Below are 60,948 nucleotides of genomic sequence, written 5' to 3' on the forward strand. Positions count from 1 at the left end.
GATGAACCAGTCCCGGTCGCTGGTCTCCTTGCCTTCGCTGCCTCCTCCTCCACCGATGGCGCGACGGTGGGCCGTCCACGCCATTTCAACTAATGGGCCTTTGTATAATGTCATTAGCATCGCCCCTCCAACTGTTATCAATGTTCCCACCACTTTCGCTTGGTATATCACCTTCTTTATATTCACTTTCTCCATCCTTTATTTTTTTTACGAGGATTAGGTACAAGGTACAGTCTCATTCATTAAAATATAAAGTAAAATTACCTAATTTAGTACTATGATGTTTAATTCATTTTGTAATTAATTGGTGATAGAAGATGTAACTGATTTTTATTTCACAATTTTGATGTTATGTACTACTCCATAATGGAGTAATTTAATTATTAGTATATATTTACCTGAATATTATGGCCATGACAAATGTCATGGCGGGTAGCATGTTGCTCATGGCACATGAAAATGTTGGTGAAGTCAATTTTAAACCAGCATAATAGAAGTTCTGATCAATCACAGGCCTAACACAAAAATAAAACAAATTATTAAATATTGCATGTATATATAATTACTATATGAGATAATTAATTAATTAATTACCCGAGAAGGCCTAGAATAAAAATCTGCATGAACACCTGGAACGTTATCTTTGGCTGTGCTTTCCTGAAATAATTATGCAAACATTTATATTAATTAATTAATATTATATCACAAAATTTCAAATTTTCTCTTATTTATATAAAAAACAGTGTTTAATTATAAGTGAATTAATACTATAAGAAAAGAACATAATAGAAAATACTAATTATTATAGTAAAACAATGTCGTTTTGAGTGTTAACAAGATACCTCTCGAAGAAGAAAGCAAAGGGAGCAATGACAGCAGTGGCGATGGCGTGTCGATAAACGACGAGAACGTAGTGACTCATCCCACCATTGAGAGATATCTTGGTGATGATGTTCATGCCTGCGTATCCAAATTGCAGAGATATCATTGCAATATAGGGTTTGCAGATGTTGAAGGAGCTCCCATCACTCTTCATTTTCTTACAAATGCTACACAAGAGAGAATTGAGTGAGTAGTTGCTTTCTTGCTTAAGAGATGGATGCCTAAGCATCCAACCTATTTATAGAGTGAAGAGGAATCATGGTGTCTTTGGTGTGTGGAATCTGATGGAATATTGGAAAAAGCAAATCTGTGTTATCCATGTTTTGGAGGGCATAATAAGATATTATACAATGTACTATTATTTAGTTTGATTTTGGAAGGTGACGAGAAATATAAAGAGGTAGATGATGGATTACACGTAGTGAAAGAGAACAAGGTATCTGAGTCAGGAAACAAATGAAAAATAAGCAATAATTATTGTATTGCGTAAGACAATCCCATTATGAGAATAATCATTTTTCTTGTCCCATTGTTTATAGTATATAGTAAAAATCTATTTAGTTTTTGTAGAACTACATTCTAAAACACAACCTACAAAGCAATTAATCATATAAAATGCAAAAGTTCCATAGTTTTTATGGAAAAACATATTGTTATATGCTTATTAAGAAAACAATTATGAACAAAATAATACGGCTATATCGTAAGGGGTATCCAACTAATTATAATTACAGAAAGAGAGAGAAAAAAAAATGGAGAAGATAAGTGGTTCCATCTTTCATGTAATTATAATTACATAAAGAGAGAGAGAAAAAAATGGAGTATTAGTTAGGACATTCATAATGGGGCGGACTATAGCCCGTCCTAAGCCTCGCTCTATGTACCGCCACATCAGCATTTTATCCTCCATCTCTTTCACCTGCAATGGGGCGGACTATAACCCGCCCTAAGCCACGCCCTTGCATTTTACTTCTATTTTCTATTTATATAATTTATGCAAATATATCAAGCAAAATAAATAAATAAAAACAACACTGGCGATGCGCTCCCAATACGCAGTAATCTTTTGATTGTTGGCGAACACCGGATCCTCCGAAATATCAATTCAACATCTCGTCAGGACGATGGATTCTTCTGGCTGGTAGTTCGTCCTCCCCAGGGCGAACTCTTCATTCACCGTCGTAAGCGGCAACTTCTTTGCCTTGGGGCCGGTGTGCGGGTGGGAGAAGGCTCCATGTCGGACAGCTCGTATGAGTCCGTGCTGAAATCGGGATCGTACTGGATGTTGGTGTCGAATGTCCGGTATTCATCGGGTTCTGTACCCGGCCATCGTGCACCACCGAACATCGGACTATTCGGACTTGGGTAACCTCCGGGCTTCATTTTGTAGAAAATGTAGTGTGAATTTGAGAGTGAAAGGAGTGAAAAATGAAGTGAAAAGTGAGAGGTAGTATCCCGGACGATGCGACGGACGATAGGGCATCGTCCGCGCTTCGTCCGCGGGCGATGGAGAAGCCATCGTCCGCGATGCCACAGTGGCGGACGATGTGACGGAGGACGATGCAACGTCCGTCGCATCGTCCGCCCCATTATGGACGGCCAGAAACCACACGTAGTATATCTAAACCACTGAAATTTTATGACCAAGTTAAGGGTATAAATGCCTCTTGCTTTACATCGTATCAAAAATTATAGAATATTGATAAGATTTATTAATACTACGAGAGGATTTATCACAGAAAAAAGAAGAAAGATTCTAATTAAGTCTTCTTCTCATCATGTTAAATAGAAAAACAAATAAGCATAGTTCAAGATCGAGAAGCAGAATCAAAACAGAGAAAATAAAGGTTTATATACGCATAAAAAAAGTGGTAAAGTGGAGCACCAAATACTAAAATGGACGTCTAATCATCTCCAATTTTCACATACATAAACATGTGACGCAACCCTAAATATAATGATAGTTGATATTCGACGACTTATTTTACTACATCATGGGATCCTTGCAGCCCATTTGCACCGCAATATATCTCTCTTTTCTTCCTATGGCCAAATTGATCTAACCAACTTGATTTATCAATCAATCAATCTCTCCATATACTTGTGAATGGCTAAAGTGTAACACATAGCTAGCTTGGATTGATAGTATCTTGGCATATGATTCATTGATTTTAAAGCATGCTTGCTGACATAGGTATATTCCTTATTGTTATTATCTATATAGGGTAGCTAGGGGAAAATATAAAATCACAAAATCAGTAAAAAAAAAAAGCTACTACTTTGTTACTAGTAAAATGGGAGAATTATCATAACTGATTTTGTATTACAATAACTAAAATATCCTTCTAAGGTAAAATTAATTAGTTGGATAAGATTATCAAATACTCTACTAGGAGTAACATTATATATATTCATTAGATTGCCATATCATACGATAAGGATAGTTACTATACTTTTTTTTATTATTTAAGATGTGATTTTCATTTAATCATACTTACATATATTTGTGTTAAAATGACAATACCTCTTAAAGTGACACTGTGACATCACATATCCAGCAATATTATAAACGCTACACAGCATAGTATAAACGCTAGACAGCAATCTATAAATTGCTGTCTAGCGTATTGGATATTGTTGGCTGAGAAAAAATTATTGTCTAGCATATTGGATATTAGTGGCCGAGAAAATTTACCCTTTAGCATTTTTTATGATTGCTACATGACAGCTGATTATTCGTCCACGTGTACAAATGATTGGCTAGAAATGGTGGTATAGTGTTATTTTATGAGGTGTTGTCATTTTAACGCACTCCTACATGCATATACAAACAGCGACAGACGCAGAAATGAACTTGAGTAGGGGCTAAATTTTCAAAATTTACCTTAAAAATAAATTTGTATGTAGTTTGGATTATTAATAGGGGCTTTTATATAATAATATGTATAAAATCTGAATAAATTTTAGAACTTATTATAGTAGAAAAAAGTTAAAAAATGAATTCATTAGGGGCTAAAGCCCTCCCCAATTGTACGTAGGTCCGCCAGCGTATACAGAATTATATACACATCATTATATCATATACTCCTTGTTATGGTCTAGTTAAAGATTAGCATTAACTTGAATACCGACATAATATTACTAATAATGGCATTTTGGTGTTTTTAATCACAATATAATTTAATACAGTACGTTATATAATTGCAGAGCGTGTTTCACAGAAAAAGGAAATAACAACAAAAATTAGTGGAGAAAAAACAACTTCTTTAATTAGGTGCAACGAGAATCTCATTATTCTCGAATATGTATTTTCTTGATGTGTAAGAGAAGAATAAGCTGATACGATTATCACTTAACAATTAACACTATTAAATTATTAATACACCAATTAACGTTGTTCGTTCGTTACAAAACATCAATTTGCAAAGTGACCCAGCGGAGGTGTCCGTCGACCGACTTTCCCATCGATAATTCCGTCGGAAAATCGCTTTGTATTTCACTCACCAATCTTACATACACCATTTCCATTTTAATTTGAGATGATTTGAATGAATTTTTTTAAAATATCATAAAAATTTGAATATTGATATTTAGATGTTAATAGAATATTTAGGTGAGTAGATAGATGTTAGGCGATGCGACATTAATTTGGTGTGAATTTGTCGGTCTTGAAAATTTGTGTTTGGTGCAGAATCCACACAACAAAAGAGTTCTATTATTGGACGGGTATGTTTTGTCACGTAATACATGCACCACTAAATATTCATTTAATATAATTATTCCAATCTTGATTTTGCGTAGTCGTCTATAACACAATGTTTGTAACTCTATATATTATTGATCAAGAGTTAATTAGTATATAGGAAAAATGAAAGATTCAAACACCAAATACTTGCACTATTTATATAAAGCACTCAAATAGTGGGGCTTCTTTAAGTTTATTTCCCAAAAGGAAAAGGAAATTCAGACAATTGTCGTTGTTTAGATATAAACTAGTACGAAATTGCAATATCTTTCTTTTGAGTCATTTAATTTCCTTTGACTGGAAAGTATAAAGGAGTTTGCATGATTGAATCTTAATTTTTGGAATCATTCATAAAGCTCAATGAGAGAATATTCATTTTTTTCTTTGTAGGTCCTTAACAATTCCTCCATTCTAACAATTTTTTATAAGGAAAATTGATAACAATTACTTTTACAAAATTTATCAAAGTTAATTAGATAAAAGAGTTGGAGTGAGATAAAAAAAAATAGTCATCTTGATTAATTAAATAGTAAGTACTACTACTATAATTAGATTAATCTGAGAATACACAGAATATGTAATCAAAGACTTCCGATTCAGGAAGTATGAGATTATATATTATGAGATGCATGCAACAGATCTAACTTTATAAGTGTCTTTTTTTTTTTTTAAATAAAAACTTACGTCAAACGCTTTTTTTCAGAAAATGTTGGTTTAATTGTTAGGGAGATATAAAACAGAGAAACAAAAACCGGATATCTGAAAGTCGTGTTTATTACTTTCAGATCAAATCAATTTCGGGGTTCAACCAAAATGTTTGATCGGATAAAATTCAGAGTATTAGAAGATCATATGTTTGTGTTTTTCGATGATGATGAACCAGAAAATGATCAGTAGAAGAAGAAGATGAAACAGTGCAATGAAACATTGCAACTGTTGGGAGATGAAACCGAAAATAACCGAATTTCAAAGGTTTCCTAAATTGCAATTTAGTCCTTCGACTTTCGGAAATTATATTTTCGGATGAATTTCCGATACAGTAACTTTGTCGGAAATAAAAAATTTCCCCTTGGACCCCGCCAGGGGCTGCCGCCCCTTGGACCCCGCTACCCGAGGGCTCTGCCCCCGGACCCCCGTTCATCTATCTAGGAGCTTCGCTCCTAATATTATAACGAATTCAAATAAGCGTGCACTCCGCACCTCCATACTTAAATAATGTATCATTATAACAATAACCGATCATTCAAGTTAATCCAATTACACTAAAATATCTAATATTAATTTGGCCTTTTGTTCCTCTTTCTTTAAGGTTACGGGCCTAGGGAGGGGAGATTTTTTGGAGATTTATTTTTCTCTTTCTTATTAAATTATTATTAAATTTCAAAATTTTAAGATGATTTATGGCTAAGAGTAAAATTTTCAAATTTTCGGTAAGAGTTAATATGAAGGCGGGGTGGGGTCGGTCGACCCCACCGTCCTTCTATGAATGCCGCCGGAATATGCCATTATCCAACCCTCTGACCTTCAAAATCCCTACCTCCGATTCCACAATAGTGAAAAAACTGAAAATTAGAAAAACAAAGAAGAAAAGGAAAATACAGAAAACCAATGGATCAATTTGGAGCAAAGAAAGAGGAGAGATGGAGGACTTTTCAGTACTGAAGTTTGGGCAATGAGATTTGGTTCAATATTCATTAATTGAGATTTAGTAGGATTGGGGATTTGGGCTTAATAAATGAGTTTTTAAATATTTTAATTCATTATTATTCTCCATTTTTTCGATCAGAATTCGTATTCTATTCTTAGTTTTTGATAGCATCACAATTTTATAAGTTTCTTCTTATTTTGGTGATTACCAATAGTATAATTTATGAAATTTCAGTAGATACAAAACATTTACTAAATTTGATTATCATAATTTATTACTCTGTACCTTTTAAAAAATTAAAAATTTTAATTGCATGATAACATTGATAAATCACATAACACATCAAAAATTAAAAAATAAAAATACTTTGAAATATAACTATCCAAGAACACGTCAAATATTTAAATTGTACTGTAATATTATGTGATGTGTTCATTATATATGTGTATATTTGTAGAAATCAGCTATTTGCATAACAAAATATAATAATATGGATAAGAGTTTATTGACTCTGAATTCTACTTTTATATATATTATAAGTATATCTCATTTTGACTAAGTATATATTTTTTTAAAATATAATAATATAGATAAGAGTTTATTGGCTGAATTCTACGTTTATATATTTTAATTCTATAAATTTAATAATAAATATTGAAAAATAAGCCTCTGTGACAACCGATTGATCAAATTCAATGATTTGTCACTTTTCCTTAAAAATATAATAATATAGATAAGAGTTTATTGACTCTGAATTCTACTTTTATATATATTAATTCTATAAATTTAATAATAAATATTAAAAAATAAGCCTCTGTGACAACCGATTGATCAAATTCAATGATTTGTCACTTTTCCTTAACCAAAGTCCAAAACAGACGTCAATGATTGAATCCTTTTTTCATATCATTCCATGCAAAAAGATTACTACTTATTAGTGGATGATTTTATATTTAGAGTGCTCTTTTTAGATCACCGCCCAATATTTCTAAAAATTAGTTACCAATATCTTTCGTTTTATTTATATTAAATCTCGACTTCAAGTAAATGCAATTGCCTTTTCGTACAAAGTAAAACTTTAATATCCCTTTAAAACATTTTATTGCATAAAAAACAATTTAATAATCTCTTCGATCGTGAGGGGATCTCGTTTTTTAGTCTTCTATAGTTCTATTCTTTATTTTATTCTTTTGGAAAATTAAAGTAGTCGTATTTTATTTTATTTTATTATATCAACAATGTATCTATATAAATTATTGTGCAAATATATTTATATACAGAATGGTTGGTCTCCTCTGCGCGCGGCGCATGCACGCTAACCTAACTACAATTAATTTGTTTTAATTAGATTTTCATTAATAATTTAATATGATCACAATATAACTAATTTCAAATAAAATTTCATAACTTTAATTAGAAGAGCTGCGAGTGACAAGCTAGGTGATTACTTATTTAATTAGTATTGTAAAAACATGTTTTACAAAGGGGGATTATATAATTTATTTCTATTAAAGAATCTTACGTTATAAGTAGTACTATTTTTTTATCGTCTTTAATTAATTATTATTGTGAAAACGTGTTTTCTAACAAATTCTTATTAGACATATAGTAGTATTTAATATTTGAGAGATTAGGCATGTATCATTTGCTATCAAAGAGTATTAACCAATTTAAAACCTTCGATTTCGATAGTTTTTTAAACATATGACCTTATTTCTAATAAATTATACATGTTGAATCTCGCAAATTAAAAAACTTACCGTATTGCAAAAAAAGAATGTCAAATATCTTAAAAGTTTCATCCACGTAACATGTTTGTACAATCAAGGTACCAAAGGAATATAATGAAGTTATGATGCAAAAAATACATTATATCGATATTTATATTTATTTTGTACAACAAAATGAAACAAAAATGAACTAATAAAATTGAACTCAACAAATCAAATGGCAATGCACTAAGTGAGTGGAATACACATATCAAACCACCATATAATTTACTTAGCATTGAAGGATGAAACTGATTATCACTTTATTTAATCTCTAATTTGATGCTGACTAATTAATTGACTGTTCTATTTTGAAACCCCAGTATAACAACACCCATCTCCACATGTAAACCAATCATAAGTTTAAAAATTCGTATAAATAAGCTTTTTCTGCAAACAAATAATCAAGGTGAGACGATTCTCCACCATGGTTTTTTTTTATAAATTATTTGGATGATATTTTATGGTCACCTCTGTTTCTTCTACATTGGATAAATTTTTGTCACCAAAGACGACGTGCCAAAGTCAATCCCTGAATTATAAATTAAGGTTTCCATTTTTTTTTCATGCGAATTAAACTAGGGCATCGATATAGTTACTTATTGCATATTTGGGTGCATCCATCTTAATTGAGTTCTAATTATGATTAATAAATTTAATTGGGCCTAGAATTAAGATTTGAAATGTGAAGACCAATAATCAACCAGCAATAAATATAAGTTCCTTGGGCCTTAAGAGTTTACGGACATAATAAGCCCATTGTCTACTGTCCATAAGAGAGGCCTTCAATGGTTCAAAAATATTTCCACTCAAATACTCCTTCATTCCCCATAGTATTAGAGACGTTTCTTTTCGCCACATAATTTAAGAAAAAATTATTTTAAGTGAGTTAAATAAACGAAGAATAAAACAAGAAATGAAAAAGGTAGATAGATGAAGAGAGAATAAAGTAAGAAAGAGTAAAGTAAATGAGAAAAAATGTGTTGATTTTTACTGAAAATGGAAATGACTCTATTACTATGGAACGTACTAAAATAGAAAAATGACTTAGGGAGTAAAAATTGCCACATTTAGAGAGTAAATTGTACTAGGAATTTCTTACTGAATACAATTTGAATTCAATTAACTTGCACTCGATTAGAGCTAATGGACTCCCGATAGGTTTACCCGATGTTATCTATAGTTTTAATATTGAATAATAAAAACTAGGACAAACTAGAGCGGGCAACCTTTTAGTGCATCTTAAATTTTGTTATGGCTCTAAACTCACCTAAGCACTAAATATCTTGATTTGGCGTATGTTAATGTAGTATACTGAGTTGTATACTCCAACACGTTTTCCACGTTATACTTATTCCTATACGAATAATAAAATCTAAGTAATTTATTAGGCAATTTATCCAAATAGTTGGCATATAACTTTCTCTAAATATGGCTTATCTATAAATTTGGTTGAGAACAAGTGATCAACCTAGTTTCAGATTCAAAGTTAGAAAATGAAAATATAAGCAAAAGAATTACAAAAAGCATGGAATATGCCCAATGTGGTGGAGTAGACATTTTTGTGCTCCTTTACCTAATACCAAAATCTTTTTTTTTTCTTTCTATTTTTAACTAAACAATTTATATCCACCGTGCCCTCAAAAATTTGAAGTAACTCAAACTTAAAAAAACGTTCAACTAATTGAGGTATGCCTTTAAAGTAACTCAAACTTACAGTAAACGTCTTACCAATTAAGGCGTGGATTGTCGTCGTCCAAAATCATTTTTTTAAATAGCTAATCAATGTTTCTTAATGTAATGGAATATTTTGTATTATTATCCAATATCGAACTATATTTTCCAATTTTAAAAAGTAGGAATATATTTAAAACTCAGTAAATAGGGCAAACTCACGCAAATTATTAGCCTTCTTTTTTGCTCAAGAAAAAATATTTAATTCTCTCTCCCTATTCTTCCCTTTTCTTTCATCCTCCCTCACAATCTGCAGCCCTGATCTCAAGCAAGCAATCCGATAAATTTGATTTGTTTATAGCTTCAATTCAGCTGCGATTTTCGTTTAGATCCTCGCGTTAACTTTCTGTTCAGGTAAACTGAGATTGGTTGTATAATTCTCTCCGATTTACGCTGTCAATTATAACGGAACTTTTTTTTCGTTTTCTGTTTGTGTTTTAATGGTGTAAATGAGTAGGTTTTGTGTATTTTTGGAAACTATTGCACGGAGTCTCATTGGAATCGGTTTGCGCGTTCACACCTTGCTGAATTTTCTGTTTGTTTGATCAACTCGGAATCAGTTTTACTGAATTTCATGTTTTGATGAGCTAAATGGTATAGTGTTAGATTTTGTTTAAGAGAGTTCTGTTTATTTGCTTTGGTTAGGCAGCTTACTTTTTCTCTTATGTTGTTTCGTTTAAAACTTGAATTTGTTTTTGGCGTTGGTTTATTTTTTCTGTGAGCTACTGTGATCATCTGCGATTCGTATTCTGTATGTATACGATTACTGTGCGTTTGCTTACTGAGTGAATTGGACAGGAATCATGTCACTTGCACGGCCTCACTGGGCGCGAGATGGTCATTTCCGAAGTGATGGTAGGTCGTCTTATGGCAGAATGAGAACAACAGCTGCTGCTAACTACGAGTGGAGCCACGATTGCCCCTCTGATTCAAACTTTTATATGAAGAATCTCGGCCTGTCCAGTGACTTCTCTCGGGACTCAATGCAGTATAGACCAAAGTATGACCATGTCTGGCGTGATGTCGTACCACCTTCAAAGAGGAGGAAGGTCTCGGATTTCTCACATGAAAGCACTGGCAGTGGCAGGCCCTATCAACAATCCCTTATTCATGAAAATGGTCTTGAAAACAATGCTGGCATTTGGCAACATGTACCTCCCTTATATGCCAATGCTTACTCTGGTGTTCCTTCGGTCTGCAACAATAGGTCAGCTACAATAGCTGGAATGAGGCCTGACGATGCCGGTGCTTATTCTTCAACTACCTCCAAGCGAGACCGCTCAAAATATGAGGATGATGAAGAAGTGATTTTTATGTCAAGAGATGAAATAGAGAGGCACTCTCCTTCAAGAAAAGATGGCATTGATTTGCTGCATGAGACACATCTGCGATATTCGTACTGTGCCTTCCTTCAGAATCTTGGAGTTCGGCTTGATCTGTGAGTTATAAACCACTAAGTTATCAATGGAGTTGGCTTTGAAGTACTGTTGTGCTATGATTAATTTTGTGCATTACTTTGACACATTTCGATTTCTCATTTGCAGCCCACAGACCACTATCGGAACTGCTATGGTTGTGTGTCATCGTTTTTTTGCTCGTCGCTCTCATGCCTCTCATGATAGATTTGTAAGTTCTGTCATTTGAACCTGACAATCTTTCTTTTCAAAATGAGATTAAAATACAATAAAGAAATTTCCTGATTTAATGAAACTCTTCTGAAACCTGAAGTAACTTTGTAATGCGAACGAAGAGTTAGAATTCAACTGGTCAATGATTGCAAAAGCTAATTGGATGATGTGTGCATCTTGCAGTTCATAGCTACTGCTGCTCTTTTCCTTGTCTCTAAGTCGGAAGAGACACCACGACCTCTTAATGACGTGCTGAGAGTGTCATGTGAAACTTTCCACAAGCAGGATTTCGTTGTGCTCTCTCGCATGTTCCCTGTTGTAAGTATCCTCTCTCTTTATCTTCTATATGCTCCATGTCTATGGGTTTTTTCATTTTTGCCTTGTACCCAGTAAAATTTCTTATGCAGAGGGGACTAACTATTTCTGAATGCTTTGACAGGATTGGTTTGAGCAATATCGTGAACGAATTACAGATGCTGAACAATTGATTTTGACAACCTTAAACTTTGAGCTTGGCGTGCAGCACCCATATGAATCTTTGACATCCACTCTTGAAAAATTAGGTTTCTCACAATCCATTTTGGTGAATCTGGCATTGAGCTTGGTCAGTGAAGGGTAAGTTGGCTTCTTCCATTATTTTGGAAGTTCTTGATTGATTTTTGTCGTTTCCTTCCAACAATCTATAAGTTGTGTGTGCTAAGCTCTCAAAATATTTGAGCTAGCTTTATTGTTACTATTTTGTTAATCAGAATCAGATTAATGGAATTTTATATAAAATGATCAACCGTCTGTAGTTAAACCTAGCAATTGTGGAGTTGGATGAGTGTAATCAAGTATATTACTTTGTTGTTCTTGAACTGCATTGCCTTCTATCCAGTGCTTGTTTTGTCTCCTTTTGCTCGTTTATATTATGGAATGGGATATTGATGTTTTGGATTGGCGTATAATTGCAGGGTCTATAGAGGATTAGCATGCTCACCTTATGATATTAATAGCTGGCGGTTGATGCGCTGTTCATCAAATGTTTTATTTTTCATCTCAAGTTGAAATAGTGATATCATGTGGATGCCTTTTCCATGCTGAACCTTAATGACATGTTCATTGGCTGTAGAAGATCATGGATGAATCAAATCTAATATTTCCATTTGGGCATTCTGATCGGTGTTTGGAAATCCGTATGGGGAGCATATGTTTCCCATTAACTCTATTTCCATATAGGATGCCTAAGAACAGTCTCAGGGATTCAATTCTAGCTGCACTGCTTTTGCAGAATATGGCCCAACTGGTTTTCTTTCATCACTTCCCAGTTCCCAAAAGACCTGCTTTCATCACTTCCTAAAATGACTTGCTTTCATCACTTCCCAAAAAGACTTGCTCTCATTGTATACAATATTCACCTGATCACCTCCAATATTTCCAACCTCTGCAAACTTACATTCAAGATATTCTAGTATGCTTGGATTCTCTAAACAACTCTCCATGCCTTCCATTCTTCTAGTACTTCTTGTTTCAGCTTCAAATTTTTTGTTTTGAAATTGGTCTGATTATCTGCAGTTTTAACATTGCTGTGAGACATCTACGGTAATAATGTCCTCTTTATCTAGGCTTCTAAAAGTAAAATCACTACTCAAAGCTTAGATTTCAGACCTCTGTCCTTTCCCACTGTATTTTAAACAATGAGTCTTATATGTTAGAATTTGAAGAAAATGGGTGGGTGGAGAAGGGGGGGGGGGGGTATGCATTCAAAACAAACATATACTATGGTTTATAAATTTATAGAACTTTTTTGACACTCCCTCCCCTCTTTGAAACTGATATGTTGAAACAGTGATGGGAGAGAAAGGAATCATTTGTGTCTTCCTCTTTATTGGAAAGTAGAATTCTGTGACGGTCAATAAGCATCTTTTGGTAGCTTCGCCATCGCATTGCTGTGTGGCATTAACCCATCCTACCTTGTCTGTATGAACCTACAAAAACATAGAAATATCTCGGTTGAGAGAAGTAATTGCATTTTCAGAATCTTTTTTTTTAAATCTATAAATATTTGTCTACAAGGTGGGGACTTGAGAACTCCACTAGTTTCCAGTTCATGTTCTGTAGCATTGTAAAAAAATGTTGCTCGGTGTATTAACTTTTCAAAAGCCTGGCTATAGAAGGAAGGATTAATATTTTTACGAGTACTCTATATACATTTACACATTATAATTGTCCATAGATGATCTCAGTTTGTGTGGTAGTAATGTTTTTCAGTTTGAAATCTTAGCTAGCTAAAAAATTAGTCGCCCCCAGGTGCTGGATGCTCCAGCCTCGCTTTAAGTGCTCCATTTCAGTTGTCCTGAGGTTTGGAATTTGGTAGCGACACCATCTATAGGTGTCATTTAGCAGAATACTAGTATTTCTTAGAGTGATTAGTGTAGGACTCACCTTATATTTCTTGCCAGCTCTTACTACATTAAATCATGGTGTGTCTATCATGAACGTTTGATGTGTTAGTTTTAATGTCTATATGGCCGTGGTCTAATATCCCTCTTGACATTTGGCAAGTGAAAACTTGTTTATTTTCCTGAACATCCATAGTACATGCCACTATTCGTAATTCAGTACAATGTTCATTACGGGGGGTAGTCCTATATACTCCTTCCGTGACATAAAAATATGTGCACTTTCCATTTTCGTCCGTCCCATAAAAATATGGGCATTTGCATTTATGGAAAGTTATCCCAATTTATTACCCCTATACATCAAGTTATTTACAACTTATACCACAATCAAAACATTATTATTAGGGTCCCACTATCCACTAAAACTACTTTAAACTACCCTTTTCCTCATATCTCTTACTTTATCAATTTTGTCTTAATTTCCGTGCCATATCACATGCCCATATTTTTATGGGACAGAGGGAGTATATATAGTTATATACTCCATAAAATGTTCATTACTCCTGCATACAATGTACATAGTTATTTGTTAAGCATATACTTAGGGTAATTATTTGATCACGCCCCTATATATATTTTGTCTTGATTAGTTATTAAATACTACTATGCATTTTAACACCTAAGATGATGAATGATATCATGGGCATTCATTTGGCAATCGATTTCAATAATCTGGCTTTGCATGGGAGATTTAGCTTGCTTAAGCCTGTTCCTGCTTGTATGGACATTTAAGTCAACATATATTTAGCCAGCAAAGGGGGGACTTGAACTGAAGTCATTGTTTCTATAAAAGGTGTAACATATATTCTATATTAGTATACACAATCAACACATTGCAGAAGAATCTTGGATTTTTCCATCTCAGTTGCAGAATTATTCGTTGGTAAGGGAAATTTGTTTTGGTCCTCTTGGCTTTACTAACTTCAGTGATGTTTATGATATACTCCTATTTTAAAACTTTCCTGCAACTGTGGAAAATGCATACAATCATCAGCACACGACCATCTCAGTTAGTTTTTGTGTTGCTTCAAGCGGTTTGATTTGCTACTTGCCTTAACTTTGATGCCGCTCTACTTATTTTTAGTCATGTTTCTGATGTCATGTTCTTTCCGTTCGCAGGCTTAGAAGCTCCCTTTGGCTGCAGTTCAAGCCTCATCAGATAGCTGCAGGTGCTGCATACCTTGCTGCCAAATTTCTAAATATGAATCTTGCATCATGCCATAATGTTTGGCACGAGTTCCACACGCCGCCATCTGTTATCAGAGGTAAGCATCGTGTCGCATCCTTCATGTTGACATCACCTTCCAGTTTTCGTAGCGAAGATTTTTTGTAAAGGTGTTACGTGAATTCTTTACTTCTCTCTGTGTCTCATAGATGTGAACATCTAAGTAGTTTCGGCAAAACCAAATAACCACAGAACATGAATGATATTTGGTGCATTAGATTTAGGTCACAGCTCGATTCGCTCTACAAGTTCATATGTTGTTTACACTTTACACTGAGTTTGCATATATAACGATATCATCTGCGACTGATTTGATGCAGATGTTGCCAATCAACTCATGGAACTGTTTTAGAAGATCAAATCTCATCAGGCCGTCAAGTCTGCAGTAGCTCGGAACCATTTCTTGTATCAGAGAGGATGAAGAAGAGAATGTTGTAGAGTAATACTACAAATTAACATGAAAAATGTTAGGCGTATAGATTTGTACGACTGTGCTGCTGTTTGAGGTGAAATATGACTAATCTTGGTAATGGAATATCGACACCTTGAGTTGTGTCTTCTGTCTTATGGTTTCTTTTTGTGTATAATAAACCCTAATTAGTACTAGGCTCTTAGCAGAATGATAAAAGGTATTCAAGGAATCAATTAGTTTGTTCATTTCATTATTCAATGGAGTATTTATCAATCACAATTCACAATCATCATTCACTCCTCGATATATAAATGAATCAATCAGGTCTACGACTATACAAACAAGTTTTTTTCGTAACTTTTTTAATTTTATGATTTATTTGAATTTATATCACGTTTTGCTTTTCTTAATTTTTTTTTACAAAATCTATTTTTATCAAAATTGAAACTCCACCTCCTCCCTTGCAACTTAAAACGTGAACAATATGCTTGACAAAAAGGAAGGTAGCTCAATTGATCAAAATGGAATTTCATATTCAACTCCCTCCGTCTTATATTAAGGATCCCAGTTTTACCCTTTAGTATGTCGCACATCCCGATCCATTCATTTCATAAATGATATAGTAGACTTTATATTCCACCAACTCATATCATTATTTTTTAACCTAACTTTCTTTTACATTTTTTGAAAATATGTGGCGGACTCAATAGACACTCCTAATTTTATATACTCTGAAATAAGTGAATTTTCACGATAATATTTACTAATGTTCTACTATTATACTCCCTCCGTTAAAAAAAATAGATAAGTCTAAAAATGCAAAGTTTTAAACCAATATTAAACATACAATCATTCTAAATATGGACTCCCACAATCCACGAGAAAATATTCAGTGGTCCTTCCACACCAAAGTGTCATGATGAGGTGGTGTACTCAATCATTTAATTTTTGACAAATGGAAAAATAAATGACTAGACATGCCAACTAATAGAGTTATTTTTAGAAGATATTCATTAAATCACTTTAATAGAATATTGCATAATCTTAAATTCTTAATTCTTAAAATATGAAAATTGTCAATATTTTTTCTTCTTAGAGTATATATAAATATATTGACACACTTATATAGTTATAATTTAATTTTTATTTTTATATTAAGTTACTAAGTAAATATATAACCTATTTAATGCATTAAAATCTTACAAAATTTATTAAACTACTTTTACGTAATATTGTATAACTTTAAAATCTAAAAATTGCTAGTAATATTTTTTCCTCCTATGTATAAATATATTTACTTACTTAAATAGTTATAAGTTAGTTTTTACATTCATATCAAGTTACTAAGTACATATAACTCTGTAAATGCAAAAAAAAAAAAAATTGAAAAATTAAATTATGATCATACTTTTTGTTTGTGTGCATTTTCACTTACATATACTCTATATTTTTATGTATAAACATATAAGATAAATAAAATTATAATCGTAAAATTTAAATAATACTAACAAAGTGTTGCACTTCGTGATTATACTACTTTTTTTTTGCTAAAAGATGATGAATACATTTAAAATATTATTATTATACATATAAATGTAGTGTAACATGGGAGGCCAAAAAATATTGATAATTTCAATTTTCAATATTAGGAATTATGCATTATTCTATAAAAGTGATTTAATGCATATTTTCTATAAAAGTGATTTAATGAATATCTTCCATAAATAACTCTATTAGTTGGCATGTCTAATCATTTATTTTTCCATTTGTCAAAAATTAAATGGTTGAGTACACCACCTTATCATGACACTTTGGTGTGGAAGGACCACTGAATAGTTCCTCACAATCCATTAACACTATATTACTCTACTATTTTTCTCTCTCTCTTATTTTACTAATTGCGGATTTATAACTTTGACTAATTTTTTGTTTTTTTTTTTTTTACTGTGGGAGTAGTAAATAGTAGTACTACTAATAATCTAATTTTTTTTAATTAAGTAGTAACTAGGAGTATATATTTAATTGAAAACTTGGCACTGAATCGTGTGTAAATTCGTGGGAGCTCCAGCATCGCAAATCTTTGTAAATTCATTGCTCTGAATCGTATAATCCACCGGAAAGAGTGATTTGATTGGGGGAAAAAACTTTATCCTGCGTATTCGCTAAGCGTTTGGATTGATCAGATTAGTGCTAATTTCGCTTCATGCGAGGCAGAGGATGCTGTCGAATCAATTGCAGAATGGGGTGGAGACGGCGAAGCTGCTCTGGTCACGTCTGCCGGACTCGGAGGTGGAAGCAGATGGGGCTGCTTCCGGAGAATTCAGTCGGATTAAGAAGGACGATGTTGAAAGCCTTGACTATGAAGTAATTGAAAATTATGCCTACAGACAAGAACAGGTGCTGATTTGTACACACACTTATGTAGCTTCATTGCCCATTTTTTTTTATGGACTTAGAACGATCTTTTGTTTTAATGAGCTGAATTTACTAGTATTTGTTTGATGTATTTCATCAAAACGACAATTAATGTTTGGATTGACAACATTAATGTGGAGAAAAGCTTGTCGTTCTCTAGGTAGTTAACTCAATTTGCGCTTTTGCTTATATCTTCTTTGAAGGTATTTATCATTCCATTTTATTACTAGTCCATTTTTGTTTTTTTGTTAAAAGAATGATTAGTGCAATTGTTGTAGATAGACTGAAAATCAATGTTTGTTTTTTGTGAATAAATTATTTGGGATTGGATGTATATGACTTTGGCACATTCTATTTTTTATTATCCTGATAGTTCAGTTTGTATTGTTAGATCACAGGCAAAAAGGGGTAAGGTTTATATGGCATATAGCGTGGTGGTAAAATGGCTTATGGCATTGCTTATTGGGATTGGTAAGTTTGCCACCTTCTTATTTGTGTGATCTATTGGTTGATTAGACCTTCGAGTACATCTTCACCCAACAGATGGCCCAGAAATTAACTTCTTTCCTTGACTGTCTTGATATCTACCTTTAGGTACTGCACTAGCCGCCGTGTTTATCAATATATCCGTTGAGAATTTTGCTGGATGGAAATATTCCTGGACATTCAATCTGATTCAGAAGTCATACTTTGCTGGATTTTTGGTCTATACACTTATCAACTTGGCTTTAGTGTTATCCTCAGTTTATATAGTTACACAGTTTTCACCAGAAGCTGCAGGATCAGGAATCCCTGAAATAAAGGGTTATTTAAACGGTAAGTTAAGTGATTCCTTTTTCTGTTGATGGTTACTTTCATGTTGAATCTCATGCCAGTCCTCCAACATGTGCAGGAATCGACACACATGGTATACTTTTGTTCAGGACTTTAGTAGGCAAGGTAGGGTGCCCCATCCCTGTTCTCTGCATGCCATTTAATACTAAATGACTGTTATGTCAATGCTTACACTGAGTTACCCCATCTCTAGATTTTTGGCAGCATAGGATCTGTGGGAGGTGGCTTAGCACTTGGTAAAGAGGGCCCACTTGTGCATATTGGCGCTTGTATTGCTTCCTTGCTTGGACAGGCAAGTGTGTGATTATTTGTGTGAATTTGTTGAGGAACTTGTTTCCATGGTAAAGTAAATTGAGGCCTTCAAATTTCACTTGATTTTCTAATTTTCTATGTTTAGACCATCAAATAATGATCATGTGTTTAAATACTTTTTTATTTATTGCTAAGACACTGCTATGAGAAGATTAATTGCAGTGGCCACACAACATAAGAATTCTCTTCTTTTTTACAATGTGCTGGTGCTGGACCAACTTTGGTTTTTTTAACTTCCCTCTTGTTTGTTACTACAGGGTGGATCCACAAAATATCACCTGCGAACGAGATGGCTACAGATCTTTACCAGTGAACGAGATCGACGTGATCTTGTGAGTATGATTTTAACATGTCAGATATACTGGAAGCTGTATTTATTTAGAACTTGTATTATTAGTTTGTGTTCTTTTCCCCCTTTTGTTTGTGGTATTGGATTATCCTAACCTTTTGCAACTTATGTGGCCAATTTAATGGCCTATTTTATTTTATTTTAGAAAGGGTATACTGTTATTGTGATTGAAGAGGAAACAAGGCTTCTCTGCTTTTCTCATTTGTACTGTTTTAATTTTTCGAACAAGGTCACCTGTGGATGTGCAGCAGGCGTGGCTGCTGCATTTAGAGCTCCTGTTGGTGGTGTATTGTTTGCACTAGAAGAAGTAACATCATGGTAATATGCTCTCTTGATGTCAGCAAATCGTTTTACTTTTTAGTATGACCTTTCTTGTCTTTCTATGCTGGCGGCAATAATTAATAATGGCTAATTTATTTCAATTATCTACTTGAATTTCCTAAGTATTGACACTTTTTTGGATTGTCCAAGTATGATTGTTGTCTGAACCCAGTGATTTATTTTTTATTATTCAAGGTGGAGGAGTCAGCTCATGTGGCGTGTCTTTTTCACATCTGCCATTGTGGGTGTGGTTGTACAGACAGCAATGGCATGGTGTAAGAGTGGAAAATGTGGACATTTTGGTTCTGGAGGCTTCATCATATGGGACATCTCAGGGTGACAATCTTAAAGCTTTACTTGATCATGAGTTTCTTACTGATCCATCTGTGTTGACATGCATTCTGACGAAGGTTCTTTTTAGTGGTCAAGAAGATTACTCATTTCAGGAGTTGCTGCCAATGGCAGTTATAGGCGTTATCGGAGGACTTCTTGGTATGTATGAATAAGTAATTCATGTAAAGCGCTAGATTGTTCCTTGGTGATGCAGTCTTGCCTGAAGGTTGCCTTTGCAGGAGCATTGTTCAATCAACTTACTTTTCACATAGCTTACTGGCGCCGAAATTATTTGCATAAGAGAGGGAATCGTGTGAAGGTAAGTTCCTGAAATAAGATTACTATACTTTGGCAGTTGGCATTATTTTGGTGAACTATAAATTGACTTCCCCCACAACACTCTCATATTGTAGGTTATTGAAGTGTGCATTGTCTCTCTGATAACCTCTCTTATTTCGTTTGGATTGCCGCTTTTTAGAAAATGCACTCCCTGCCCTGAACCAGATGCTGATTCTGGCATTGAATGTCCACAGCGCCCAGGGATGTATGGGAATTATGTTAATGTAAGAACTCTTTAGCTGCTTTCTTAATCTTCTTCTGGATGGTTAGTTTTAGTTTAGGCATAATTTTTTGTGTAACCAATGTAGTTTCACTTGCTATGAAGTTATGCCTCATGTCATCAGTTATCACAGATTGATGGCATGAGTCCGTATGGTCTCCACTAGATAAACACAGCTATTGCTCCTTCTTGGTTTGTATGAACAATGAATGAATTGATATTGAATCTTTTATGTTACAGTTTTATTGTGGTGACAAGGAATACAATGACCTTGCTACTATATTCTTCAACACTCAGGTCAAATTTGCTGCAGTCCTATCTTTATGATGGTAATAAATTTGTAAAATGATGTTTGCTAATGATTCAGTAATGCTTGCAGGATGATGCAATCAGAAATTTGTTCAGTGCTAAAACAATTCATGAATTTAGTGCACAGACCCTCCTTACTTTTTTGGTATTGTATTACTTTTTTTGAATGATGCTTTATTATGAGTAAAGTAGAACCCGTATGTACTATAAATGCTAATAACTCTGTGATCTTCTGACGGCCACATGAATAGAATTTTGTTTTTGGGTTCTTGTGCAGGTCATGTTTTACTCTCTAGCAGTAGTTACTTTTGGCACTGCTGTTCCAGCTGGTCAATTTGTTCCCGGCATAATGATTGGCTCTACTTATGGCCGGCTTGTTGGCATGTTTGTTGTAAACTTTTACCAGAAGCCGAATATTGAAGAAGGAACGTAAGTGCCCAATCCCACTCTCTTTTCTAGTTGATCAATTGTTTGCTGTTACTCTCAAAACTGAATGTATTGGAGCCATCTTTAAGGTCAAAATTAATGGTAGTATAAAGTAGTAGTAGAAACTACTGGACCCAAATATTAAAGTAATTGCATTTTTAGTGACTGGAGTATGGGCCATAAACTTTTACAGTGTTGCTTTCTGAAATATAAAGAAGTGCTTGAGATGTCCAGTTGAACACGTAAAATATGTTGGGATCATTTTCTGCTCCTCAAAATTTTGTTATATGTTCTGCATCAATTACTTTTCCCTTATTTTGAGTTGAAGAGTACAAAATCATTGTTACCATACGAGTATAATATGACATTATCATTATTATTATTATTATTATTATTATCATCGTAGTTGAGTTGAACACTAAGTGGTGATGATAGCTATAAAGTTTGATGCGGTCAATGTAGGGATACACCTCTGCAGTTATGATTACGAATTTTCAGTCTATTCAAAAATATAAGGAATTTTCATCTCTGGAATTTCAGGTATGCTCTTTTAGGTGCTGCATCTTTTCTTGGAGGCTCGATGAGAATGACTGTATCACTTTGTGTAATTATGGTTGAGATTTCAAATAACTTGAAGTTTCTACCTCTCATCATGTTGGTTCTCCTCATATCAAAGGTAACATCTTAAAACCTATATGCGTAAGAACTATTTGCTGCATTGAACAAATAAGTTTTTTGCTTCTTTCTTTTTTTTATCCATTTACTATTTTGCTATCAATAATTCTCAGTCGCCCTCCCCCCATGTGTATATATGTATCTAATAGTGAAGTCCTAGAATCTTCTAGAACCTTACTCGTGCTCACATATTTACGAATTAAGCAAAGCCATATGCTGTGTAAAAGACCTTCTGTAGTTGCTTTCTTCCTTTCCATTCTTTAGATTTGACACAGCTGTCTGTAGGCTGTTGGTGATGCTTTCAATGAAGGTCTGTATGAAGAGCAGGCTCGACTAAGGGCTATTCCTTTATTGGAATCAAGACCAAAGTATCAAATGCGGAATATGACAGCAAAAGAGGCTTCAGGAAATCAACAACAGGTTGGTGGTATCATCCCCACTTATCTTTTATCATCACTGTTGTTATCCCATTCCATTGCCTCGAAAGTGTTCATTTCATTATGATTTATTTATTTGTAGGTTGTCTATTTCCCTCGTGTGGTGAAGGTTGTGGATGTACTTTCTATTTTAAGGAGCAACAATCACAATGGGTTTCCTGTAAGTTGGTGCAGTGTTTTCAGTTCTCAGCCTCTATGAGCCATAGTTGATATATTTTCTTAATGTGCCTTCCAGGTCATTGATCACACGAGAAGTGGAGAGACGCTTGTCATAGGCCTCATCTTGAGAAGGTGGGCTTTACAAAATTTTTTTTTCAAAACTTTACAATATCCTAAATATGTTGCTTATGAGCATACAAAATAACTTAATGTTCAACATCAAATCTTTTTCATTCTTGCAGTCATTTACTAGTACTTTTACAGTCAAAGGTTGACTTTCAACATAGTCCGTTGCCCTTTAATTCAACAGACGGGCCTGTACCAATCAGGTGGTGGAAAAAAAGTTTCATTCTTCTTATCCATTTAATTACACGAAGAATATGCTAATTTTGTTGGTTGGTTATCCACATAGCAGGCACAATCTAACAGAATTCGTCAAGCCTGTTTCCAGTAAGGGGATTACTATTGATGACATCCACCTAACCCCTGATGATCTGGAAATGTACATTGACCTTGCTCCATTTTTAAACTCGTCACCTTATGTTGTTCCAGAAGATATGTCATTAACAAAGGTGAAAAATCTATCACGTGTTATCTTACTCTTGTAGTCATTGTATTACTTCATTTGAAGAAGTGAGGTTGAAATAGTCGCCATAATGTCTCATGAAGACCATGATGGTGATGATGATTTAGGTATATACTTTATTCCGGCAATTGGGTTTAAGGCATCTACTCGTCGTTCCACGTGCTTCTCGCGTTATTGGAATGATTTCGAGGAAGGATCTGTTGATAGAGGTATTTTAATACTTATATTCTCGTAATCAGTTGCATGTGGTAACACTTTGTACTAATCGGAAATATTTTCCCTCCTACTTTCCCAGGACCATGAAGATACGATGGCTCTAGAACTTCAATCCACTAGTGTAAGGTCTCAAATCTGCTCTTTAACTTATTGCTCAACTCCACTGCATCATAATAATGATTCTTTAATAATTGAGTGCTGGTTTTGAAACTATGTAAGTAAGGCTGATGCATTAGGACACGTTACCATCTTCTCTTCGTTTAGACCTAAGTCTGATCCTAATTGCTATCTATCTCTGTACTTAAATCCTCCTTATGGTTCGGCAGGGATCATCAAGATGACAGAAGAGCGTTGAGGAGGAAAGATACTGAGCAACCTCTGCTTGATGGTCTTATCATTTAAGTTGCAACAAGGCCGCTCATGGTGGTTCGTTTGCATCTGTCGTTAAAAGACCCGGTTTTTTCTGCCTGCTCCAATTCTTTTAATCTCGAGATTCATTATAGGATAGAACTGTGTGTAGTGTGTTTCTTGTGATCCCGATGAAACCAAGTGTCCAAGAACAGAAAGAGACGACGAGAGTATGTAAGGCCGCAAGGAACGATGCAAGCTGTGTGGTATGTGATTCTTGATGGGGCAAGGCCCAAACTGTAATTTTTGTAATCTGGGAACTGTAGGAGTCATGAGTATAGGCCTTTGTATATAGGAATGATTGCAGGTCACATTTCTCCTTTTGATTTTTTTATTCAATGTGAAATTTGAAAGTTTTGTTTTCGAGTATTTTAATCAAGCATGTTCCTTTACCCTTTTGAGATAGAAGTTCTACTTCGAAACCGTGTATTTTAATTATTTAAAATTTTAAATAAATTTTGTTTATAGACGATTCATGATGGGTAAATGTTTGATTAAGGGTGGATTTAGAATTAACTTGTTTTTTAGATTCTAAATGTATAGAATTTAAAAAAACACTAAACCAAAACAAGCTAAAAACAGACCAAAACAAACTAAAACTAGAACAGAGTAGTAATATTGAGCAAACATTAATAGTACTAAATTTTCTGTTACATTTAGGTGTTGCGACACGATACATGTATCAACAAAACATTAAATGAAAATTAACACCAAAATGTAACAGATAAATCGAATAAAACAAAACCCAAAAGTCGATAGTAGAATTATTAGTAGAAAAAAGATTGTGAGTAGCAAAGCTAAAACAATCCAACCACAATGCATGCTAGCAGCATACATCCCAATTTACCAAAAGGGATAGTTAGTGGTGCGGAGAGAGACGCTCCGCTGCTAGGAGGCGGTGCTCCGGGTGCCAATGGAGGAGCCGGAGTGGCTGAGGCGGATCCCAACGGACTAGGTGCTGCCACACTAGGTGCCCGGGGGACGTTGATATCCACTTTCTGGCCGGCCTGGCAGTGCCCGGGCGCGCCACACACGAAGAAGTGGTGGCCGTGGGTGTCGATGACGATGGAGTCGTTGCCCGAAGTGTGAGTGGTGATCGGGGACGAGACGTTGCACGACTTGTACTCGGCGTGCGTCACTCGCATCACGTTGTGAAATTGAGAGTTGTACTCGAACACTGAGAGTTGGAAACATATAACATAAAACACAAAATCTCAAATTCTATGGTTAGTAGTAGTATATAACAATTCCATTTTACTCACTGAAAAATGTTGTGGTGCTCGCTAACTAGTGCTCGGTATTAAGTCTTTTTAGTGCATTAGTCTTGAACTATCATAAAATATTGACTGTGCAGTGATTCGGAACAAGACACAAACACTAAAGACATTGTTTTTTGTATTAACTAACAATTGATAAAAATTGAAACTTTGTGCTTTAATATTTCAATTTCAAAGATAATGAGAAAGACCAGAATGCGACCAAATTTCATGAGTTAAAATGATTGTTATCCTTAAAATATGGAGTACAAAATTAAGTTTGGATTTTGCATTATGTCACTATTCACTACAAGACATTGACTATGCATTGAATCAAAACAAGACATCATGGGCAAAACCGAAAATGCAGGAGCATTTATTTTCCAACAACTTCAATCCTCTACTTCCCTGTCCTAGATTCTTGAAAATAGTAGCAGTAGTAAAATTTGTTTCTAATAAATTTGATATTTCAAAATTTTACACATAAAAAAGAAAAAAACTTTAGTTAATTATTTGGGAACTGAAGGAGGGAGCGGTATGAACTAGTAGTATCTGCAAATAGAGTGGAAAACATCATCTTGAAACAGTAGAACAAAAAAGGAGCCTTTTTTCATAATAGAAACAACAAACTGCACAAACCAAGTGTTCAAAAATTTCATCTTTCAACCAAAACCAAATGTCTGAAAACAAAAAATGATTATGCAAACATTACAACAGCAAGAACTTGCATGCACAGAGAGAGAGAGAGAGAGTATTTATACCTATAATATCACCAACTTGGAAAGATTTAGAAATAGCCCACTGTTTGTAATCAACATTGGCAATGGTGGTCCAACCAGCTGATTCTCCCACTTTGTGAACTGCTCCAAATGAAAACTGAGCCAAATTTGACACCAAAAACAAAAATACTACTACAAGAGATCTCTTTTCAAGAACTGAATCCATTTTCCCTCAAAGATAAACACTCTTTTTTTTGAGAACTCAAAAAGGGCTCTTTGAATGACTATTGTTGTTCAAGTTTTGTGTCAGTTTTTATAGTGAAATATTTTGACATTTGGTGGTTTGAGGTTCTCATAATGGGCCATTCTTAGGTGATGACTACTCTCTATCATAAATATAGTTAAAAACAATGAAAAAGTGGAAATTATTACTATTATCTTCTTTTTTTGGTACTCATTGGGTGGTATAAATAAGGAAAAAAAGACAAATGAGGAAAACTCCATTTATTTTCCATAAAATTAGTACCAAAATATGTACACATTGCAGTGGATTCAGCATGATAGTAATATTTTGAACATAAATATTATTCAAAGTTTAATAAAATTATCTTTTAATGGTGATATACCATTACAATTTACAATAATGATTATATAGTGGCATGGTAAAATGTCATTGTTTATCAACTTGTAGTACACTCTAATTCTCAAGGATTTTCACCCCCAATTAATTATGAAACCGGGTTTTATCAAACAATCAAGCTCCCTACCATAGGATTAATTAAATTGTGGAGTGTCAAGCATGAGATAGAGGCCAATCATTTTCTTGCAATTTCAAGAAACATACATTAACTAACATAGTAGTTAGTGTATATTGAAAACATATATTGGTAGGCATCATCAATATGCTACTTCATGGGCGTGGATAAAGAAGTTCAATTCCGAAGATGGCGATATTCTAGTCATGAAGTCGTGACTCTACGAAAGAATACTAGATAAAAGCTAGGTAGTGATCAATATGAGTAGAGATCTCACATCTTAGCTGTTGGCATTAATTAACATGAGAACAATACTTGAAAAACTTGTAAGCAAAGGATATATCTGAAATTATTTAGTAGGTTCGTTTGGTTTGGTGCAAAAATTATACTTTGTGGTGAAGAAGTCTTCAATTATGACATGTAGTTGTATATTTGCTTTATACATTGACAATAGACATGATTTTGTTGCACTCAATCTCTGCAAAAGGATTTCAATTAATGAAACCTTATTATACAGTTTTTCACATATTTTTTTGTTCACCATTTACTAGTCATTTAACAACATAAATTATTGTTAATCACTGATAAGTTTTTCTCTTGATGTGTTAAAAATTGAAATAACTATCTCTTATTTTGTTACATAACATTGCATTCTTGAACTAGTTTGATTGATTAAACTTAACAATTGATTTAATTATGTGCATACTGATATTTTATTGAAAGTGTTACCATTGCCATTTTATTAGAAAAAATGCTAATTCTTCACTATGATTTCTTTCGTAATTATTATCCTAAAACCATAATAATTGTATAGAACTCATGATGTAGCATAATATCTTGCCCATTTAACCTAGCAATAAGTATAGAAAAATTCTTGGTTAAAAAATTGAAATTTCAATCGTACAACATTCTAGATCGAATTTGTTATACATAATTGAACTACTCACATTTAAAGCAACATCACACAATTTGGGGCACAAGTCATAAATCATGGTGTCATTGTCTTCAAATTCTGTTGTAAGAAAACATAAATCCATACAAGAATACTAGAGCATTAACTAGAATTATTCAAATTTCCAATTTTTCATGTTAAATCACTAGTATTGTATTCTGGACTTCCCACAATTCATCCCTTTCCCTAAACAGTTTCAAATTGATAACTTGTGGGTGCATTTGGTCTTTTACAGCGAATGCATACAGTCATCACCTGGAATCCAACCCCTATCCCTAATCCATATGAATCGTGCGAGGAAGTAGAGATATCGCTTAATGTAGGGTGAAGAATCGAAAAAAAAAAGTTCATCTGGATGAAGAAGTATCAGAATCATCAGATTGTTTCGATGATTTATTCTTCATCGCAGCGATTTCCTTGTCGTGCTGCTTGTTCAGATACCGTTGTGCGGTTGCGTTCACAATCTTGACGAAGAAGTTCATCAGCATGAACCAAACCACGGTGTTCCAAATAAAAGCAGGAGAGAAGTCCCATTTCTTCCCCTGGGGTTGGAAAGGGAATTTGTGAGCAATGGGGTGATTATAGAAGGTGGACTATAGACTAGACAAGTTTGAACGACACGAACCTTGCTATCTGCTTGAGTGTGAGGTTTGGCAGCCATGTACTTGTCCTTCATCGAATGAAGCTTGGGGATGAGGTTGGATAGGATGGAGTCGAAGCCAGGTATGAAGCTGAGCACCCAAAGTAGTTCGTTTTCTACCCAGTGAAGAAGCTGGTTGTTGCAGATGGAGATGATGAAAAGTGACTGCACATTATCGACATTTGTGAGAAAATATGTCGTGAATAAAGATTCGATTTTCATCTGTACAAGAAGAGAGCGGAGGAAGCTCGAATCACAAACCTGAATGTGAGTCTTGATTATTGCTTTCCCAATCATCGTTGCTAGGAAGAACTTCCAGAAAGGAATTCCAAACTGTCCGCACATTATGCCCGCAAGATCAAACAGAGGATTGGGTATCTGTGGAGCATATCGAGACAACTCATTAAAACAGACCCAAAATGGACGCACTATGTAAACCGTAAGGGTTTAGCAATTTACTTCACATAGAGAAGATCATATCAAAATATTAACCAGAAAAAAAAAAAAAAAAAAAAGCAACATCAAAGTAGATGAACGAACTAACCGAAGCAAGAACCAAAATGGTGAAGAAGTTCATATATTGGGCATGTGAAAGGAACCAACGCTTCATTCTATTCAGGAGGGAAGAAAGGAACCCTTCGTCTCCTGTCGAGGAAGCATCCAGTTCTTCCATGGCCGACACTGTACTTCCCGACAAGCTAGCTGTATAACGAATAGCATGTGTGAGGACCTTCGTATACTACATACCAACCACATAATTCCCGTTTTTCATATGTCAACAGACAATAGATCTAAAACAACTAACAACCCTAACACAAATGCAAGGAATTCCTATAAAAACTTTGTGAATTTACATACCTGCCCTTGAAATGAAATACGGGGGCAGTTCGCCAAGTGCAGTACCAAGACCCCATAGTATTGCTTCTAACTGGACTTGGGGCAAGATGCTACTGATGGGAATTCGCACACCTTGTGAGGACGGAAATATAGGAGGCCCGAATTCAGAACAATCTTTGCCAAGCCATGAAGGAGTTCTCTTTAGTTGTATTGTGTCATAAATGGCACTTTTAATGTCTACTCGACCACACTGCACTGCTTTTAATGTGAAGAACGCAATATGGGGTCCTAAATAGAGGACGAAGGTGTGCAGCCCAGAACCTACGAAAATATAGAACAACTTATGAAGCTTGGATAAAATAGGCTGTGAAGATATGGATGAGAAAGCATGTTCAACTGTTTGTTATCAAAATATTTTCCCAACAATCAATCATCAAATAAGTCATCAACATCAACATATTGAATAGAGGATCTTGTTAAGCTAATTTTTCTTACCGAGTCCAATGGAAGATGCTACACCAAGAGCCACCCACCACAGTCCAAACCGCATGTAACGTAAAACTTCCTCAACATGCTGCATTTCAATTAAGATACATGTGGAAAGACCCAAAATGTGTCAAAATATAAACAAGCATTCTCTCATTCCTAAAATCAAAAATAGTGATATAAGAGAACTATCATTTCTGAAGAATGCTTGGAGATCTGAATTTAAATGACGAGACACTAACACCAAACTACTGATTTAGGATGACCAGATGAATTACCTTATCATGAGGACCATCAACTATAACTAGTAGTATCCCTGCAACCCCAACAAGGGCACCAAAAAGCATAAGCCAACCGCCATGTGACAAAACATATGTGAACGACCGTCTGAGGTAGAGTACAACAGCAAAAAGGAATAGCTTTAGCGTCTTGAACGGTTGGGTGGTCAAATTCAATTTTTCTAGTTCTTGTTGGTGCTTCACTCGAAGTCCTGCAAAAGCATATATTTTACAGTAAGAAATCAACATAAGATTCATTAACCAGAAACTGAGATACTTAACCAAATTATGGAATAGAAACACACACCATGAGGATTTTCAGTATCATACATATGTCCATTTATCAAATAACTAGGTGTCTCCCGTAGCATACTAGTACTAGAGCAAATATCAAGCACGGCCATCCCTCCCTCCCAATCCAATACATAAGCAAAGTGGAAAACCTCCAACCTAAGAGAGATACAAGTACAACACCAATTCAAATCTCTCTTCCCACATCACTATGGAGTATTGAAGTTCCAACTTGACTTGCATCTTATTCTTTGCAATAAAGGGCACGGCTTGATTCCTCAAATTTTATTCGACAAACTTTTTAACCAAGTTAAAAGACACTCGGACAAACTTGCATACGAGTTCTCGACTGACCTAATGCATTGCAGAGACATCTCATCCCATTAGTCGTCAACACACTGTAGTGTTATTTTTCACAAAAAGCACACACTGCCATACATACATAGTAGTCCTAACTAACTACTCAGTGCACCTGACTATTTGTGGCAGTGTCTTAGTTTCCTCCAAAAAAAAAACATCTACTAAATCAGAAGAAAAATAAAAAAATCCTAATAAAAGCAATGGCACCATTAATCATTAATCAAATAGTTAAAACCCCATGAATGTACATATAGCAGAAAGTTCAACACCATTTATGAATCTGCACATCACAAAAGCTTTCTCATCAACAAATCCTAAAATAAGCAAAACAGAATAAAAAACGAACATTCATCACACACAAAACTGAAGAATCATTAAATCAACTACAAAAATGAAGCTTTTCGCTCTTCCATTTAATGAAGCACATCCATAAAAACTGACGAATCATTAAATCAACTACAAAATAGATTTCTGCTCTTCCATTTAATGAAGCACATCTGTGAAATCCAACCCCCAAAAATCCGGGAATAAGAAAAAACTTGCCTGAGAGTGATACGCCGCCGTTTCGACGACTACTGGTGGATTTCGATTTTTTCTTCGACCCCATTATTTTATTTTATGCTCACATACACGCCATGTTAAAGGGGCATTACACACACTGACGCGTTTCTGTGCGTGTAATAGCTGCTGTTGAATTGCAGCGTGAGAGTAAAAGGGGATGCAATAATCTTGATTCAGCGCAAATCAAACGAGGAAAGATCGGATTTTGGGGAGAGATCTGAGTGGAGGCGATTGTGTTGGTTGAAAATTCACCTGATTTTGACGATGGAGATGGATTTATCACGTTTTCTCTCTCTCACATACACGCACTAAAATTGGATAATTGCTTTACTCAATTGGACTACTATTTTGAATTCGAAGATATTTAATCATAATCACAAATATACTTAATAGATTATGTTATATTTTAAATATAATACTAATATTTTCAAAATAAATTATGTATATATATCTTTTGAATATTTGATGCTTAGATTGTCACTACAACAAGTTGAATATAACGTCAATGGGTCAATTATGTATCTTGTAGTCTAAATTGTTTAATTTCTTATTTGTTGCGTAATTTTCGACGTTTGGCATCGATTTTTATAGTGCAGGCATATTCCATGAAATTAGGAATATATTTGAAATTATTTTTGTAAAATTAAGTTAGGTGGAGTCGCATTGAAGTAGAGTGTCTACCTTATAAATGTTCATAACTACGTTCATATTTCATGTATGTGCATAAGTGCAAATACATTTCAAATTATCATCATTTTATAAAATTGAGTCAGCGGTCAAGATCAATAATTCAATATATCATTGAAAATTGATTATAATATATTTGAGAATTAAGTAATATTATGAACATGTTTGGTATTTAATCAGTTTAAGCATGTATTAAGGCCTCCTCTTGTATTTAAGATTTATGAATAAATATAGAATATATTAAACTGAAATCAATCTATTGCTCAAAATGGAATTACATCTTAGATATTATCGTTATCATTTAATGTCATTAACTATTTGCTTCAAACTCGTGCCAACTTCACCATAAATGAATGAACTTGCTTATTTGAAGTTTGAACCATTCCATATATATGTTCGTATTTATACTATGCATTGCATTTATAATTTATTCATTATGGGATAAATACTACTGTTAATAATAGCAACACTTGGAAAAAATCTTTAAAAAAAAAATCAATGTATCATGCTCTTGCTCCCCAACTCAACCTTTAGTATTTTATCACAAAAAAGAGTAGTCCAATTGATGAAACTAAAATTCTTCGATTAATAGATCGGTCGTTCGAGTTATTTTGAGTGTATGTGATGCTACGAGCGAACCAACAAAATGTAGTTTATAGTACTTTTTTATTTTTTATGTTGTTATCATAAGCACAAAACTCAGTATATTTTTGTTATATTATCTAAAATGGGCTTGTAAGATAAATTGGGTCATCAAATCAAACCCAGTACTACTATTTGATAAAAAAAAATTAAGTTGATATATTTGTGTAGAGTTCTAATGAATATACAATAAAAAATACACTCAAAATCACAAAAACGTCATCGGTAGAAACCAATATCTCCCAGATAACGATCACAAAATTCTCATCAAACAAATAGAATAAAAAACAATTTTACAATATTACTAAAATAAAAATAAAAAGCCACGCGATCAAACATTTCTCCCCGAATAATAAAAAATTAGTAATTTGTAATCACATTTTACTAAAATCATGATGCTCAACTAATAGTTCTATATTTTATAACCAAACTTGGACATGATTAAACAGACAGAATTTATAGTTCAACTACAAATTAACAATATCAGAATAGCTGTCAACTAACATAGTCAAGGCATTAATCAATTTCCTTCTTTTAACTAACCATGTAAAAATTTTCAACTTAGGAGACAAAACTAACATCACAATCACATTATATTCAAACCAGATGAAAATACAATGAAAATACATATCCAAACCATTGAAAATTTGCATATGAATATATATTTTACTCATACAAGAAACCAAAACAAGGGAGACAATCAAGAATCCCAATATCCCATGAAAACAATATAGAGTTAATAGTGAACATGAAAATATTCAAGCAATAACAATACCACAAATCACACAATCTAAACCAACCAATTTTCCTTCTAATAAGGAAGAATAATGCTAGAACAACAACTAATCTCCAACTAAGTTTATAATGTCTAGCAACGGAGTAGGTAGAACTATCAAGAAAATCGTTTGTTGAACAAGAAGATGTGATCTACAGACATGTCAAGGTCTGGTTTAATCTATCACCAACTAATGTATGGAAGATACACATTATATAAGGTTCTTATAAGTAAATTTACAACGTCGTTCTTTAAAAAAGACCGATGAATGAAGATGAAATTCTCAATGAAATAATTCAAAGACTTGAATTGAAGCATCATAGTACCATTTTGCTAACATCCTATGGTGACAGAGTTATTAATTCTATGTAACAGAAGCAACCAAATTCGCTATCAAAGGAAAGCCGATCAAATAACATCAAACGTTAGCAACCAAGGAAGAATCAATAAATACCTATTCACTCTTCCAAGCATATAAAACTAGCGAAAATCCAAGGCTTTTCGATTTAGACTCCTTGAAACTATCCGAGCAGGCGGATGGATCAGAAACCGAAGGGCTGCTCCACAGTTTCTCTGCTGATAGACTCGAATGGAACATGAAAACACCACTCCCCACACCCGAACCAAACAACCAGCTATGGACATCCCAAAACACCTCCACCGGCATCTCATCAACCAAGATTGTGCAGTTCCCACGGAATTTCCAACGCAAATGCTGCACTTGCATAACAGTTTTTGCATCAACACGAACCACGAGAAATGGATCATCACTCCCCCTCGTGTCACATTCGATCTTGAGATCATGAACAGGGCCCTTATCGCAGAATCGGACCATGGTACCAAAAACCCTCTTCCCTGCAATATGTTCCCTCTTGGCAACAAGCATTGCATTAGAAACCGAAGCAGCTGCTCCGGTTTTCTTGAATGCCTCTTCTGCCAGATCCCCAATGAGCAAAACCATCTCCCCTCTACACACAACTCCCACATAATACGACTCCAATGGCTCCGGCCCTGATCCGAATTTCGCCACAGAGAGATCCCAAAACACTTCAATTTTACAAGAATTCAGCTCCAGACACTTGGAGCCTCTCCTCTTTGAGAACAAGGAGGGCTTCACATCCATTTTACATATAAGTTGATGAGATGTGTCATCTATTTCAACACTAAGGCACTGCCCCATCAAATTCTTGTTCCAAACAATGCTAATCAAGCAAGATTTATCAAACAGCCTACACCTATACATGCAAGTCACAGAATTCTGAGAGGCTTTACTCACAGCTACACTTGAACAAGAGGCATCAGCAACTTGAACTCCACTCTCGCCGAAGCAAGAAGGGAAATCCCTCATTTTTCCACCAAATTCAGAAGAAAACCTAGAAAAAAAAAACCCTACCTTAATAAAAATCTAATCTTTATGCTCCCTTTTGAAGAAGAGCAAGAAAGGAAAGTTGGAGAAATGGAAAAGGGCAGGCGAAAACATACCAAATAATTGAATCTTTTTCAAGAAAACTCAGCTTCTCGGTGTATTTCCGTGTGGGGGATTTGAATTCATGGAAAATGGAACTACTTTAACAAGTTGGGGGAGTGATGCAATGAACACTTGGAGTTGAATGCGGAAGATGAATTGTTCTTTGAGGTACAAGGAATCATCTTTTTTAAGGAAAGGACAAGCGAAGCTCTCCTCTCTCCCTCTCTCTCTCTCTCTGAGTTTTATCTTGAAATACCAGAAATGGAAAAAGGGAAATAAATCTCTACTGCTAGCAGTGTCTAAGATAGATCCATCAAATCAATGCAAGTAAATCAAGGTTGAATATTTAAAAGATCCATTTTTTTGCAGTGGGTTTACCTTACTTAACATGATTGTTGACAAATTTATAAATGTTTAATGATTGCACAATCTCTCATAGTCTCATTGCTTTTATTACAAAAATATATACATACGGCTAATATAGATTTACTAATTGTGAGTTGTCGGAATCTCTTATGTAAGTAAAATATTTTTTTCCCATTCCGGTAAATCATAGAGTGGTATATTTAGAATTTTAAAAAATCACTATTTATTTTTTGAAAATTGGCATATGATTTTGAAACTACATCAGTACTTTAATTAGGTGGAGTATAGTACAGACTGTGGACAAATAGATAGATATCCACATTTTGGTCAAGCCTTCATTTATGTGAAAAAGAAATATAATGAAAGCTAAATGATGCGCCAACCGATACTAATAATTTTACTCGTATTTAATGCACTGAATTTTATGTAGATATGAGTATATTATTTCAAAAAAAAAATTGTTAGGAGTATTATTTTTCATTAGTGAATTGACAAAAAAAAGTGGAAAACGCGTGATATATTTTTACCTATTTATTTTTCTTTTTATTTCACCGTCAATTCAAAAGTTGATTGAAATGGAGAAAGAAAATTTAAATGTAGAGGAACCAACATTCTCGTCGTTGATGATTACTATACTATAAACCATAAAGCGTGTAACTAACACAAAGCAAAAGCGTGAAGGCAACCGAATAATGAACAAAAATATTGGCAATAACAACTTTATTGATAAAGTAGGATCCAAGGAAAAGTATTTGTTTTTGTTTAGGCCTTTGAGTAAAGATTGCACTTGTACAAATTTGAAGAATTAGCATCAATAACAATTACCCTCTTTTTTTTTCCTTTTTTAATTATATGGGTAAAATTCAAATAGTAATTTAAGATGTATACTAATTACTATACCAAGTATTTAGACAAAAAGTTGTGGGGGTAGAGATCATTAAGGTCAAAAGGTAGATTTGTAACAAACAAAACATGCCCAAAATATGAAAATTATTTGATGGATTGTACTAGTAATTAACATCAATATATATTCGTCATGTATTATTGTAACAATTTTGATTAAATATTAATGCTTCATTGGCCAGCCAAGAAAAAAAAAGTATTAAATGAAAGCTGTTTGGCAATAAAAAGTTGAAAGCTTTACAGCCCTTCTGCCCTGTGATCTTCACCACTTTTAAATCTTTATATCAAAATTTTATTTTAAACTATATTCTGCACCGCCTCTGTTTAAATAAATGACTATAAATATTAGTATTTAATGTTCAATTTAGCACCCATTAGATTAATTGTGATTATGCATGTCTTGATATCTTCAAATTATGAACTAAGGTGGTTGGATGAAGTAAAAGAAGCTTAATTTAAATTTGTGGGAAAAAAATTGAATCATTGTTGATTAATACTGATATGACGAGATATTGGGCTTTTAAACTGTCTTTGAGTTCTAATTCTCTTTAATCGTTTACTAATTACTTTTATTTATCTATTTGATTAACCTATAACATTAATTATCATCAAATTGAATATGATCACATTAGGAAGTTTATTGTACTATACTTTTTTTTCAATAATTACTTTTTAAAAAATTTCAGGATCCAATTGTATTGGCCCAAGTAATTAGTTTATATTAATGAGGCCCAACCAAAATATCTTTATTGGATCCAGGCCCGGCCACATGTTTGTAGTAATTACTAGTCTACTTCGATAAACCGCCTACGCACTATTTCTATGAATTACTCTAATATATATTCCACGTCAGCATTATTCCTTGTTTTTCTCCTCATACATTAAAAATTGAGATAGAATTATCAAATTTACAATAGTATATAGAGGAAAAGAATATCGATTTATAAAATGAAATTCAAGTTTTGTAGTACTACAAAAAAAAGTGCATTATTTCACTTGGATCCAATAAAGCACATAATATATATCTCGAATTTATGGGGAGAAATGATTTTTTTTTTAGTAAGGTCACAAGTAGGGATGTCAATTCAACCCGAAATCCGTGGGCCGGTCCGAACAACCCGGTAATATGAGCGGGTTAGGGCTGTAATTTTATTACCCGAATACAAAACGGGTTGGCCCGAACGGGTTGCGGGTCGGCCCGATGGGTTGTGAGTTTTGATTATAAAATATTAAGTTTTAGGGGTTTTTTTTTTTTTTTTTGAATCCTCAATCTTCATTCTACACAATCATTAGTTTTATTCAATCACCATTCTACACTTTTCCACTCGATCTCACAATATCAGCTTTCAAGTTCCATCTCAACTCATTATTGGACCGTCCCATCATCTGCCACTAGTGTCTTACCACCACCAAAGCTAATCAAGATAAAATTAAGAACTAACCCATCAAAATCTTAATATATTTATCATTTTAATAATGATTCACGTAAGATATGATTTTTAATTTTCATAAAGAATTAGTTACGAACAATGCCATAATAATGACACGAACACAAGCTTTAATTTATATTGTAGTTGACCGAGATGAAAGACTTCTTTTCAAGTACTTATTGAATAATATGAAAATTTGAAGATTTTATATGATTCTAAACTAAAAAGAAAAAAGTATCTAAAATTTAAAATCATTTTATAGAAGAAAAATTTGATACAAGAGATTATTTTCGAAAGCTTTTAGGCCCGAATAGCCCGATGGGTTAGTCCAAAACCCGGCGGGTTAGGGTTAGGGTTGAAAATTTATGACCCGAAAAATCCATAACCCGAATGGCCCGTACCCAAATAGCCCGGCGACCCGAGTGGGCTGGCCCGAACCCGAACGGGTTAGCCCGATTGACATCCCTAGTCACAAGTGAAATAAAGAAAATCTCAAAACATACAAAAATAATACAAACTATTTTCATTTTCATTTTGCACCATATTTTATAGTTAGAAATCTTTTATTTTAGGACGTTCACCCTGAATCAACTAACACTACTTCCACTACTTTTTCTCTCTCCCTCTCTTATTTTACCAGCTTTTCCTTTTTCTCTATTACCTTACTAATTATTTTCTCTAACTTTACTAATTGTTCATTAAAATATGTATGGTTTCAAAAGTTTTTCTTTTTCAAAGCACTGAGGTAGTAATTCATGGGCAAGACACACGTAGAGAAAGAGGGCGGCTTTAGCTCTTAATGAATTAATTTTTAACATTTTTCTCTTTTAACTTTATAATTTATTTCTATTTTATACCTATATTTATATTAAAGCCCTTGTTAATCATATAAATTACATAAAAAAATTTTAAAATTATATTTTGAAAAAATAGCCTTTACAAATGCTCAATTCTGCGTCTGCTCCTATAGTAATTTGATGTATTATTAGAACGTGTGGGTGGGTGTATATGTGTGTAGTACTCACATGGGGCAATTGTATAAAATGTCATAAACAAGGCTCAATCAAAGGAATATCAGAATTATTGTTGACAAGAGATCAAAGTAGTGAGTTTTCATTATCATGAAAACTCACACCAGATAATACATGGCTCCCACCAACCATCATAATATATGTATGAGTTTTCAAACGTCTTGATAACTCCTGACCATATATGTACACATTTGTTTTATATTGTTAGATGTGATAATGTGATAATACATCAATACATAAACAATCATACAAATCAAAATCAAAATCGTATGATGCCATATTGATATAGTGTGTGGGAAATATTAAAATTTAACTTTAGTGTACAAATTTATAGCCAATCTAGAACTAGAACTAGAACTATTGAGATAGGTATTTATGAAAAGATAGGTATACTGTAAGATATGCTTTATATATGTATGAAATCAAATAAGTTACACAAATTCATGACACATGCGAATGTCAATTTTGAAAATGAAAAGGCTGCAAAGTGAAGACTGAAGAGCAATGAACTCATAAACGACACTTGTAAAAGGCTGCTGCCAAAGTCATGGACTGTGCCTTATAAAATTACAATCTACAAAATTCCAAGACCCAAACAGTACCTGTCTATATACTAATGATCTACTACTATAATTTAATGAAATTTGAGTTCTTGTAATAGTCAGTTTGATGGAAGACATGCACCTAATATTGACTTTGTTTTTTCGAAAAAAACGAAATAAGAAGAAAATGCACAACGGTAATTAACGCAAAGGATTTAACATAAATTATTATTATTAATAATAATAATAATAATAATAATAATAATAATAATAATAATTCAAGCCACAACCCGCGAAATAAAAAAAAAAGTCTACATTCATAATATTACAAATACAGGCTTTTAGAATGAACTCACTCTTTCTATTTTACCATGGATAGATTATATGTTTGCATTTCTTGAATTAATTTTAGAGTTATAACAAAAATCCATATGGAGCTAATTCAATCATTTATTATCTCTCCTCTTTTTTATACTATTGGCTAATTGTTAGCAAATGCATTAAAGCCTTTTAAGATGGAATAAAGTATATTTATCTATTTAAAAGAAAGAAACAAGTGCCAACCATTGATATTAAATACTTACTCAATAAAGATTAAAAAAATGACCGAATTAATAATAGAGTAGAACGGGTCATCTTTTAATGCTTATAATACCAAAATTCAAAACAAAGACTAAATTTACAACATTAGATTTTGAAATGAGTGAATCAGATTAAAGTTTGCAAATTTCAATAAATAGTAGACAAAATATCAATAAAAGGGTAATATTGTCATTATGTTATCATATGATAATTTTTGTGGGTGTTTTTTTTATATCAACATAGTGTATCACAAATATCAACAATATGACATGAGAATATCAACATAAGTACAAGAAAATATCAACACATTTTTATTGATATTTTACCTACACTATATTGATATTTCGCATACACTATATTGAAATTTTTTTAGCATTTGTTGATAAAATATGATTATCAATATGTACGAAAATTAAAGCATAATTTATTAAATTTCATCACCCGAATATCGTCGGAACATATGCAATTGAGATATCGTTGGAATCCTTGTAAAATTATCTTTAATTTTATATATTTTTTACGAAAAAATAATTTAAATCGAGAGAGTTACGTAAATTTAGAGTCTTGAGATGATTTTGATGATATGGAATTGACATTAATACCCTTTAACTTTATTTAATAATTTTTTCAATTTTAAATATAATCCTTGTGCCATTATTTCAACCACTAGATCTCCTAATCTAATAGCTAAGATTTGGTCTTAATTTGTGATTGTTAATTAGTTATGAATTGATCACCAACGCTTAGTTGCCAGTGATTTTTTCGCTGGTAAATTCTCATACGGATGTTGGCGTGTATGCTTCGCACCAAATTTACCATCGACTATATCAACAAACAAGTGTGTATCTGTATTACCAACTACTTCTAACATTTCAATTCCATCGACAAAAATATTTTAAACTAATATAATACTCCCCTTCGTCCCATAGTAGATGACACACTTGGGAGATTGCACGAGATTTTAGGAGATGTTATTTTGTGCGTTAAGTGGTGAGAGAAAATATAATTTTATAATTGATGTGAGAAGAAACTTTTTTTCCAAAAGAGGAAATGTGACATCTTTTGTGGGACATGTTAGAGTTTGTATACTAGAAATCACGTTTTGAGTGATTGAATACTGTAAAACTCTTATTTTATTTTCCAAGGAATAAAACAGATTATTTTTGTCATAATGTTGTTATGTTTTACATTTAATGGATGTTAATGCATGTTTAAATGTATAAGTTAACTTAACAAAGTCTAAGTCTTTGTTTTAGTAGACCGGTTGTGGGTGGCGTCCACTTTAAGGTAACACGGTCAGTCCTAAACAAAGAAAAAGATGAATTTCACAACCTAGTTGGAATTAGACTATCCATCGAGAAATGTTGCAATGTCAGTCCGCATATTTCTAAGCCTTACTGAAATAAGATGACATTGGTGTGGTATAGCACTGAACGGATCTAACAACAAGACTTGTCCTTAGGCTATCTACTAAAAGGCGAGGTCTTGATAAATATTTGTTTCTTAATCAATGTAGGTTAGCATTGAGCATACGGTATTGATTATGCATTACTTTAACTTATCAAATGGTGCGGGTTTTTCGTAACCCAATGATCCTGATATATTGGGTAGTGGTGATCAATATCTAGCGGTGCTAGGATTGCTATTATGTTGAATCGTGCGCGAGGTGAGTCTCGTTTGATAATGTCCTCAAGAGAAGCGCGAAACAAGGTTTTATTATTCGGAACCTAGCTAGTTGGAGTTTGATTACTCTATGAATAATAAATAAGCGTTTCATGCTGAGTCCACTCTTGGAATTAATAAGAAGTTAATTAATTAAGTCCATAGTAGACATTAATTAATTAATGGATATTTTTATCTTAAGCGCGGGAAATGAAAGTTAAAACGGAAACCCGGATTACTTATAATTTCGGATTTGGATGGGGAGAGTTCAATATTACTTCTGTAGTGGCTGCTCGTAAAATTCCAATTAAAGCTTATATTAAATTGTGAGTTCAATTTAATTAGTAAAAAGTAAATTGGATGAACCCATATCCAAAACCTTCCATAGATCCTTGTCTGGACCCAAAATGAACTTAATATAAATAGGAGAATAAAGGAGACAGAAATCATAAGTTTTAATACTCATAATTTTCGTCCCCCCCCCATATAGTAGAGGAGTTCGAATTTTTGTCCTATTCCAAAAAGGATTTCTTCTGTCTTCTTTATTTAAGTCATAGTATTCTGGTGAGATCAGCCCACACTGATATCGGAGTACAGTTCGGGAACCAGAGAGAAGATCTGTGGTCTAGTATTCAAAGCGTCATGTGGAGAAGCTGCTAGCCATCTTCAATTCTTTGGAGAATTAATTAGGTATTATTTCTGCTCCGTAGAAAAGCATGTTTTAGGTTTGAATATTCTTAAAGCATGATTAATTCAAGTTATGAGCATGATACATGTGAGAATTACGCGAATAGATTTTGTCTAAATAATCTGCTAAATAAATCTGATTATTATGTGATTTATTCGTGCGATTAATAATTGTAAAATTATGTTAATCCGTCGCACCGCTTACGCTGCCAATTCCTTCAGGACAAACTAAAAAGGAAAGTGTGACATCTACTATGGGATAGAAGTATTATTTAAATTTTGGAAAATAAAAATTACCAACAGAATATTCCGTTAGGAACTTTCACGACGAATTAATCCAGCATTTAAAAGATAAATTTTTCAATGGACACTTATCTTCAGTAATCCGTTGGTGAAATGTATCAACAACGTTAACCGTCGATAAATTTTTACCAACATTTTGATTCCCAATTTTCCGATCCATTGCTAATCAACATAGTATTACCTATATATTTTCGGAGTTTACCGATACAAAAATTCGTCAAAAAGTTCCATATTTTTGTAGTTACTATCGACACATCTATTTTATATAGTTCACTCTAATAATTAATGACATGATGGATTAGTAGGTCACGTTAAATTAGTAACAAACCAATGATGCCAAATTTTGTACTTTAAATCTTTAATCAAGCTACCATATATATGAAATCAGAACCAAAACATGAAATCTGTATTGCTTATACAATTAATTAGAAATCAAATTTGCGACGAAAAGCGTTGAGAATGAGAGACATGCTGTGAGCGCCTGATGATGATCTTTGACCTATAAATGATCTCGCAATAGGGCCGTCGGTAAAACCTTACAAACGGCGCAAACGATTCGCTGCTTCGCTCCGCTCGGCCCCGCCTCGAAAACAGTGACGACAGCATCGGCGTCGATGCGAACGATAGAGACCCGGGAGAGATCGCGGGCGTTGATGCGAAGGAGAGAGACCTAGCGTTGAGGTGAGAGATCCTCCGCCCGGCCGATGATTTTGACTCTGACGACAGCGAAAGATACCACGGTTTTCGCGAATCCAAATGATGGGAGACGGTGAAGGAGAATCTTGACGACGACGACCCTAGTCTTCTCGAGGGTGGTGGCGATGCGTCAAATCCGAGTGATTCTTCCCACTCTGCCGTTGATACCGTGATTGTGATTCCCGAAAGCTCCACGAATGGCCTCACTCCCTGCAAAAGCCGCGTCTTAATGTAAATATCCGATTTTGTACCATCGTTTTAGCATTTTACGTGGAAATGTCACAATATTAGGTGACTGCAAAAATAATTAATATTCAATTATGGTTTAAAATATTTTTGGACCAAATTACCCCTGGAGCTTGAAGGGGAGTAGTTGAAATACTCCAACAAAAGCAATCAACTTAAAACTATAAACATTTTCGTTAAAACGATATCGTTTTAGTGTTTTATGGCAAAATATGTAATTACGAAAATATTATTTTTTCAATCATGGCTAACAAATATCTTGTCCGGAAATTTTCGGACTAAATTGCCCCTAGAGCTGGAAGGAGGCGTTGAAACAGTTTTGAAAAAAAAATTGACGATATTTTATCGACCGCTCTAAAATTAAATATATTCATTGAAATGCTAATATTACTTGTCGAATATATGGAAAAATAACATGATTTGAAGGTGTACCTTCCAAAAATAAGAGAAGAGAGATGGAGGATCAATCACAAAAGCCTTGTGAAGCCTTCTTGGGTAATAATCGGCTATGATTTTCAGACTTCCAACCAACATGTTCATAATCCCACCTGCTGATCTGAAAAGGCCTGTATGAAACAACTTATTCATCAAATATATTTTTATGATTAAATTTTTTAAAATAAAATATGAATTTATTTAATACTTTAATTTATGGAGTAATAAAAATGATTATTTTAAGTTGTTAAGTTATTAGGAAAAAGGTCAACAGAAAAATTCAAATTCGCTGTTGTGTCAGGTTGAAAAAAGGGGTATTATGGACACTTTTGCTTTAAATAATTTTGGCCATGAAAATGACCTAATATACCCCTGCACCAACAAACTTGATCGCGAATTTTCATTTTTCAGGCACCTTTCCGGTAGTAATTTTTTTACTGATTTAGTTAGTTTAATTTTATTGCAAAGGCGTGGCTTTGGAAAGATTAAAGAGAGCATAATAAGATAAGACTAAAAATTTAGTGATCCGAGCATGTAGCGTTCAACCAATCTTAATTGTAGAAATAATCACTCCGGCGCAAAGGCGTTTTTGGAGGAGTGTTTGACTTTTAACATTATTTTATAGTGATTTCCAGCTTGGAAAATTCTATGTTAACTCACGAGAAATTCATGTGGTCTATAATTTTTGAATATTCGTACAGATACGAAAGACACACTATATATATAAACATCTAGGATCCAATGATGAACTATTTATTACTTTTTGTAGTATCGTAAAATATCTAGCACGGCCAGTGACATATGTAGTGTAGGTATATATGCATATTCATAATAAGTGTTTATACTATATAATTCATAAATTTTATAGGTGTATGTCTGAAAATAATATATATTCATGCACGAGCTAATAAATTAAAGCAGTATAGGCTAAAATCGATGCAAGATTAAATTCAAAGTAAAGGCTCATGTACTTTTGCGATATTAAAAGTAGTACTACTAAAATTTAAATTTTGTGACCATATAAATATTAAAACTTACTTGCATCAAAGAGGATGACAAATTGCTCAACATTTTTTGCCATGGTTTGAATTGCCACTTCCAGTGTAAACACTAGCAACCGATTAAATCTATAGAAAAATAAACATATAAAATTCAAGTATACATATAAAAAAAAATTAGAATGAAATCCAAAATATAGATAAATAGACGTACAGTTTCTGTGAATGGAATTTCTGGTAATCTTGCCTTATTCGGAAAATCTGCAAATAGGTTTATAATAAGATTTAAAATTACTTTTCTTGAAGAAATTAAAACTAAAAATAATATAATTTTTTTCTAAATAAATGTATACCATGACAGGTCTTAGTTCATGGTCATGACCAGCAACATAGGCCATTCCTTCAGCAAGCTCATGGGAGAATTCATCAGCCATCAAATGATCTTCAGATAATTCAAAAGTCAACATTTAATATACTGTTTCATATTTGTCTTTACTTACCTAAATATTGGAGTACATCAGTTTCAATTTTTTTTAAAAAAAAAAAAAAAGAGATTCCCAGCTGAAAACAAGAAAATTATGTTGCATGAAATAAAGTGAAAAATAGAAAAAGTTTTAAATTATTAAATACTATGTGTAGAAAGGAAAAGGGAGAATTTACCAGTGGCAAAGGAATCTCTCCAAGAAAGGCAATTTCTGAGATGTTTTGCTGCTTTCTTCACACTTTGGCCTTTGGCTTTGAGAAACCTCTCCACGCATGCAGTGTTGCAGAATTTCTCCTGCAAAAGAGAGACAGAGAGATGATGATGATGATGAAGAGAAGGAAATTAGTAAGTGATGTTATATACATATATATATATATATATATATATATATATATATATACCTGTTTGAGAGAAAGTGGAGATTGTTTGTTGAGGAGTTGAAGAACACTTTGAACAGCTGTGTGATTATCTTCTCTGCCAAATCCCATTTTGTTGAAAGAGAATAGAAGAAATCAGTGTGTGGAGAGAGAGAGTGGGAAAAGAGGGGGGTTTTATAGGAGTGAATAAATGAGAGCTCAGGAATATAAGGATGTTCAGCAAAACCGTTAAACAGTCTCAATCGCTACATTAAATTAAGTAATTAACACTCCTATTTAATAACCTGCATTAATGTTTTTTTAAAGAGAAACATAATTTTTATATCTCAATCTTTCCGTTTTTAGAAAATAAAGTGAATTGCAATAAGAAACAAAAATGGAGTGAGAATATGACTAAACGGAAAAATGTTGGAAAAGATTGTTTTAAATATGTTGAATTGGGGAATTTATAAAATAATACTAGTATAATTTGAATAGCTATAGAAAATTACAGTAAGGGGTTATTTTCGTAATAAACGAATTATGACTAAGCTTGTATAACTTCAGTATTTGGTGCATACAGTTTAAGAAAATTATTGCAACTATATATAGGAAACAAATTGAAATTCAAATTGTTAATGGGTCTATGTTAGTGGGAGGCATCGAGATTATTGGTGCAGTCCATTTAATGATGTTTCACACTCATGAGTGGATATGTAGAAGTAGTAAAACATTAATTATGCTCTTTTTTCTCAGAGAAAAATTTGTTGCTTAGAGTGGATATAGAAAAAAAAAAGATCAATAGTATAATTCCAAAGCAGAAAAAAAGGTTATTACATTCCCCTATATATTAGTCACGGAATTATAGTAGTAAATACTAACATACTTGGTGGAAGAATGGAATCAATAAATTCGTAATTTAGATTATAAATTTAAATTTGTCCATGTAAAGCCACAATTAATAAGGTCGTCGCTAGCGTTAAAAAACATGTAGTTCAGCGGTTGTCACTAGGCAATAGATGTCAGATGAAGAATGGAACTGAAGTTAAGGCGGACTTGTTGTATACGGTAGAATTGGCGATAGCTCCAAAGATTGAATTTAATGTAGTTTTCTAACCCTAATGGGCCAATGGTGGGCTCAGTCGACTCTGGCCCACTTAGATCCACCATTGGTCACAAGTCAAATAGTGTGTTTGTTCATATTCTTGCGTAATTATCCTATGTAACACGTACATATATAGTGATAGCTTTAATGTGTAAATATAGTATGAATGATAGACAAAAATTGTGACAGGAAAATTGAGAGGATAGGAAAAAGAGAGAATTTGCGAAGAAATGGTAAAACTAAGGAGTTTTGACCTGCACACTATTTGTGTTATATTAAGATATGTATACTGTGTTTTTGTACACTAGTTCTTTGTAGTTATTGCATAAATAATGCATGAAATTCTGCTGCTTTTCTGCGTCAGTTCTATTGGTGTCTCTTTTTCTCTCTCAAAGCTATTTTCTACTTTAATAAAATATAGAAACATGACATACATAAAATAGTAGTACTGCATAATTTGATTACGTAATTTGGACTTATTTTTATTTTTGTTTAGATTTGATAATTTATGACGAACAGCCGAAATGAGAAATAAAAGGAAGTCCAGTGGTTTAGATAAAAATGGGTGTGAAGTCGGGATGCCAAGGTTTTGCGAACCACCGGTGAACCAGAACAGGCTAATCCCTTGTCGGGCCGGTTATTGTTCCACCATTTTGGAAACTGGTGTGCATCTCTAGAGACTCACAAGTTCGAAAAAAAAAAGACATTTGGGAAGAGAAAAAGCTTTTGTTTAAGGACTAAACAAAAATAAGTGCTAAACTAAGTCTCATTTCCATAAATATGAGATTAATCATTCCTCCCAATACCTCACGGTATTCTCATTCTCATGTGCTTGTGTGTGTGCGCGCGCGCGCGATTGAAAAGAACTGCTTCTATTAAAAGAAAAGAGGTATCGCAATTCTTGAGTTCTTAGGCAGAGGGATAGATATATATCCTGTACAAGGACATAAAATCCTGCCCCAACGAAGATGTTCACGTACTAGGCTTCATATGACTGGAGTTTAGTGCACCGGCATTGCCAACACCAAAATGAGATCACTCCACATGCACATATATACAAACATACAAGAAGACAGCAAGAAACATAACAGCTACACACATCTACACTGTACATAAGCTAGTTTTTTGTCACATTTTGGTTTTATGATCTATTTTCTCTATTGAAGTCGAGAGCTTCTAATCTACCAAGATTATCTATGAGGGTAAATTTGAAGCCATTGGCATTGCTATCTTGATTCATCTTATGCAAGAAAGGTTCTTCAAAATATTCACAAGCTAGAATCTCGACTGGTGATAGCTACTAATGGACTATAAAACTACGTCATTCAATGTTCATCACCAGGAGTTTTAAATGTTCACATAGATTTGACTGAGAAGGTAACTAGTGCCTTATTCCAGACAAAAAAAGGAGACCAAACTGATTTGTCAAGACATACTGTAATAAACTTCTCAGGCAGAAACGAGCACTGAAATATTTATTCATCTCAATGAAAGTAGATATTTTATAGTACATGGCTAATCAGATTTTGTCCCAATAGCAGAACCAATGAGAATGAGACTGTGATTAACTATTACAGGTACTGTATAAAGGATGAGCTAGGCTGATAGGGAACAGTGATACAGTGATACCTCTGAACGGAGATTTCGTGATCGGAATGATGCTCAACTCTATGATAAGTGAACCATTTAGATCCTTCCAGATATCCTGGACATGATTAGGAACCTTTAAGTAAACCGAATAGATTAGTTCAAGATTTGTTAATGTATGCAAGAAAAACTGTTGGAATGGAAGTACTAAAATTGATAACATGAAACGACAAGTAAAATGCATCATGATTAAAAACTTTCAGATCTTTATAAAAATTTAAAAAATGCGAAGAACTCTTACACTGTTATAGTGCCGAAACACCTGGCAACCACTGCTTATAAAAATCTCGGCTATCCATATCCGCGGGAGTTAAGGCTCCTAGAGGACTGACAGTTATCTGCAATAAACAAATGTCAAATTACTCCAAATCAGTATTATTCTAACTATCTAGTAAGAGCAAAGGGGACATACATATCCTTCTTTAAGGCAACTGTGGTCGGTATCACTATTGTCAACTTGTGATCCTTTCACCTGAAAAGGGATGCAAAGATAATTACCATTACAACATAAACAACCATTGGATAATCTTCATTGCATGTTCCATGATAGAAGGTGGACTGTAAACCTGCCTGATTATAGAAGGAATTAATATATATAGAATAAACATAACCCAATGCAACTTTAAATTGCTCGAGATTCTATTCCATTGTGCACATAAGCAGGTCCTTAAACCAGAATCAAATGTTCAGAAATACTAAATACTACTCCCTCTGTCCGCGAATAGGAGTCCCGTTTTTCTATTTTGGTCCGTCCGCGAATAGGAGTCCCGTTCATAATTACTATAGATGGTAAAGAGGCCCCACATTCCACTAACTCATTCCACTCACGTATCTTTTTAAATCAATGTATACAAGTGGGACCCTTATTCCACTAACTTTCTTCCACCCACTTTTCTTAACATTTCTTAAAACTCGTGCCAGAAAGAAATGAGACTCTTATTCGCGGACTGAGGAAGAACCTTGCTAGGGAAAATATATTAATCTGATAATACTAAACTTTATCATAAGATTCATAACACATATTAGAAACTTCAGAAAATATTGAAATCTTTATCAAGTAGTTGTATCATCTAGATAGATGTCAACGGAAAACTCAAACATAGCAAATTACTTGAGAAAATATGGCCATGCCACTGATCTTAATGAAAAGTTTGTTCAAAAGGCCATTCAGAAATACATTAGAGCAATTATAAGAGAACGAGACATACTTCTCTTTTGAATGAAAGGGCCTGCTTTAAATTCGGAGACTCTGATTCAGAACCCGATGATGAATTTGTTTCCATGGTCATAGTTGACAGCATTTTCCCACCTTCAGATTCAGAAGTAACTTGTCTCCACCCCATTTTCACCATAGTCTTGCCCTGATTCGTTAGTCGATAACCCTGTTCAGGATCAGCATACAAACATTTGATATACTTCTAATTTTCACTAAAACAAGACAGAGAGTGAGACAGATAGGACCAGGGAGAATGACCACATATTTGTACCACGGTTCATCAGGAAACAATAAAATTAAAGGGATATGGCCATAACAGTTGCTCAGAAACCCAAGTTGGTCAGTATTATATGTATATATATAAAACAACCACAAACATAATGACGTTAACACCTTCTCATAGAAGTTCAAGTGACTTGCCAAAGCCTGCCCCAAAAATACCTTATGATTCACAACATCAGTTGGCACATCTACGTTCAGAAAACAGTTTTGAGGGTATGTTTTCTTCTTGATTTCAGCCAACAGACTACAAATAATGGGCAAGCACACCTCTGCTGCAAGTTTAAAATCATTGACAGTACTTTTCCCTCCAACCCTGCAAATCTTGAACTAGTGTAAGTACCATTCTGAATCTCTATTATTAAGATGAAGAAGCAGTATAGATTACAAAACTCAATAGAGATCCTTAGGAAATACTATAGACCAGGTTTTTTAAGTAACATATTCTATTCATACCAATCATATGATATAGAGATAGAAGGTACTCCATTAAAAAATGCTTCTCGAGCGCCTGCTACAGTCCCGGAATATGTTCTGCATTCATCAAGATACAAGTGTCATTGAATTTAGTTTACCATGTAAAAACATATTATAATTACTTTGCTACAAGATCAAACTTTAAGTATAATAGAACTCAGAAAGGTTGACATTTTTGTACTGGTTGATCTCCTACCTTATTTGAAAGAATTACAATATCACTTGCATAAAGGCATCAAGGACAAGAATAAGGACAAGTACCAGTTAATTCACATTACTGCATTTCATATATAAACAGATAAAATTACCGCGGTTCATTAGGTGCACTCTACTGAAGCTCAGCATAGAAAAGTACATGGAATGAAGTTAGGAGCAAGCAATTTTACATCCACAACAACTTATCTAAAAGGATCGAGAAGTCAGATACAGAATTGTTACTAACATGTGATAGCCACAATTGCTACCCATATTGATCCCACTGATTACCTGCAGAAGAGAAGAAAAAAAATTGGAACTTGAAATTACATCTGCAAATCTTCTTACTGGAACATGCACACACCAAGAACTGTAGAGAAGCCATTTTGTTCATATCAATTTAGAGCCACAATTCTACATGCGCTTGGCCATTTTGTTCATATCAAGTGTTGTACTTATTAAGTGTTACACATATAGAGATAAGTAGATATGTGTGTTAATGAATAGTAGTAAATTATATATGAGTATATGTATTCAGAATGTGAATTTTCAAGTTAAAGTGGTGTAATGAAGTACACAGCACATGTTGCAAAGCACAAAATTCTCCCTACAATGTGAGAAGTGCAATTTGTACATAAGCTTGGTCAGTTAGCAGGAGGGAACCTGATTGGAGTATAAGAGAACATGGTTCAACCAAAGCAAAATACACTAATCTATGAATGTCATTTCAAATACTGGGAAAGTAAGTACCAGATCAGGTACTGAGGGGAACAGAGCTTTGGAAACTCCTAATGATGTACAGTCAGCAGGAGTACCTGCAAGACATGGAATTAAGTTAAATGTGAACAAAATAACTAAAAGTGTTTAATTCATCCTTCCCACCCTCAAAGAAGAGAAAAATAAATAAAACAAAACTTCACAAAGATATTTCACTCTTTTTCTATTTAATAGATATAGTTTCAAAGAACATTGCAACTTGCCAGAAACTGCAAAAGCAACTGTTCCGTCAATTTCCACTGGCCTGGCAACGAGAGCTTTTTGCCATGTGATGCTATGACTAACTGCAGACTTTTCTCTGAGAAGTATCAATGTAAGAATGATCACATGAGATTTATTTTCTCTACACAAAATTGGATGCAAATTAGTAGTACAAAGTCATAATCCTAAAATTTATATTCCTCAGAAAATTCAATCATAGTACTATAAAAATAGAAAAGCTACCATAAAATTCATGATCACAACCAAAAAAAGCAGAAACAGAGGCAAAAAAACATGTTTCAAGTAAGCTGCATTTTATTTAACTAGACAGCAAACAACCATGTGCACAATTGAAGTGTGTGCTAATGTTCACAAACACACCTCTCTACAAAAATCTCTTCACCAATGGAACATGTAAAATCAAACACAATTGATTATTAGCATGTTCTAATTACTTATCCAAGCAAGCATGTCGTATTTCTAGTTCGAGAACAATCTAGCTTACTAGTATTTCGACTTCTCACTGTCTACAGGCGTGTATCGCAAATTATCCTTTAGTCAGTTCGAACAATAATCCAAGATAAAGGAAATCAAATATTGTGCATCACATACTGCATGAAGAGATAATTCTACTAAATTTCGGCCTAGTTTGGCACAATTCCTCTCTCTCTCTCACACACACACACACAAACATCGCTGATAACAGATAATTACAAGCGGAGAAAACAAAGTGAAGCATATCTATGCTGAAAAACATACGAATCAGGAGCGCAAACATAGACGTTAAATCGGTTGGAGGAGACGAGAACGTGAAGGAGAGCTCGAATTCCTGGAGCATCGATTCCGTCGTCATTCGTGACCATCACCGTCGGACGATCGCCCCCGCCGCTGCTCATTTTGGCTATTGATTTTACAGTTCACTACTTCACTCTCTTTTTCCTTTTCCTTTTTGCCGGTAAAAGCTACTCCTAAATAATTTGGATGAGTGCAATGATATAGAATAATGGAAGAATAAAACTTTTGTACCATAGTTAAATAATGGATTATATTATTTGCAAGCAAAAACATAGCGTATTTATTGGCGACCTAACTTTAAGGAAAACCAAATTTAAATTACTAAGTATATTGTTTTTCCCTACTAGCTTTTCTGCAATTTTATTCACCTCCGATAATTCTTTAAAAAAGATACTCTTGCAATTAGCCAATTAAATATCTCATTTTTCTTTTTTCGTCTAACTATCAATAAATATATCATTTCACTTTTATTATTGGTAAGTGGACCCTATATTTTACTTACGTTTTATTTTAAAACCAATTACTATAAAAATAAGTCTCACGTTCCACTAACTTTTTTACCCATTTACTTCATAAAGTAAAATAATTTCTTAAAATTTGTGCCCATCAAATATGTGATATTTAATCATTGACGGGGGAGTACTACTTTCATTAGTCTTAATAACCATAACCTTTATTTTTTACAAATGTTGAAAATGAACTTAAAATTCACCAACTTTTTCGGCATATTTTTTCAATCTAATCATGATATCTACGTGGCATAGTCTGAGTTACTCCCCCCATCCCAGCCTAAATGAGACATATTCTTTTTTTATACGTCCCAAACTAAGTGAGACTCAATAAGAGCATCTCCAATGGTCGGCTAGCAACCGGCTAGCCGATTCGTGGCGCTGGCCGATCGGCTAGCCGAACCATTGGAGGCGGCCAACGGGAAATCGGCGAGCGGGTCGGCGTGGGCTGGCCGATCGCTCGGTGCTGGCCGATGCGCTGGCCGCCATTGTGGCGGCCAGCGATCGGCCAGCGCCGAATTTTGTGTTTTTTTTTTTATTTTAAAACTTATATAAACGCGATTTTAGTTTCATTTTCATTTGCACCACTTGTTTTAACGAGTTTTCTCTCTCTCTAACTTTCTGTACAAGAGCATCATCGAGCAATGGATCACAACAACGAGTCCAGTCCAGCGACGAGTGGATCTCAGACTCCCACGGTACATGTGGGATCTGGATGGGGCCAGATGGGCGGGCAGATGGGCCCAGGGTTTAACGTCCCTTGGAGGAAGTTGATGGGGATGATGGCCGGTGCGCCGGGGGGGATACAGGGGGGGAACCAAGGGGATATGCAGGGGAGTATGCCGTGGGGGATGCCGAGCGGGGGGGCAGGGGAGCGGCGGGTAGTCAGCGCCGGGGTGGGGAGGTATGCCCCAGATGCTACAGCAGATGATGGGGATGATGTGGCAGGGGGGATGCAGGGGTCACCGGGCGGGGACACGGTATATCGTCCCTCGCTTGATTTTTTGACGGCTTCGTCTCACACGTCGACCCCAGTGGAGACGCAGTTCACTGGCGATGACCTTCTGTCATTGCATGATATGGGGATCGATCTCGGGGATCCGGATACTCCAGTTCCAGCGAGGCGGGCCGCACCGAAGAAGAAGACGAAGGGGAAGGCCAAGGCGGTCGGCGAGTCGTCGCAGCCCGTTGGTGACGACACCCCCGGCCGGAGGAAGTGGACGGAGGATGAGTACGCCGGGGTGGCCAGGGGGTGGTTGGAGGTGTACGACGATCCGCTGGTTGCGAACAACCAGCGGGTCGTCAACATGTGGGCGAAGATCAGAGCTGCCTATAGGAGGCACTGCCCGCACGGGAAGGACTTCAGCGGGGAGGAGGTCCGGAAGGGGTGGGAGCGCATCAGGGCCGCGGTCGGCCGTTTTTCGTCGTTGTACGCCAACGCCGTCCGTCAGCTCACTAGTGGGCAGAATGAGGAGGACGCCCGGAGGATAGCCGAGAGTCAGTTCCCCTTGGCGGGGAAGTATAAGGAGTTCAACTTCTGGGAGTGCTTTTGTTGCTGAAGGACTCCGAGAAGTTCCGAGCGGGGTGCGACGCTGGGTGGCCGAAGAAGCAGAGGCTGAACTATTCCGGCGACTACAGCGGCAGCAGCGGCGGATCCCACGACCTCCCCCCGGATGTTGAGGAGTTTCCATCCCCTCCTTCAGTTGCTGGTCGCCCTCGCCCGGTTGGACAAAAGCGGGCGCAACGGGCTGCGAAGGGAGGATCCCCCCTATCGCCCGATGAGGTCCAGTCCTCCACCCTCCCACCCGCCCCACTCGAGTACACTCTCCATTCGCGTAACCATACGCGGGATCAGATGTACAAGGTCTTCCAAGATTGGAGGACCGCCACTGACCCCACGGAGAAGATGTTTCTTCACTCGATGCTCGAGAGCATGCGGGTTGATTTGGAAATCGCGAGGGCACGGCTAGCGGGTTCCGACGTGGGCTCAGATACCACGGGTGGCGGCAGCGACGGCGGCGACGAGGAGTAGAGAGTGGCGGGGCTCGTGTGTGGAAGCCCTTTTTTTAAAAAAAAAATCATGTATTTTTTTTTAAATCTTTGTACTTTTATTGAATGAAATGAATTAATTTTCCCGTATATGTATCGTAAATTTAATTCCGTAATTTAATCGTAATTTTAATTCCGTAAAATATAGTATTTTTTGAATTATTTTTTTGCGGCTGGCCTATGGCTAGCCTAAATCTGATGTGGCAGGTGTATTTTTAGTGCTGCTGACGTGGCAGAGGGAGAGAATGGTTGGCCTATTGCTGGCCTATTTAGCATTGGAGATGCTCTAAATAACTCACTCTTTTTCTCCTACTTTATTCCTTCATCTCTCCTAGTCAAATCTCTTAATTTATTCTTTATTTCTTTTTACTCCACTTTATCATTTCTCTTACTTTATTCTCTCCTTCTTTCATACTTTTTTGTATCTCTTACTTTACTATTAATAATTTAATTCACTAAACACAACTATCTAATTTCTTGTATCAAAATAGAAACGTCTCGCTTAGGTCGGAACGAATAGAGTATATATATGCCTAATTTCTCTATCTTGAATTCGACATTGGATAATACGTGCCTAACATGATAAAATATGTCATGTATATATGTAACGCCCCACTTTTTCAAACCCTAATTTTCGGGTTATAAAATTTTTGCATTAAATGCCTTAAATGCTATCATATGTGGATTATTTGATGAGAAATTAATTGCATAGTGTCTTTGTGACCTAATTGCGTATGAGAATGGAGATTGAGTTGAATAGTCAACTTGTTGAAATGTTGACGTGGCTATTGAATAGTCAAAGATGTAGAAAAATGATGTGGCCGTTGAAAGGTCAATACGTTGAGAAAATGGAGTGGAAGTGAAGAGATGATTGATTTGGAATATGTGAATATTTTGATGCGGAGAAATATAATTGTGGGGAAATTATTATTTATTTTGCTAAGGGATGAGTGAGAAAAATAATAGGAGCATTTATTTAAATCATGTGGAATTTTCGGCCACTATCTTTATTGGAGAAGAAATAATATTATTCTTGGATTTAATTATTTGTTTGGGATAATTATCCAAATTAAATCCAAAGTCCAAATACTCTTTAATTCCATCATGGAATTTTCGAAATTTCCACTTTGATTTTCCCATGAGATTTTCGAAAATCTCATATATTGGGAGGGAGAAATTATTTATTATTTTATTGATTCCTTATTTATTCTATTCCATGAATAAATATAAATATGCTAAAATATCCTAGCATATCTTGCCAAATCTAAGAAGATCTTACCATATCCTAATTAAATTAGGATTTGAATTTAATTCCTTGTGGGAAGAGGAAATACACGCCACTTCTCCTTTTAATTTGGGGAGTATTTTATTTTATTCTTGCTCCGTGATATATTATTCTGCTCCGTGAAATATTCAAATTAAATCATAGGCTATTTATTTAAGCCTAAATTTCGAAATCCCCATACTTCTCAACAATTTTAACGCCACTTCCTCAAATCTCTCCATAATCTCTACCAAATCTTCCAAATCTTGATTTATTTAATTATTGGGATATTATTATTTGTGACTCTATAAATAGGAGAGAAACCCTAACCCTAGAGATCACAAAAGCGGCGCCTCCTACTCCCAAAAATTTCGAAATCTTCTCTCCCACATTCTCCAAGTTTTCTTCAAGTTTTCTTCAAGATTTCTTCATCAATTGAGAAGAATTCAAGTGAAATTCAAGAGATTATTGAAGAATCAAGACTAATTCCTTGTTTCTACCGTTCGTTCTTTTGGAAAAGGTACTTTATTTATTGATCTCCTCTTCTTCTACCGATTAATTGGTATTCTTGTTTCCACATGCATATAGATTGAGTGAAGGGGGAAATTAATCGGTGAATTTTGGGATATGTGTGCAAGTGTGTGTGTGTGCGAGACCGTGTGTGTGTGTGTGTGCACGCCTCGGTCGGCGTGCACAAGTGTGATGATCGTGTGCGTATGTTGTGTGTGGAACACTCATGCGTGACACGATTTAATGGTGAAGTTGGGGTTGTTGTTTGAATAAAAATGATATGCTAATCATACATTGATTTTGATTGATGATTTGAAAATAATCGATGGGAAAAAAGGAAATATGAGAGACATGCATGATTTGAAATCAATGATTGAATCTGATTTGTGATACGCATAATTTAAAGGTGATACTTCGCGCTCTCAGCGTGATAAACGAGGAGAAGAGAATACTATCGAGCTAAACCTACGAGGTGGGTTTTCTTTTAAAATAAGGACATTGTCCTAAACTGATATTGATGAGAATGAAATATGTGTTATCATGCCTTGATTTGTTTTGTCGTGCCTATCCCTCGTGGCTATGCCACTATTGTTATAATCGAATTCGGATCCTTGTAGAGCTGCAAACTCTACTTGGGTTAGTGTACACCAATGTTAGACCGAGAGTCAGCGTACGGGTTGGCCGGTCTAGTGACCTGGATTGCGGCCGCAGTCCTTGTCATGTAGAATGAGGATATGGTAAACGTCTATGAGAAAAATGGTTGCGCGACCGTGATATTTGAGAAAGAAGATATTTTGGTGCATCGGGTCTTTCTAAAGTTAAAACCCCGACGGACACTTGAAAATGGCATGATAATAACTATATTTGTGATAAAACTGTTTTCGGCAATGAGCCCATTGAGTATGATTATCGTACTCAGCCCTGCATGTGTTTTCCTTATGTGCAGGTTGAGTGGTGACGAGCGGGCGGCGGTGTTGAGTAGAGAATAATAAGATGATCTGTTGGTATTTAAGGTGTCGTTGTGTCCTCATACATAGCCTCACTTCTTTCTTGGTCGCTTCCGCTATGCTATTTTTATGAAAACTTATGATCTTTTGTTGGGATAAATACTTTTATTTTCGTGGGTATGTTTTGGAATATGAACAGTTAGAAATATTCTTTTTGAAGAACTTGGTTAAGCTTTTATTTCAATAAATCTTTTGATGGATTCCTTTGCTAAGGTATTATTCTTGCTCTACTTAGTTGTTCCTTAAATGCTTTGGTCAAATCCCTTTAAAATGAAATCCTAGCCTATGGTCTTTAATGCTTTTAGGTCTACCTAGTTAGCGAACGCCGCATTTATTATACCCTAAATGGGCGGGTCGTTACAATATATGTCAAGTTTGAAAGATGATTCACCATGAAAAAATGACCATGGTCTTAGTTAGAGTTTTTAATTTTTTAAGATCAGCTTTCAAAGTTCACATAAAATAGCAAAATTCACCCAAACTTATACGAGTAAATTTTTGTTATACTAATATCTAGGGATGTCAATTTAATCCGAAACTCGTAGGTCAGCCCAAACAACCCGGTAAAATGAGTGGGTTAGGATTATAATTTTATTACCCGAATACAAAACGGGCTAAACGGGTTGACCCGAATGGGTTGAGGGGTTAAACGAGTTGGCCCGAACAGATTGCGGGTCAGCCCGATGGGTTGCAACTTTTAATTAAAATTATTAAGTTTTAGGTTTTTTTTATATTTTTGAATCCTCAATCTTTCTACATAATCATGAGTCGTATTCAATCTTCATTTTATACTTTTCCACTCGATCCCACAATATCAGTTTTCAAGTTCCTCGTCGACTCATTATTCCACCGTCCCATCATCTGCCATTAATGTCTTACCACCACCAAAGCCAATCAAGACAAAATTAAGAAATAACTCATCAAGATCTTAATATATTTATCATTTTAATAATGATTCATATAAGATATGATTTTTAATTTTCACAAATAATTAGTTACGAACAATGCCAAAAGCCCAAAATAATGACACGAACACAAGCTTTAAATTATGTTGTAGTTGATCGAGATGAAATGCTTCTTTCCAAGTATTATTATAGAATACTATGAAAATATGAAGATTTTATATGATTCTAACTAAAAAGAAAAAAGTATCTAAAATTTAAAATAATTTTATAGAAGAAAATTTCGATACAAGAAATTATTTTCGAAAGCTTTTAGGCCCGAATAGCCCGATAGGTTAGCCCAAAACCCGACGGTTTAGGGTTAGGGTTGAAAATTTATAACCCGAAAAATCCATAACTCGAATAGCCTGAGCCCAAATAGACCGGTAACCCGAGTGGATTGGCCCGAACCCGAACGGGTTAGCCCGATTGACATCCCTACTAATATCCCAAAAAATACCAGCAAATAACTCTTCTTATTCATAGAAAATAGCATATTCTCCGTGCGATACGCGGATGCTGATATTAGCAATAATTTAGAATGAAATTAACAAAATGATAAGTCGGGATTACATTTGTAAAGTTTTTAAATTTTAGAATGAAATTCCATTCGAAACACGTTATTATCGCATGTATTATCAAACCAAGTTAATAGGAATAAGGTTTTTTGAAAAATTAAAACATGTAAAATGTGTGAACTGTGAAGTATGAATGAACCGAGTTTCGCACTAAACTAAATGCAACTTTTACGATGAAAAGGAACTTTCATCTTAATTTTATTCTATAATTAAAGGATGGTTAATTTTAAAGCAACTGGTGATTCGAAATTTCAAATAAATGTTTATCACTCCTTAAAAATTAGAGTATAAGAGCATCCGCAATGGTCGGCTAGCGACCGGCTAGCCGATTCTTCGCGCTGGCCGGTCGGCTAGCCGAACCATTGTAGGCGGCCAGCGGTAAACCGGCCAGCCGATCGGCGTGGGCTGGCCGATTAGTGGGCGCTGGCCGATGCGCTAGCCGATCGGCTAGCCGCCATTGTAGCTTCCCGATCGGCCAGCGATCGGCCAGCGCCGATTTTTATTTATTTATTTTTTTCCTTTTTAACAAACCTATATAAACGCGATTTTCGTTTCATTTTCATTTGCACCACTTGTTTTAACGAGTTTTCTCTCTCTCTAACTTTCTGTACAAGAGCATCATCGCGCAATGAGTAACGCGGGTGGTAGCGGTGGTGGTAGTGGTGGTAGTGGTGGGGATGCTGAGGAGTACGAACGGAGGATGAACGAGGCTATGAATGCCTACATGAACCGCGAGATGGAGCGGTACATGCGTATGGTGGAACAGCAGGCGATACCTCGCCCTCCACGAGTTGTCCACCACCGAGCAGTGATTGATCGGGATCACGTAGCTGCACATCAGCGGCTGTACGGCGACTACTTTTCACAGAACCCGCGGTTTCCCGCCAACATGTTCCGGCGGCGTTTTAGAATGCGCAGGGAGTTGTTTATGCGCATCGTTGGGGCATTAGAGCGTCAATATCTGTGTTTCCGCTTCAGGCACGATGCGGCTGGCAGACCCGGCCACACCCCTATTCAAAAGTGTACGGCGGCAATCAGGCAGTTGGCCTACGGAGGCGCGGCAGACATGTGGGATGAGTACCTCCACATCGGTGAATCGTCAGCCCTAAAATGTCTGAAGGAATTCTGTGGGGGCGTGATCAGCATTTTCGGTGAGCAGTACCTTCAAAGCCCTACTCCCGAAGATTGTCAGAATTTGATGCAGATGCACGGGGAGAAGCATGGGTTCCCCGGGATGTTAGGCAGCATAGATTGTATGCAATGGGAGTGGAAGAACTGTCCGACTGCCTGGAAGGGGGCCTACATGACCGGCTACAAGTCAAAGAACCCCACGATAATCCTCGAGGCCGTAGCTGATTACCGGCTGTGGATCTGGCATGCGTATTTTGGGGTAGCCGGGTCGAACAACGACCTCAACGTCCTGAACTCGTCTCCCCTCTTCAACGAGAAGTGCCAGGGCGTCGGTCCAGCCGTCTCATTTGTGGCCAACGGCAACCGGCATGATATGGGCTACTACTTGGCGGATGGGATATACCCTCGGTGGCCGGTCTTTGTGAAGACGATCCGACAAACAAGTGATGAAAAGAAGGCCTACTTTGCGCAACGACAGGAGTCGGTGTGCAAGGACGTGGAGCTCGCATTTGGTGTGCTCCAGTCTCGATGGGCGGCAATTAAGGGTCCAACGCGTTTGTGGGATGTCGGATGCGTTTCCCAGATAATGTACGCCTGCATTATCCTTCACAACATGATCGTCGAAGACGAAGGCGTACAACTGACTAGTTGGGTCAGTGACGATGAAGCCGGTCCAAGCCACGGAACGGCCACCCCTAGTGTACGACGTGGGGTACCTCTCGATGAAGCCGGCCGCCTTCAGGAATTTGCCAACATGCGCCAAGTGGATGCTCATATTCAACTCCAAAAGGATATAATCGAAGAGTTGTGGGCACGGAGGATTGCACGGCGATAGTTTTTTTTCTTTATTATGCATGTAATTTTTTTTTATCTGTGTAACTTTTTTAAATGCAATTAATGAATTTTCCCGTATATGTGTCGTAAATTTAATTCCGTATTTTAATCGTAATTTTAATTCCGTAAATGTAGTATATTTTGAATTATTTTTATTGCGGCTGACCTATGGCTGGCCTAAA

The 60,948-nt window shown here is 35.1% G+C and overlaps 8 protein-coding genes across 13 annotated transcripts in view; 2 read left to right on the forward strand and 6 right to left on the reverse strand.

Moving 5' to 3' along the window:
• Positions 1-1,156, reverse strand: part of LOC125192019 (WAT1-related protein At5g07050-like) — a 2,295-nt gene extending 1,139 nt beyond the window's left edge. The window contains exons 1-4 of the mRNA XM_048089471.2: positions 843-1,156; positions 595-657; positions 399-515; positions 1-196 (exon numbers count right to left, since the gene is read on the reverse strand). The exon at positions 1-196 is cut by the window's left edge and continues 219 nt beyond it. Of these exons, the coding sequence (XP_047945428.1) occupies positions 1-196; positions 399-515; positions 595-657; positions 843-1,111 (645 nt within the window). The 5' untranslated portion in view covers positions 1,112-1,156. The remainder of the gene's footprint in view (positions 197-398; positions 516-594; positions 658-842) is intronic.
• Positions 1,157-9,943: 8,787 nt separating this feature from the next.
• LOC125194267 (cyclin-T1-5-like) lies at positions 9,944-15,637 on the forward strand. 2 transcript variants are annotated; one of them, XM_048092396.2, is made up of 7 exons: positions 9,945-10,132; positions 10,577-11,216; positions 11,323-11,404; positions 11,590-11,724; positions 11,846-12,021; positions 14,967-15,112; positions 15,393-15,637. In XM_048092396.2, the coding sequence occupies exons 2-7, from the start codon at positions 10,582-10,584 to the stop codon at positions 15,422-15,424; spliced, it is 1,206 nt and encodes a 401-aa protein (XP_047948353.1). In that variant the 5' UTR covers positions 9,945-10,132; positions 10,577-10,581; the 3' UTR covers positions 15,425-15,637. The 2 variants fall into 2 exon arrangements, with proteins under 2 accessions (XP_088913189.1, XP_047948353.1); XM_089057063.1 differs by lacking the exons at positions 14,967-15,112; positions 15,393-15,637 and adding an exon at positions 12,360-13,616 and having other exon boundaries at positions 9,944-10,132.
• A 1,880-nt stretch (positions 15,638-17,517) lies between these two features.
• Positions 17,518-24,180, forward strand: LOC125197547 (chloride channel protein CLC-d-like). 3 transcript variants are annotated; one of them, XM_048096311.2, is made up of 23 exons: positions 17,518-17,881; positions 18,298-18,370; positions 18,494-18,715; positions 18,792-18,838; positions 18,927-19,025; positions 19,303-19,377; positions 19,624-19,712; positions 19,911-20,051; positions 20,137-20,207; positions 20,288-20,367; positions 20,462-20,611; positions 20,848-20,904; positions 20,987-21,061; positions 21,194-21,345; positions 21,883-22,018; positions 22,303-22,437; positions 22,537-22,614; positions 22,690-22,745; positions 22,856-22,942; positions 23,026-23,185; positions 23,307-23,408; positions 23,495-23,541; positions 23,742-24,180. In XM_048096311.2, the coding sequence occupies exons 1-23, from the start codon at positions 17,702-17,704 to the stop codon at positions 23,815-23,817; spliced, it is 2,388 nt and encodes a 795-aa protein (XP_047952268.1). In that variant the 5' UTR covers positions 17,518-17,701; the 3' UTR covers positions 23,818-24,180. The 3 variants fall into 3 exon arrangements, with proteins under 3 accessions (XP_047952268.1, XP_047952269.1, XP_047952271.1); XM_048096312.2 differs by having other exon boundaries at positions 17,519-17,881; positions 23,029-23,185; XM_048096314.2 differs by having other exon boundaries at positions 17,737-17,881; positions 18,291-18,370.
• A 237-nt stretch (positions 24,181-24,417) lies between these two features.
• LOC125196625 (mavicyanin-like) lies at positions 24,418-26,126 on the reverse strand. The gene is made up of 2 exons (XM_048095217.2): positions 25,841-26,126; positions 24,418-25,000 (listed from the first exon to the last, which is right to left on the reverse strand). The coding sequence occupies exons 1-2, from the start codon at positions 26,022-26,024 to the stop codon at positions 24,621-24,623; spliced, it is 564 nt and encodes a 187-aa protein (XP_047951174.1). The 5' UTR covers positions 26,025-26,126; the 3' UTR covers positions 24,418-24,620.
• Positions 26,127-27,534: 1,408 nt separating this feature from the next.
• LOC125196596 (vacuole membrane protein KMS1-like) lies at positions 27,535-31,264 on the reverse strand. The gene is made up of 8 exons (XM_048095182.2): positions 30,941-31,264; positions 29,747-29,958; positions 29,478-29,556; positions 29,004-29,303; positions 28,690-28,847; positions 28,407-28,523; positions 28,131-28,310; positions 27,535-28,047 (listed from the first exon to the last, which is right to left on the reverse strand). The coding sequence occupies exons 1-8, from the start codon at positions 31,002-31,004 to the stop codon at positions 27,853-27,855; spliced, it is 1,305 nt and encodes a 434-aa protein (XP_047951139.1). The 5' UTR covers positions 31,005-31,264; the 3' UTR covers positions 27,535-27,852.
• Positions 31,265-32,992: 1,728 nt separating this feature from the next.
• On the reverse strand, positions 32,993-34,837 carry LOC125191978 (uncharacterized). Its single transcript, XM_048089426.2, has 2 exons — positions 34,545-34,837; positions 32,993-34,435 (listed from the first exon to the last, which is right to left on the reverse strand). Exon 2 carries the CDS (start codon positions 34,408-34,410, stop codon positions 33,517-33,519), a length of 894 nt encoding a protein of 297 aa, XP_047945383.1. The 5' UTR covers positions 34,411-34,435; positions 34,545-34,837; the 3' UTR covers positions 32,993-33,516.
• Positions 34,838-42,377: 7,540 nt separating this feature from the next.
• LOC125192432 (uncharacterized) lies at positions 42,378-45,423 on the reverse strand. Its single transcript, XM_048089997.2, has 7 exons — positions 45,297-45,423; positions 45,072-45,189; positions 44,765-44,853; positions 44,626-44,672; positions 44,452-44,540; positions 43,411-43,544; positions 42,378-42,942 (listed from the first exon to the last, which is right to left on the reverse strand). The coding sequence occupies exons 1-7, from the start codon at positions 45,381-45,383 to the stop codon at positions 42,469-42,471; spliced, it is 1,038 nt and encodes a 345-aa protein (XP_047945954.1). The 5' UTR covers positions 45,384-45,423; the 3' UTR covers positions 42,378-42,468.
• Positions 45,424-47,792: 2,369 nt separating this feature from the next.
• Positions 47,793-52,148, reverse strand: LOC125192433 (uncharacterized). 3 transcript variants are annotated; one of them, XM_089057779.1, is made up of 10 exons: positions 51,908-52,148; positions 51,151-51,290; positions 50,921-50,985; positions 50,418-50,461; positions 49,955-50,032; positions 49,661-49,814; positions 49,212-49,364; positions 48,416-48,475; positions 48,245-48,341; positions 47,793-48,061 (listed from the first exon to the last, which is right to left on the reverse strand). In XM_089057779.1, the coding sequence occupies exons 1-9, from the start codon at positions 52,042-52,044 to the stop codon at positions 48,249-48,251; spliced, it is 924 nt and encodes a 307-aa protein (XP_088913905.1). In that variant the 5' UTR covers positions 52,045-52,148; the 3' UTR covers positions 47,793-48,061; positions 48,245-48,248. The 3 variants fall into 3 exon arrangements, with proteins under 3 accessions (XP_088913905.1, XP_047945955.1, XP_047945957.1); XM_048089998.2 differs by having other exon boundaries at positions 49,212-49,385; positions 51,908-52,146; XM_048090000.2 differs by having other exon boundaries at positions 49,212-49,385; positions 51,151-51,245; positions 51,908-52,144.
• Between the last annotated feature and the right edge of the window lie 8,800 nt (positions 52,149-60,948).

This window comes from Salvia hispanica, chromosome 4, assembly GCF_029641045.1.
Source record: "Salvia hispanica isolate PSC_SH4W2 chromosome 4, Shi_PSC_v1, whole genome shotgun sequence".
NCBI classification, from domain to species: domain Eukaryota; kingdom Viridiplantae; phylum Streptophyta; class Magnoliopsida; order Lamiales; family Lamiaceae; genus Salvia; species Salvia hispanica.

Coding starts and splice junctions, on each gene's coding strand:
- LOC125197547 (XM_048096311.2), top strand. CDS start 17,702: ATGCTGTCGAATCAATTGCAGAATGGGGTGGAGACGGCGAAGCTGCTC. Junction 22,019..22,302: donor TGGTTCTCCTCATATCAAAG/GTAACATCTTAA, acceptor AGCTGTCTGTAG/GCTGTTGGTGATGCTTTCAA. Junction 22,615..22,689: donor ACAATCACAATGGGTTTCCT/GTAAGTTGGTGC, acceptor TGTGCCTTCCAG/GTCATTGATCACACGAGAAG.
- LOC125191978 (XM_048089426.2), bottom strand. CDS start 34,410: ATGAGGGATTTCCCTTCTTGCTTCGGCGAGAGTGGAGTTCAAGTTGCT.
- LOC125196625 (XM_048095217.2), bottom strand. CDS start 26,024: ATGGATTCAGTTCTTGAAAAGAGATCTCTTGTAGTAGTATTTTTGTTT. Junction 25,001..25,840: donor CCAAGTTGGTGATATTATAG/GTATAAATACTC, acceptor TCCAACTCTCAG/TGTTCGAGTACAACTCTCAA.
- LOC125192432 (XM_048089997.2), bottom strand. CDS start 45,383: ATGGGATTTGGCAGAGAAGATAATCACACAGCTGTTCAAAGTGTTCTT. Junction 44,854..45,071: donor GAGAGATTCCTTTGCCACTG/GTAAATTCTCCC, acceptor AATTATCTGAAG/ATCATTTGATGGCTGATGAA. Junction 44,541..44,625: donor AAATTCCATTCACAGAAACT/GTACGTCTATTT, acceptor ATTTTTCTATAG/ATTTAATCGGTTGCTAGTGT.
- LOC125196596 (XM_048095182.2), bottom strand. CDS start 31,004: ATGGGGTCGAAGAAAAAATCGAAATCCACCAGTAGTCGTCGAAACGGC. Junction 29,959..30,940: donor CGGCGGCGTATCACTCTCAG/GCAAGTTTTTTC, acceptor ATGCTTTTGCAG/GACTTCGAGTGAAGCACCAA. Junction 28,524..28,689: donor CCATTTTGGTTCTTGCTTCG/GTTAGTTCGTTC, acceptor TATGCTCCACAG/ATACCCAATCCTCTGTTTGA.
- LOC125194267 (XM_048092396.2), top strand. CDS start 10,582: ATGTCACTTGCACGGCCTCACTGGGCGCGAGATGGTCATTTCCGAAGT. Junction 11,217..11,322: donor CTTGGAGTTCGGCTTGATCT/GTGAGTTATAAA, acceptor TCTCATTTGCAG/CCCACAGACCACTATCGGAA. Junction 15,113..15,392: donor GCCGCCATCTGTTATCAGAG/GTAAGCATCGTG, acceptor GATTTGATGCAG/ATGTTGCCAATCAACTCATG.
- LOC125192433 (XM_048089998.2), bottom strand. CDS start 52,044: ATGAGCAGCGGCGGGGGCGATCGTCCGACGGTGATGGTCACGAATGAC. Junction 51,291..51,907: donor TATGTTTGCGCTCCTGATTC/GTATGTTTTTCA, acceptor AATTTTGTGTAG/AGAAAATAAATCTCATGTGA. Junction 48,342..48,415: donor GTTGCCTTAAAGAAGGATAT/GTATGTCCCCTT, acceptor TGTTTATTGCAG/ATAACTGTCAGTCCTCTAGG.